This window comes from Cervus canadensis, chromosome 4 (genome assembly GCF_019320065.1).
Source record: "Cervus canadensis isolate Bull #8, Minnesota chromosome 4, ASM1932006v1, whole genome shotgun sequence".
NCBI lineage: Eukaryota > Metazoa > Chordata > Mammalia > Artiodactyla > Cervidae > Cervus > Cervus canadensis.
The window spans coordinates 66,769,664-66,841,752 of NC_057389.1; the positions used below are offsets into that span (position 1 = coordinate 66,769,664).

Genomic DNA, 72,089 nt, shown 5'->3' on the forward strand with positions numbered 1-72,089 from the left:
GATGTTCTGAGACCTAGTTCCCAAAGTGGTAGATAGGGGGATCCCCACACCAACAAACCCTGGACACCAGTAGAGTGTCTGAGAATTCAGCTCAATTCTGATATTACCCAGAGAAAGTATCAGATTTCACAGGTTAAATGTTCAGTCTTACAAGACTTCTCCCACTGCCTAACCATTTCAGAAGCCAGTTGCAAGCCCAAACTATTACCTGTGCTTCTGACCTACTGGCTATAGATTGAAGATTCCATCAATCCCCTCCTTGGACTTCAGATACCAGCCACAAGTCCAGGTTGTTACCTGTGCTTCTGAGCAAATGGCTCTAGATCAGAGGTTCCCGTGACACCCTCCTCAGGTTAGATGAATTTGTTAGAATGACTCATAGAACACAGAAAAACATTTTACTTACTAGATCATTAGTATATTTTGAAAAGGATATAACTCCGAAACAGCCAGGTGAAAGAGATGTAGAGGGCAAGGCATGATGGAAGGGCACTCTCCCTGCATCTCCACATGTTCACCGACCAGGAAGTTCTCCCAACCCTGTCCTTTTTGGCTTTCATGGAGGCTTCATGAAATATCATTGATTGATTACAACATTGGCCACTGAATATTGATTCAACCTCTAGCCCTTCTCCTCTCCCCAGAGGTCAAGAGGTGGGGCTGAAAATTCCAACCATAACTGTTCCCATCCTTAACGTGCTTTCCAAAGCCACCTCACTAACATAACAAAAGACATATTCATCATTCTCAACACTTAGGAAATTCCAAGGTTTAGGGAGCTGTAAGTCAGGAATGCATGTTTGGTCATCTGAATGACCAAACATATAAAACTTACAAATTATAATATCACAACTCCTAAATCCAGAAATCTACTCACCATTTTTACTCGTAGGCTACCAGGTATCATTAAAAGTTGTAAGTCAAAATGTGTAGATCTTATTATAGGAGGATTGTGGGTTGTCTTATTCACTCCTGTGTGCACACAGGTGCTCCAGCCAAGTGCAGTTCCAGATGTGGGAGGAAATAAAGGCACTTCTCTTGGGCTGGCCCATTCCTCAATAAGTGAAGTGGACCATGATATTTGTGCAGAGGAGTTTATGGCAATGACAGTAAGATGCAGTTCTCCTGAGAAAGACTAGAGAGGGACCAGTGGTCTGGGTTTCTCAACAGCCCCAACCTCTAGGGAAATTTCTGAACCCATAGGGGTCATTAGTACATACACTGAGGTGTGATAGGTATACATCACGTCAAACTCTATAATCTCCCATAGGGTCCAGGCAGAAAATAAGGACTATGAAAATTTGTTCCTTGATATGAAAAGGATTTATTACTTCACATAAGTAAAATTGGAGACTTGATTTTTGTTCCATAAATATAAATATTGATGGGATATTTACTTCCTTTCTCTGTTCCTGAGAATTATTATGTATCTAAAAATTAGCCAAGGTATAATCAGTCCCATCCTACTTGGAAAGAATAATTTTTTTTTCCCTTAGTCCTACTGATAATAGGGGCAAAACTATTTTTCTTTTTTTAACTAAGAATTTTTTTCATGAAAAAGAAAAGACTCATTGACCTAGACTGCTGAAAAATTGGATAGGTGCAAATGGCTAATTTAGAACTTTATTATTAATTTAAGGAACCAGTAAGGCAACTAATTTTATTTATTTATTTAGGATTTGAAAGGAAGATGTCAGCATAGTGGATTTATACTTTAGTTTCAAAAAGTAACTAGGGTAAAATTGAGCAAGTATCATGAACTGTTGATTTATTAAACTGTGTATATATGACTGTACTTTTAATGCTCTTATTTAAGTGATGTGACACCCTAAGGCTAAATTTTTTTCAAAATATAAATAATAAAAAGTCAATAAATGAACAGCAATTAAGTCCCTGAAAACAGTCAGACAGTATCAGAGAAAACCAGGCTAGTTTGAATCAATTGGTTAGGGGATTTAGCAAAATAATAATCTGGGATCTTTTGAGTAGACATAGCTACAGAGCCACAGAGTAAAGAGTAAAATATTCAATATAAGAAAATGTGTGGGACTTATAGGTCTGTAGAATATGTATTTTATATAGATACAGATCACTTCCATCCTTCCCTCTTATAATAAAAAAGGTAAATTTACAGAAGACCCCAGAAGCACACACAAAATATACATTGAGGAGTCAGTTCTTGGAGAGCAGACAGATTTAATAAATCCCAGTGTTCCCAATTTATCTGCCCTTTGGGACAATAAGCCTCAATATCACCACTGTAAATTAGCTCAGTTCCTTCTGCCTGAGGATGAAGCTTTTCCACTTCCTATTCCCAATCAGCCCCACACATCATAGTCCTCCTAGTTCTCTTCATTCAGGGCCTTCTCAACATGCTAGAATAGTTAGCCTAACTAGTTAATTCACAAGACAAATCAGTCACAGAATTGGGATATGGGGAAAATGATCAAATTAGTTATTTGAATGAATTATCTAGTCTTTTGATAAAGTATAAACATAGCTCTGGAGAGTTATAGCTTCAGAAAAGCTAGAACCTAATGTTTGAGATTGACTTTGTAACCATTCCTTATGATTTTAGTCATTTTTATAATGATTTGGGCTAAAAAAAAGTCTAGCAGATAACTGAGAGATAGATGGTTGAAGGGAAGTGACGGTGGGGAGAACATTGGAGGGAGAGGAGGTGGCTCTACAGTGCAGTTAAAACAAAAAAGAGTTCACAAAGCATGGAAAAGTTGGTTTCTACAAAATTTTTATTCCATATAACTTATATAATGCTCCCCACATTCTTAGTGAGTATGAGAATTTGCATATGGAATGCATACAAGGTAATGAATGAGTTAAAGTTGTCACTGTATTGTCATAGGAAATCAAAGCTACAGGTGGCTCAATGGAACCTGGGCATAGCAATCCATTATGTCACTGGAACCAGTATCTGCAAATTTATTCAAATTTCTTCTACACTTAAAAATTGGTTTACTCTTTTAACACTTGACATTAAGCTTTATTGATCAGTGCTTCTTTAGTTATAAATTAGTAGTAATCATAATACCACTGTTATATTTCACAATATATTTTCAGACCTATCACATAATTCTGCCTAACAAAAGTTAATCATTTACTTATTCAACAAATGTGCATTGAGTTATAACCACATACAGACCAGTGAGTTGTTTGAGATATGTCAGACATACCATTATCAATAGACAGTGATCCCTCTCCTCAGGATGCTTACATTCTATCCAGAAAAGGCAAAAGCAAATAAATAAATAAAAATTTAATAAATAGGACAATATAATATATTAGAAGTCAATAAGTAGTATATTGAAGAAAAGTGCCTCCATTGCACCCAACAAAGGGAAGTTGGAGGGTGAACTCTGGGTGAGCTCTGGGATAGGTCAGGTTGTACGGTTCTCACTAAAAAGCAGGATTTGAGCATGACCTTGTGATTCAGGCAGTAAAGAATATGCCTGCAGTGCAGAAGACATGGGTTCTATCCCTGGGTCAGGTTCTATCCCTTCTTTTTCCTGGAGAAAGGAGTGGCCACTTACTCCAGTATTCTTGCCTAGAGAATTCCATGGTAAGAAGAGTCTGGCAGGTGGGGTCCATGGAGTCACAAAGAGTTGGACATGACTGAGCAACTAACACTAACACAAACTAAGGAAAGAAAGCAAATGAATTAAACATCAGGGAAAGGGAAATTGCAGGTGGAAGGCACAGTTGGGAGAAAGGCCTGATGGTAGCAAGTGCCTGGTCTGGTGGAAACCCAGCCAGGATGCCAGGATAGATGGAGAAGAATAAAAAGGGAAGTAAGGGCAAGAAGTCAGAATCAGAGGAGAAACTTGTGCTCAGATCTTCTAGGGTCTGAGGGTTTGTTGTAAAGATTTTGGCTTTAACTCTAAGCTGAATAGAAGGTAATTGCAATGGTACTACAATCTTGGTGCTAAAAGGATCAGCCTGGCTGCTGCATTGAAAAGGGACATGGAAGGGGCCAAAGTACAGCCAAGATTGCTATTAGGAAACTAATAACTCAGAGGGAGAGAATGGAAGTTCAGACCATAGTTAAAACAGCAGAGTGGTTAGAGCTGGCTGAATTCTAGATACATGTGATGATAGAGCCAACAGAGTTTACTGATAGACTAGTATGGGAAAGTAAAATCAAGAAAGGAGTTAACCAGATTGTTGGCCTCAGTAACTGAAAAAAAGGAGTTGCCATCCACTGAAAAAGCCTCTGTGCATTTGTGATTTGAGTGTGTGCATGTGTATGGAATTGGGAAGGCAAAAAAAGGGGTTATAATAGTAGATGCACGAAGCTTTGTGAAACGTGGACTGCAAGGGATGTACAAAGATTTAAGTTGGCTTAGTAACTGACATAAATCATAAGAGGATGCACAATGAGATAATAGGGTTAAAAGGAGACGGTAGACACTAGTGTGTTAGCTTCCTGAGGCAGAGGCATTCTTGGGATTCCCTTTTCACCTCTTACAAGGCCTGAGGTCATGTGGCTTCCTTGTCCTGGTGAATGGATGGAGACCCCAGGGGTGACATGATCTTAGACCAGTGACCCTCTTCTTCTTGATCCCTTTGGGAAAGGGACTCTACTGTCCTGAGTGTTTGTTCTCTGTCACAAACTCCTGTCATAGATGCTGGCCCTATAGTGACATGAACACTCAGGAGTTACAGTAAGTTTCCAGGCCCCATTTAAGCCCTGATGATGGGAAAGCATGAACTGAGACCCAGCTTTCTACTTAGATTATGAATGGAAAAGGCCTAGAGCGTGCATCGGAGAAGGCAATGGCACCCTACTCCAATACTCTTGCCTGGGAAATCCCATGGATGGAGGAGCCTGGTAGGCTGCGGTCTATGGGGTCGCTAAGAGTTGGACACGACTGAGTGACTTCACTTTCACTTTTCACTTTCATGCACTGGAGAAGGAAATAAATGGCAACCCACTCCAGTATGCTTGCCTGGAGAATCCCAGGGACGGGGGAGCCTGGTGGGCTGCCGTCTATGGGGTGGCACAGAGTCGGACACGACTGAAGTGACAGCAGCAGCAGCAGGGCATGCATGGTATGTAAATTATCAACAAGAGGGATATAAGGTACATTATTATTACCTCTGTTTCTAAAAGAGACAGAGGAATAGTTTGCTCGTGATCAAACATAAATGTATCGAATACGAAATCTTTGTTTAATACAAGGCCCCATCATTAGAAAATGTCAAGCCATCTGGAAACACAGTTTGATGAAATTTCCCTATTGCTAAAATGATTATAATCCATAAATGCTCCTCCAAATATAAAAATATCTGAAAAAAAATGTTTAAAATATAGAAAGAAAGCTATATCATTAATGTTATTGTAAAGTATGTGAAAGATTTTAGTCAAAGAAACTTCTCTGGAAGAGAAAAGCTCCTTAAAAATCAAAAAGTCTTGTCAGGTAATGTCATCTAAAGTTTCTATTAATTAATAATTATTTAACATTTCAACATTTAGCATTTAAGCATTTGGTTAGCAGGTATTTATCAAACATATATGTAAAAGATGGAAGCATAGTTAACTTTCAATAATTTTTAAGAAATTTTGTTTGGAATGTACAGAATATACACTAAAAATAGGTCAAATATTATTATCATTTCATCATTATGGTCATTTTCATATTGTATTTAAGAGGCAAAGTTGAATTTAAAGCAATCCTATAAATCACAACCTCAATTATTTCCCAAAATATTGTAAGGTCAATATCATTGTCCCACATTACAGAAATCGTACTAAGTAAATGAGTCTAAAAGAGAAAGAAATAATTGTTTGAATTTTTACAACTAGAAAATGACTAGGTCAAAGAACTAGTTGAATCATAATTCTGAGAAATCTCTACTCAAAAATAAAAAAGCATCCATGCTGAGTACCTGAAACTAATACAGTATTGTAAACCAATTATATTTCAATCAAAAATATATCCGAAGAAAAAGGAAAATGTTCTTGTGAGAGGTATGGCATTGGACTCTGATATAATCAGAGGAAAGAATTGCATCACTCTCAAAAATTGATCCCTGAATAAAGAGGATTTAAAGAATAATTGAATAGCTACAGGAATCATGAATATATAAAAGGATGGTTCTGAATATAGTAATCTAGAAGAAAATGGAGATTAAATGACGAGATATAAAGCAAAAAAAAATAGAAAGAAGCAATAAAGAGAAAAGAGAGGGAGACAGAGACAGAAAGAGGCAGAGCCCAGAGGGAGAAAAAGAGGAGAGAGAGTAAGAACAGAGGAAACAATTAGGAATCTGACGTTAGAACAATATTGGACAGTTTTGAACCACTTTAAGAATTGCTATTTCTAATTCTTAATATGTGGAAGACTTGGAATGAAGAGATATGAAAAGGAATGAGACATTAAAATAAAGGTATAGATAAATATCTTTGTTTAATACAAGGTCCATTCGTTTGAAGAAAACCTCATCAAAAATGTTTGTGGAGCCATTTGGGAAAACAGTGATAAGATTGCTCCATTTCTAAAATTATTATACAATCCTCATCCAAACACACATAATATATACTTTCCCTTTTTTTCCTATGGGAAAATTTCCATAGTGACAAGGAGTAAACAGCTGACCTAAATGGGGACATCTGTTGAGCCTTCACATATGTATATACTATATGCTCCGTTCTATTGCAGAAGACTTTGCTAAGCTTGGGGTGTATCTCAGCAACAGAATCTTAGGAAGAATCATCTCTGATATTAGAGGCAGAGTCAAAATGAGCCCCGGATGCCCAATTTTCTAACTCCACATCTGTCATAGGTGGTAAGACAAGAGGTGTTGTGTCACAGATGAAAAAATAAGGTCGAAGAAAACCAGAGAACAGGTGGTTGAACGTGTAGATAAAAGACCCACTTGTGATGTTGTAAAAGGATATTTCCCCTGCTTCATAGTCCAAGAAAATCCCAATGCAGCGAGGCCGTTCCAGGTGGAGGAGAGGAACTGATGGGGAGGCAAGGACCATGTACTCACTTCCCTTCAGTAGCCACATGGCCCAGACCCCATTCTCAGGAGATGGTGTGATTTCCCCCTTTCTTGACACTGTGTCTTGACAGACGCCCAAGCCCCATTCTGCTCTTTCTCCCACCTTGACTTCCCAGTAATGCCTCCCTGATGAGAAGTTCTGCAAACCCAGGATACAGGGCCATGTGTCAAATCGCTCAGGGTTGTTGGGGACATCCCTCCACAGTTCTCCATCCTGCACACTGCGCAGGTCAGCAGTCAAGAGGAGGCTAGGATGTGCGGTGGCAGGATCCAATTTTATGTCAACTGTGGAAATAATTTTGTGGAATATGTGAAAGAACAGAAAAGACTGGTGAAAACTTAAGAACCCATGATATTGATGACTGTCACACCATGCTTTACTCTCCCTCTAATAACTCATGGAGATAAAAATTAAGTATTTCATCTTGCAGATACTTTATTGAGTTTGAGTATATTCCTCTGTTATGTGTGCATAATCCAGGACTAATTACTGCCTCAATTAAACCATAACCATTGATGATAAGACAAACCAAGTTCATAACCATTTAGAACCCTTTTATCTCTATCCAGAGTACTTGGGTACTCTTTGGAAGATCTGCATTTAGAATAAAATTTATAACTCCCTTTGGATTTTTTTATTTTCTTTTCAAAGCCTATAGAAAAATTTCACTGGTCTAAAACACACCACTTTCAAAGCTATGTTACTATGGTAGGAAGAATTCTAAGACGAACTTCATGACCTTCAGACCCAGGAGGTTTTCTCATGATTCTGTTATATTATGTGACAAGTGGGAGATTATCTGAGTGGGTTCTAATCTAATCACCCTTTAAAATCAGAGCGAGTTCTTTGGTTATTGGTCTGGTGGCAGAAGGAAAAATCAGGGAGATTTGCATTTGATATGTCATTGCCGCCTTTGAAGATGGAGTGGGCCACAGTGGAGGAGAAGGGTGAGGAACCTCCAACTGATAATCAACAAGGAGATGGGGATGTCAGTCCTCCAACTGCAAGGAATTGCTTTATATCAACAGACTGAATAAGCTTGCAAGTGGACCTTTCTCTAGACCCCTTAGAGATGTCCAGTCTGGTCAACACCTTGATTTTGATCTTATAAAACCTTAAGCAGAGAAACCAGCTGATCCCACAAGATTATCAGATCTGAAGAATGGATGTAAATGGATGTGATTTTAAGTAGCTAAGTGTGTGGTAATTTGCTATGCAGCAAAGAAAACTACTGAAAAGTACTATTAATACCCATACTGTGGAGTCTCAGTATATTGATATGACATTTTATTTGTACATATAATTAAAAATACATCTACTAATGAAATGACCTCAGTGAAGCAAGGAGGATGTATAATATTCATGTCTTTTTTTTTTTTTGGTCAACACTCAAAACTGGTAAATTTGATTTCATTAATTTAAAAACAAAAACAAATTTCATAATTAATCATGTTTTAGTTTTAATATGATAACAAATATTAATATGATGACTCTCATTCTTATTTGTCTCCAAAACACTTCTAGTTATCTTTTATTTCTACTCAAACCTGAGTGGGTACATCATCTATGCTATCACATGGAACCAGCCTCAAGATTGATATTATCTTTCTCACAGTATAGACAAGCAGGATGAGCCCAAGGGATTATATGATTTTCCCAAACTCTAGAGGTCATAAATAACAGGAACTGAAAAGTGGGTCTCCATGATGTTGTGGTAGACTTATTTAACAGATGTCATGTCTTCAAACATCATTCCCACTTCAAGAAAATAAATCTGTGAAAAGGTTGTGAATACATCTATTTCTAATTCTTCTCCCTACCTCTTCTTAAACTCTTAAAATTTCTTAAACTATCACCAAGATAGAATAATACCCTAACCAAACTGCACCTTCTTCCCAGTGTTCCATGCATGATCAGTCCTTAAAGTTCACCTTAAATGACTTTTCTATAGCACTCAACACTGTTGAGGATCCTTTTGTCCCAGAAAACATTTCTCTCTCCCAAAGACACCAGTTATCACCCTTTTACTCCCTTTCTGCTGATCACCCCTTCTTGGTCTCCTCTGCTGTTTTCTCTTCTCCTCCTCCATCATTGCTATTGGAGAAACTAATGGTCTCATGATTGGGACCTCTTGCCTCTCTCTCAGATCATTTCTGATTTGTTCTTGGGCTGGCAGGCATATTGCTTTCATTAAATTCCATTCATATGCTTTACTAATTCCAAATACTTTTAGCCTAGACTTTTCTCCTGGAACTCCATATTTGTAAATTCATCTGCCTACCCAATATCAGCATTAATATCCATCACAACATTGATGTGTCTAAAACCCAAGTCTTTTTTCCTACCTTGCCTGCAGCTTTACCTGTCAATGTAAACAATAATTTCATTATGCCAATTCAGGAGATTTTAACTTTGGAATTATTCACAACTTTTCTCCCTTTCTGACCCCTCATATCTAATCCAACAGCAGATCTTGCCAGTTCTGCTTTCAAAGTATCAATATAGCAAGATCTTGTCTATTTCTCTGTACCTCCAGTACGACTTCCCTAGTCCAATAGAAAATAGTCTCTAATTGAGTTATCACAAAGGCTCCTAACTGGCTTTTCCACATCAAGCCTTGCCCCTCTGTAATTTATTCTCAATAAACCACACAGAGTGATCTTCATGAAACATTAGTACAATCATGCTATTCCTCCATTTATAACTGATGCCCCATTTCACTTCTACTCATAGTGGCCTTCCTGTTGGGTCCTACACTACCTGGACTTTGCTTGACAGTTCTGTCACTCACTCCACAATAGCCACACAGATCTCCTCATAGCTCCTGGAATGCATCTTCCATATTTTAAGCTCAGGTCTTAGAACTTATTTCTGTTGCCTGAAATGCTTTCTTCTAGATCAGATATTTGCTGTGTTTTCTCCTATGAATGAAGTCTTCCTTGATCATCAAAAACTCCAGATTAGATGTGCTAACTCAAGAACTTCTGGCCACACTTATTTATTTATTTTTTCAATATTCTGTTTCATCTTCTAACATTTTGTGTATTTTCCATAATTTAAGCAAAAATTTACAATATGAAGCTCCAGATCTGTAACATATTTGATGTTATTGTTCAGTTTTATATTCTAATGCTTAGAAGAGTGACTGGCATAAAATACACAATATTTGTGGAATTGACCAGTTAATTAATCAAGTAAAAGTAAATGGGAATATAAAGACACTGATTATGAGAGTGTAATAACTTGAAACATTTCATACAGTTAAGTGAAAGTTGTTTAGTCATGTCTAACTCTTCGGGATTCTCTAGGCCAGAATACTGGAGTGGGTAGCCTTTCCCTTCTCCAGGGGATCTTCCTGACCCAGGGATTGAACCCAGGTCTCCTGCATTGCAGGAAGATTCTTTACCAACTGAACCACAAGGGTAGCCCAAGAATACTGGAAAGGGTAGCCTATCCCTTCTCCAGTGAATCTTCCTGACCCAGGAATTGAACCAGGGTCTCCTGCATTGCAGGCAGATTCTTTACCAACTGAGCTATCAAGGAATATCAATCTGCCTATAAGATCAAGGATTAATCATTGAACAGGATTGATAAGATGGGTTTTCTTATCATGGGACAAAGCAGTTTCCTTTTAAGTAATAAACCTACTATTAAGTCACAGTCTATTTTCATTATTTGGCATAAACTGAATTAAAAAAAATTAAAAACATTGAATCTATATTGTTTTAAAAAACAACATACTAAGACCCAACAAACTAATTATTACACTACAGCTATTCCCTCTTAAATATAATATAAATATAATATAAATAAATATATATATATTTATATATAAAATATATATTTTATATATTTTATAATAAAATAAATATAATATAAATATATATATTTATATATATATTTATAAATATAAATTTTTATAAATATTTATAAATATATATATAAAATAAAAATAAATATAATATAACTGAATGTGTTTGGCTTTATTGACTATCTAATTTAAGAAATGGCTGGATGGCATCACCGACTTGATGTACATGAGTTTGAGTAAACTCCAGAGGTTGGTGATGGTCAGGGAGGCCTGGCGTGCTGTGATTCATGGGGTCACAAAAAGTCGGACACAACTGAGTGACTGAACTGAACTGAACTGAATTTAAGAAATTCATCAAACTGCCAGATAACAAAATAATCCAAACTTTATGTTATCTGATACACTGCAATGTTTTCATATATTGAAGATTTGTTTTTCTCTGTTTTCAAATATGTTTCATTTTGTCCTCTAAAAAGACAATTTTTTAGCATTTTATAAAAAAGGAAATAGACATAGAGTGGAACTAATATTGCTTATGTCACAGATAATATCACTTTCAGACTCACTATTCTAACCAAATGTAGCTTATATGGGTGTCAGTTACTCTGATATTCTTCAGGACTATTCACAAATATCCCAATACTCTTAAAAAAAAAAATCTGAGCCCAGTGCTCTCTCCCTTCCCCCCTTGTAGTTTGACATGACCACGTGATGCACTTTCATCAATAATATCTTCAGGAAAGCTATGTGTGCCCCTTAGGGTGGTGCATGATTCACCATGACTTTGCTCAGTTCTGTGCCTATCAGCAACAGGAAGGAGGTGGGGCTCTGTCTGCATGGAGTGAGATTATGTGAAATTAAAGCCTCCACAATCCAGTAATCAACCAATAACATGATCTCAAAATAAAACTTTGCTGATTTTAGCCACTAAACTTTGGGTTCTGTTTGTTACTATAGCCTAACTGGTACAGTAACAAATTGCAATAACAGCCAAATTCCAGGAGTCATAGTTCCGCAAGGTCTAAAATGCAGCTTACCTTGGAACTTCCTCAGCATTTCTCTCATGCCAGGGATGCGACACATTGTCCTCAGCTCCATAGCGATGGACTCGGGTTCCAGGCGTGTGACATTTTTACTTCTGAGAAGAGCACAAAACCTGCAGTTTTCATTAGGGTTATCCACCAACCTCCCCAGCCTCTCCCAAACCATTCTCTGATTCAGGAAGTAAACATACCGGCTCAAGGCTCCTCCCACACCCTGAAAATGAAGAGAAACACAAGTAGGTGTGAGTTAGACCTCCGAACTGCTTTTGACAGACTGGGGACACACCAGGAACATCTCTTTAAGAATTATTGAAAATCATTAACTATTGATGTAAAACTATAAGAGATATGATTCCCTCTTTAAAAAATCTAAAACAGACTGTTATTGAGTTTTCTCATCAATTTAAAATAATATAATCAGTTTGCTTCTATTAAAACAAAATCAGACCACACAAGCTTTAGGTTAATTCCTATAATATCTATTGGTTTAACTATTTTCTGAATTGATAATTCTGATAATTGGGTGTTTTCATGAAGAGTTATATTCTGTGAACAGAATTAAGGTAAAAATAGATTCTAAATATCTGCAGAATTTATTTGAGAAATAGTGAAAGGTGTAGACATAAAATGATGATCTCAGTGTCCTTGTAAGAAAACCCTAACTTCCTTATTCTCTGGACCAACGTACTTGGTCTAAGTTATCTAAGTAGAAAAAAACAGAAGTCATTAAAATTCAGCAACAGTCTATGTCAAAGTAGATTATTAAACAAACCACCTGCACTGTATTTCCCCTATCCTTCTAAAAAATGACCACCAGTCAGATTAATTTTAACAGGGCATAAAAACAGGGAAATGATCAGCTTTATATTTCATCAGAACGACAGGTCTTATTTTGGGCCATTAAAGGTGAAATGTTGTTTACTGGTACTGAGGAAGAAAGGGAGAAATGAGTATAAAAATGAAAGCAAATTATTTGAGGATATAGTCTCCCTAAGACTTGTGTTATAAGATATTTTAACATTTATTCAGTGCTAATAAATGATAAGTTCAAATATGCAATATTTTGAAATACAGTAAGATGTGACAATGAATATTATTGAAAATGCCAAAGTTCTTGTGTTTATTTATTGTTTGAAATTTTGAAAATTTATTCCTTTGGGACAGTTTGCTTAGTAGGAAGTAGGCATAGCAGTAATAAGAAAAGCAATAATAACAACAAGTTTTACTGATGCATAAATATATTGAAGAAAATGGGACAAATTTAATATAAAAGTTTTGCAAATACATTTACTTAATGACCCCCCCTACTCTGTGACCAGTGCTATTTAATCACAGAACTTGTATGAAGATAGAAATTACTTATTTCAGACATTCCTAAATGAGTCATTGAGGTTGAAACACAATGAAGCGTGCCCAGAAAATTTCTATTGCAGTGAGTTCTAGCATGAGAGCAAGCATCCACCAACAATGATGACTTTCTCAACTCACTTGGGATTTAATGCCTTTAAGGAGGATTATTAGTTATTTGTCTGTCTGCACTATAATCTCAAGTATATTGTGGGCAAGCTGTATGGAGCCAAATTAATCCCTCCCCGCCATGCTTGGAATGGGCATGCACTATGGGCTAGAACATTAGCATTTGCCTTGAAAATTAACATGCCAATTTCAATGTGGAAAATTTTAAACATTACTCATATGTTTGACTATTGACATTAAAATGTGTTAACAAGACTTTTTGGATTGGACATGACTGAAATACAGCAATATCATTGTTGACCCATTATGAGGTTTTTATAAAATGTTTTCCAGGCAACATAGTATAGATAGTCTGTTTTCTGTTTAACCATATGTAAATCATTAAATTAACTTTAATTTTGAAAATATTTAAGGTTTTGTCTTTAGTATGAACTATTATGTATGATTGTCTAGGGTCCCTTCGGATTCTGGTGTTAGGGATTGAGGATTTTTAATAAAGCAATTTTTAATTGCTTTCCAAGGAAATTCTAGGGTGATCCTGTCCTAAAGAGCAAAACTGCTTAAGGAGTTATCTCCGAAAGCTGCCGTCTGTCCCCTTGGTCTCCGGTGTGCCCGTCCTTCTCCCAGGCACCCAGCCTCACCTCCAGCAGACCCAGGGCTGGTCGCTGGCACCTTTCCTCCAGCTCCTCTGCCAGCTCCTTTAGGGCCTTGCTCTGCTGAACCAGCCGGTTCTTGCTTTCCCGAAGCTTCTGCAGCGTGGCTCGCTCCTCCTCCTCCAGTCTTCTAAGCTGCAGTTGCTCCTCCAGGGCCAGGAAGCCACGATACTTTTCAAACTCCGACCTGAAGCGTTGCCTCTGCATTTCCACTTTTTCCTGGAGTGACAGTACAATAAATCATCAGCAATTGGGGCAGAGTATTTGGAATATGGGCAGGGGGGTGGGGGGCCCTCCCCTGGAGGCTCAGATGATAAAGCATCTTCCTGCAGTGCAAGAGACCTAGGTTCAATCCCTGGGTCGGGAAGATGCCCTGAAGAGTGGCATGGCAACCCACTCCAGTATTCCTGCCTGAAGAATTCCTTGGACAGAGGAGCCTGGTGGGCTACAGTCCATAGGGCTGCAATGGGTCAGATATGACTGAAGCGACTTAACACACACACATGGGCTATGACATAGTGAAAGGGGGTTTAGTTGCAATTCATTGTTCTCTCACATCACCATTTAAATTACTATAATTACACCTATAGATATACAAGGGCTAAGGGTTTCCACAGAATTTAGAATTTATTTTATTAAACCCATGCTTGTTGCATGTTGGCCCACATGGATCCATTTTTAAAGGTAAAAATCATGAAAGTTGACTTGACTTAGAACAAGGTTCTTGGAAACATCTCTACTTTAAGAATAATCAGTGGAGGGTTCAAAACATGCATGAAACCAGATCTCAGATATAGAGTTCCTGATTTCATAAATTTGTGGTCAGGCCAGGATTAAAAAAAAATTGACTTGGATTACTAACTTTAAAAAATTATTAATAAATGCCACTATTAATTAACTTTACATACAATATACATAACTATGGGAAAAAGTAAGACATCATAGGAGAAAAATATAGTAAAAACCCTTATGAAAATATCTGCCAGAGGATAGAATACAAGTCAAGATTTTCAAGAAAAGAAAGAAAGAATTACAAAATTATAGAGAATAATCAGAGAAAAAGGGTTCCTTAGAAAAGACAGAGAACTATTCAGAAATAGAGTCTATGTATATATTGTAATGCATAATATAAAAATATAAACATCTATGTCATTTCTATATACAGTTTTTCAGTATTGATCCTATTGATATTTGACCAGGTGATTTTTTGTTGTGATTTTTTTTTGGGGGGGTGGGGACTGTCCTTTGTATTATAGGGTATTTAGCAGCATTTCTTGCCTTTACATATGAGATGCTAGTAAGGCATCCCAGTCCTGACTACCAAAAATATCTACTGATATTGCAAAATATCTCTTGGAAGGCAACATTGGTCTAGGTTCAGAATCACTTTGTGTATGTGTGTGTGTGTGTGTGTGTGTGTGTGTGTGTAATAGGTAAAGGAAAAAAGAGCTGATGATGGCAGAAATATATCAACATATTGACTGAAAAAAGAAAATTCAGATTATTTTTTATATGTAAGATGATGACTATGAGCCTGTATTTCATATATATATATATATAATATATATATATATATGCTGTGAAATAGTAAAAATTTCATTCATCCAACAAATACATATTTTTTAAACTAGTAGTGACAGTACAACTCTGTTCTAAGTGATGCAGTGAGTGAAGATCAGTAAGTAAGATCAAGCGAGTTAGTAAGACCAAGGTGAGTAAAGTCTTTTTTTATAATTTGGATTTGGGACAGTATTACAGACATTAGAAAGAACACGATTGTACGAAAATAATCTGAGGGGATGAGATGGTCCAGGATGATGCTGAGATCAGTTTTTCTTGAGTACCCAGGTAAATGGAACAAAAGTGCCAGAGTAGGGAAGATGGTGGAAGAATGACTTAATGATCCAAATAAGGATCCTTCAGATAGGTTAGCCACCCAAAGCCCCAATATTCTCTTACCTTCCAAATAACAGTTTTCCTCCCCACATTGGCCTCCTGAGTCGAAGCTTCCTCCAGCTCTTTCCTGACAAGCTCCTGTGCCACCTGGAGCTTTATCTGTTTGGGAAGATACGCTGCAGCCATTAAGGATACTCTCATATAGTACTTAAACTGAGCAAGCACAGGAAGAAATACAAAGATCAGCTATAAAGGGCAGTAGAAAGCATACAAAAATGTTTGATCTCATTAATATTAATGACTGTTAAACATAGATATGTTTTAAATGTTAATGCCAGATATAATAAAAGATGTATCTAAAAAGTGTGTTCATTGTATTATAAATAGCAAAACAGTAAGTAACCAAAATAGGGCAGTTAAAAATAGGGCAGTGAGGAAAAAATTATTTCATTCACTGGATAGAATTAAAACAAGGTGCTGCAGAATTTTTAATGGCAAGAAATACAATTATAAAGAAAATTAAACTAAGCATATTTTATGTAACCTGACACCAATTTTTAAAAATAAAAGTTTTTATAATAAATATATAAAAATTAGGCAGAGACCAATGAAAATATATTCAAAAAACAAAATCTCATCTACTATGCTTGGCTGAAAAGGTGAAGCTATTCCTTTTATCTATATATTTCAACTTCTTAAAGTTATTCATTACTTTATAACCAGAAGTGTATTTCTTACTATTTTACAGAAGAAATCTTGTAAGTTAGTATTTGTTATATGAAAAAGAAATATAGAAAGTCATAAATCTTACAAGGGATAGAAACATAATTTAAGGAAAACTAAATCTCTTTTCAGCCCTAGGACTCCTGCTAGAGGTAAGCACATATATTTTATTTACAGAGAACACATACAAAGATAGACACATATACATTTTAAAAGTCTTCCTAAAGTCATTCAATTAGTCTCAGGAAAAAATAAAAACAAGCAAAAATTTAAATTCTTCCCACAGTCATTCAACAAGTCCCACACACCAGTCTTCTTTTTTTTTTCTTTTTTCTTCTTTCTTTTTTCTTAATGATAACATTCTAAGGTAGAACACATAAAATAGGAGTAGGAACCAACGAGGCATTTAATAAGATGAAGAAAATGGCAATTGTTTCTGGAATCTGGAAGGACTAGAACACTCCGACACTTACAGACAAAAAAATTGTAAGCAAAAGCAAAGAAGTAGAAAGTTGTGTCACGTTTGGGGACAACAGTGATTAGGCTAGTTTTGCTGAATCTAAAGATTAACGGTTAAGGCAAGAGTTACAGTAAGAGCACTTAGGGTCCTAAAAGTGATTGACAGGCTAAGGAGTTTAGAAGATATTTATTTGGTATTTAGTTGAAGGACTGCTGAAATAGAGAAAACTTCCTTAGAATACGACATTATCCATGCACTGTATGGTACCATCTGGATTAAAGAAAAAAGGAAGGAATATACTCTAGAAGTCTAGTTAAGAAATAGTTAGCACCTGAATTTTGCAGAAGACCAAAATCAAGAAGAAAACCTAAAAGAGATATTTCTAGGTAGGTCCAGAGGGTACTTGAGGGGAAAAAAATCACAACCTTGATTTAAAACAAAGTTAAAATAATAATTATATTATTAGTTATTCTAAGTTAAAATGTATGATATAAATATACAAAATTATTACAGGCTCTATATGATTAATAATTTATTAAATTAATTTATTATTATTTTATAAAGTTAATATCTTCACTTTATTTTCATTGTGGTAGTACTTCAGGTAAGGTCAATAGATAAAAGATGACTTTAACTCTCTTTGTGCGAGCAGCTGTTCCAGATATTGGGAATTTAAATGTGTTCTGAATATGTCCAGAAACTTCTGATGAGCACCAGTAGGAAGAATCTTATTCACAGAGTTTCATGGATGCCACTTTTGTGAGCCAGATACTCCAATATTAGTCACCTTTTCATTGAGGATGCTCACATCATAAGTCCAGAAATATGTGTTGAATAGAGAGGAATCTGTCTGCTTAACCACTGGATTCCTACTTCAGAGTAACATGTATTGGCAGCTTTAAAGGGGATCAGAGCCTTGTGCCCATCCAGACACCATTCATGGCAAACATTCAAACATGAAGGTGGCTTAATGCAGCCTTGTATTCACTGCAGCAGGATTTACAGTAGCCAAGACATGGACTTCCCTGGAGGCTCAGACAGTAAAGCGTCTGCCTACAATGAGGGAGACCCGGATTCAATCCTTGGGTCGGGAAGATCTCCTGGAGAAGGAAATGGCAACCCACTCGAGTATTCTTGCCTGGAAAACCCCATGGACGGAAGAGCCTGGAAGGCTACAGTCCGTAGGATCGCAGAGTCGGACACGACTGAGCGACTTCACTAAAGTGAAGGACACATTCATTAGGACACAGCCTAAATGTCCATTGACGGATGAATGGATAAAGAAGATGTGGCAAATATATATATATATAGAGAGAGAGGGGAATATTTTTGTTGTTGATGTTGTTTAGTCACTAAGTTGTGTCTGACTCTTTTGTGACCCCATGGGGTGTAGACTACCAGGCTCCTCTGTCTGGGAAATTTCCCAAGCAAGAATACTGGAGTGGTTGCCATTTCCTTCTCCAGGGTATCTTTCCAACCCAGGGATGAAGCCTGTTTCTCATGGATTGGCAGGTGGGTTCTTTGCCACTGAGCCAACCGGGGAGCCCACTGTGGAAAATTACTCTGGCTTAAAAAGAATGAAACAAAGTCATTTATAGTAACATGGATGGACCTAGAGATTATCACTAAGTAAAGTAAGTCATACTGAGAAAAATAAATGTCATATAACATCACTTATGTGGGCTTCCCTAGTGGTCAGCAGTAAAGAATTTGCCTGCCATGCAGGAGACGTAAGAGACACAAGTTTAATCCCTGGGTTGGGAAGATCCCCTGGAGGAGGGCATGGCAACCCACTCCAGTATTCTTGCCTAGAGAATCCAAGTAACAGAGGAACCTGGCCGACTACAGTCCATAGGGTCACAAAGAGTAAGACATGACTGATGTGACTTAGCACACACACACCCACACACATGGCTTACATGTGTAATTTAAAAAAAATGATACAAATGAAAGTATTTACAAAACAGAAATAGACTCACAGACTTCAAACACAAATTTAAGATTATCAAAATGCAAAGGTGAGGGGGAGGAATAAATTAGGAGTTTAGGATTAACGTATATACACTATATATATACATATAAAATAGATTATCAAATATATATAAAGTAGATTATCAACAAGGACCTACTGTATAGCACTGAAAACTCTACTCAATATTTTGAAATAACCTATATGGGAAAAGATTTTAAAAAAGAATGAATACATGCATATATATAACTGAATCACTTTGCTGTATACCTGAAATGAACACAACACTGTAAATCAACTATATTCCAATATAAAATACAAATGAAAAAAATTAAGATTGTTTTGATGACAATATTAATTAACATGGGCTCCCTAAGTGACTCAGTGGTACAGAATCCTCCTGCTAAGCACAAGACTTGGGTTTGATCCCTGGTTTCAGAAGATCCCCTGGAGAAGGAAATGGCAACCTACACCAGTATTTTTGCCTGGGAAGTCCCATGGACAGAGAAGCCTGTCAAGCTACAGTCCATGGGGTTGCAAAGAGCCGGACACAACCTAGTGACTAAACAACAGTAGCATTAATTAATATAAATACTATGCAAAAGCAAAATATTATACAAATTTAGTTATTAGGAAGTGTTTCCGATAACAGTTGTGCACTTGTAGTTACAAGAAGCAATTAGACAACATAACCTCCTACACCAGGGAGCTCTGGTATTGGAACTCAGATTACCTAAATCAGGAAAATTAAGACCAGCATGAAATGAAATGACCAGGGAGAGTTTCATGGCAGAGAAGATCAGTCTAAAATAACAATATGTTTGAGCTCCTGAATAGGAATCCCAAAAGACGGGGTTTCCATGGAGCAAAGGCATACAGATCCCAAGGTGAATGTGAGTCAGGAGGGTGGTTGGTGTGGAGGGCACTGCTCATTCAGATCAGAGGGTGTCTTCTGGCTCTGTCTCTGGCAAGGGATTTTTAACACTTCTGACTCGGTCAGTGTCTTCCATTACAGACCGGCATTTCCCGATCAGGAGTCACGGCCTTCCACGTTACCCCTCACCTGGTAGCACCTGGCGGCCTCCTGCAGCGATGTCGTGTGGTGGCTCCTGTGATCTGGAGTGGTGTCACAGACCCAGCACAGCACCTCCTGGTCCTCCTCGCAGAAACGGGTCAGCTCCTCGCCATGCCGCACACACAAGCGTGCCCCCGAAGGCTCGGCGCCCAGCCCCAGCTGCCGCACGCTGTCCACCAGGCTGGCCAGCTGCCTGTTGGGCCGGAAGCTTTCCAGCCTGAAGGGCCCCCGACACTGCGGACAGGCATAGAGGCCGCCCTGTGCGCTGTCGGACTTGTCGCAGAACTCGGAGATGCATCTGAGGCAGAAACTGTGGCCGCAGTCCACGCTGACGGGATTCTGCAGGAAATCCAGGCACACTGGGCATCGGGCCTCCTCGCAGAGCCGCTCCCCAGGGGACCCCGAGGCCATGGCCGGCTGGGCCTTGCCTGGCCCCGCCGATAGTAGCGCGGTCTTCCCCAGCTGCCTGCACTATCTCTGCTGGTGTTCTGGCACAGAAGGGAGGAACCGCACAGCCTCATGAGAGGCAGACACGAGATGGGCTTTATCCACTGGCTAGCGTCCAAATGAGCCACGCCCAGTGAAAACTTGCATCTCAGACACAGTCAACCACACGGATAAAATTAACATTCTAGCAATCCTAGCCTCCTAGGAAATTGATCATTTCTAACGGAATCCCTCGTAGTGTGGCTTATTGGAGCCTGTACTCTCGTGTTTTCACTGTCAGTAAATTTCAAGAATCGCTAAGGTCCTTCCTTCAATTATTTTCTAAATTGTCCCATGACCTTATCATCTTTTTTATGACATATTGATTTGCTAAAGTTTTTTGTCAAAATTTATTTTCTCTACTTCCTGTTAATTAGCTCTTGATAAAGAAATATGTTGGTAAGTTAATAAGGAGATCCCCCCCCAAAAAAAATGTGTGTATAATAATGATAGGTCTATAGCCCAACAACAATTCAAAGCATTTAAATAAAATCTGGCCAGCTTCAGTGATTCGCATAATGACTGCACATGTGTTATGATTGTTGTAAAGCACCTCTTAGAAGTGGCAAAGCTGTAGGCTAAGGCATTGGTTAGGAAGAATAATCTAACTACAGCCTATCAGTGCTGCAGCACTTGTGAGGTGGGGGAGGCTGAGAAAGACATAGAAGGAAGATGATTTGACAGAAAGGGTGTGATCCCTACTTGGGATGAATATGGTGAGGTCATTAGGACATCAGGAAAGTAGACAAATGTGGGAAACATCTGTCATCTATGCAAAATGTAATTTTTATTTTGTTGAGTTTGAAGGGTTGATGGACATGCCTATAGCAAATCATTCAGTTTGTTTCTCAGCACAAGCTGCCAGAATCTCAGACACAAGAGTAAGCAAAAAAACAAATAGCCCATCTCTCGAGGGTGTCTTAAGATCAGTCCATAGAACTCATACAATTATAAACTAAAAACTGGGAGAAAAGACAAGCTGGGGCAGGGGAAGGGGGTGGGGGTCAGATTGGGCCCTTGGGAGTTTCTGAGTTAATAACTGAAGGGTGAACAGAAGTTGAAAGGAAGGGAGCTCTGGCAAGGGGAACAGTCAGAGGCACAGAGTACATAAAATGAGCTATTGCTGGAGAGAGCAGGATGTACCTCATACCATGAGGCAGCCAGGCAGGCTGGTGTGTGTGCAAGATGAGGATGAGTGGCAGTAGATAAGTTCCCAGTGAGAGGCAGGGGCAGATGACTCAGGTCACCTCTTCCAGGATCTTTACCCTAACTTTACCCTAACTCCATTTCTGACTCAGGTTGCATAGTTCTAAATCTTTTAGTTAACATCCTCAATTCCTGCCATTATCCTTCTCCAATACTACACTTCACATGTATTCTGCCTTCTCTAACAATACAGGATCCTCCTCCTCTGACCATTTCTCCCTGTTTCTTTCCCGACTTCCTGACATAGTGGCTTTGGGCTCCTGAAACCATCTCTCCAGGGCATCCATGTTTTCTTTCCTAGCCTGAGTCCTTTTCAACAAGGCTCCCAGCTCTTTCTGACCATACACTTGCCTCAGCTTTGAGAATTTAATATCTCCTAGTCCCAAATTCAGCCCACTCTGTACTGAAAAAAAAAAAAAAAAAGGCCACCAGCACAACCTCAAAAGCAACTGAGCAGCACTTTCCTTCCTGCCTGTGGTTTTTAAAAAGGATCTCTGTTTTTTGTTTTTGCTTTTTTTTTTTTTTTTCAGTTTTTCCATCATTTAAAAAAAATTTTTGTCTTTTATTTAAATATAGTTGGTTTATGATGTTGTGCTAGTTTCTGGTATACAGCAAACTGATTCAGCTAGCTAGCTAGATACAGATATGGGTATAGATATAGATAAATACATATACATAACTATTATTTTTCATATTCTTTTTCATGATGGTTTATTATAGGATATTGAATATAGTTCCTTCTGCTACACAGTAGGACATTGTTGTTTATTTTATATATAATAGTTTATGTCTGCTAACTCCAGACTCCTAATTTATCCCCCTCTTTCCCCTTTGGTAACCATACATTTGTTTTCTATGTCTGTGACTCTGTTTCCGTCTTATAAATAAGTTCATTTGTATCTTATTTTAGATTCCACATATAAGTGATGTCATGTGTTATGTGTCTTTCTCTGTTTGACCTATTTCACTTAGTGTGATAATCTCTAGGTCCATCCATGATGTGGCAAATGGCATTATTTCATTCATGTAAATGGCTAAGCAGTATCCCATTGTTGATTTTCATTTCAGCAGTTGTATCCTGCATTTTTATTGTTCCTTTTCCCCAGAGTCTATATTGATCATTCACTGAGCTAAGGTTGTCTAATATCCTCTGTAGACACAACCTCAGCATTCATTGGGTTTGTAAGGGGTGCCAACATCCAGAGTACTTCTTTGTTCTTTGGAGGAAATTCAGAGAGAAAATGTGAAGCAGGGAAGTTTTCTTGTGACTGTGAGTGAGAACCTAGGGTTTCTAAGATACTGATCTATGCAGTGGAAGAAATGCTGGCCCTTGACCTGTTTTCTGTGCATATGAGCTCCAATCATCCCATGTACATGTTAACAAAAGGAGATTTACTCCCTAATGTTATACTTTAAAATGGATTTACATTAAGAATTTTTAAGGTCATTTGATAGATTCAAGGAAAAGAATATTATCTCATTCATATTTTTATTCCAGAGTCTTTTACTCTGGGCTTCATAGAGTAAGGGCCCCCTATAGCTTCTGGAATAAATTAAATAATATATGCAATGTCCTGTGTGAGATTTATGATGTAAATTATCTGTAAAATTTTCTGCAAAAAGGGGCAAGATTCAGGCTTAAAAATTTATCTGCCAATATGCCAAGATATTGGGGCTTCCTAGATGGTACTACAGGTGAAGAACCCACCTCCCAATACAGGAGACATAAGAGACACAGGTTTGATCCTGGAGTCAGGAATATTCCCTGGAGGAGGGCATGGCAACCCACTCCAGCGTTCTTGCCTGAAGAATCCAATGGACAGAGGGGCCTGGCGGGCAACAGTCCGTAGGGTTTCGGAATCAGACACAGCTGAAGCGACATAGCACGCATGCGTGCATGCCAAGCTAGAGACTATACAGTGGTGGTGGTTGTGGTTTAGTCGCTAAGTCGTGTCCGACTCTTGCGACCTCAGGCTACAGTCCACGGGATTCTCTAGGCAAGAATACTGGAGTAGGTTGCCATTTCCTTCTCTAGGGGATCTTCCTAACCCAGGAATCGAACCTAGGTCTCCTGCATGGCAGGCAGGTTCTTTACCGACTGAGCCGGGAGGGAAGACCAGGCTATACAGTAGTAATTCAATTATACTACTCCACTTGTGGGACACAAAAAAGTATGGAAGGTAAAGTATGAGGTGGCTAATTCTGGGAGACAGTACTATAGGTATTTAAAAGGATACATTTTTAATCTGCATATTCTTTACTTCTCGAAGTCTTCACATATATATGTATATATGTGTGTGTATATATATATATATATATATAACATTAATCACATTATTTTGAAATCATTAGTTTAAATATTTTTTAATTATATTAAGTAAGTCAAATACCAATAAATAATTATGTAAGCCTACCTCTTCAGACTATAGTGTTTGTGTGATTCACTGGTGAATTCCAATGCCTGGATGAGCTCCAAGCACATAGTAGGTGCCAAATGCATATTTGCTGAATAAATTAATGATAAACCCACCCAAAGTAAATGCAATTGTAATTTGTTTTTCTTTTTTCATTTGCTCAATCTTTTAATATTTTATTTCAAATTAAAATATATAAACAACTAAAAATGTTAATAAATTGCATGTGATATCAATGAATATTAATAAATTGCTTCAGTCATGTCCCACTCTTTGTGACGCTATGTACTATAGACTGCCAGGCTTCTTTATCCATGGTATTCCCCAGGCAAGAATACTGGAGTGGGTTGCCATGCTCTCTTCCAGGGGATTGTAATAAATTAGATCTTTTTAATTAAATAGACTTTAATACACTTGATTTTTTAATCCTGCTATATTATGGATGGATTAAAAACTTTTTCTTTTCCAACTCATCTCCTAATTCTCAGATTCACATATTGTATTTTTTTTGTTGTTAGATTGACAGAGTAACACTCAAAATGAACTTGTGTATAGATTGCTTTAATTGAATGAATGAAAACAATCATTTCAGTCATGACTTTTTTTTAATTTAGCCACACCTGTAATTAAAGCTTGATGAAGAAATACCATGCAACAAAACCCAGCTCTCATACATTCAGTCCTCTCACTAATTACCTGCTTGCTAGATTTAAAAAACACACTTTTTAATTTGATTTAACTTTTAGTCAAACGTCACTAGGATTGATATTAAGTTAAATATTAAAAATATACTTTCAAAAGAGTTTAAGATTTGCATCTATCCTGAGTGTTACTGACATATAAACCTTAGTGGGCAAAGTTGAATCTCAGAAGGTTGGTTCCCTTTTTGGTTCCACTAGCTTGATTGGCAAATTACAGAGAAAAAAAATATCTGGGGAACAGAGTACTCAGAAGAGCGAGGTCCCAAGAAACACAGAGTTATTGAAAGGAAAAGTCTGCTTTCCACAGCATCAAACTCTAACAGAAGATGGCAAATTTCCACTCAAGAAAAAAGCACAGCCCACATTTGGGTTCCAGGAGGGCAAGGCAGATGCGGTATCCATGATTTAGGGCTCTTCATGCTGTGGTTATTGACAGGTAGGGGAGGTTCTTGTGGACAGGCTCGAAGTTTTTCCTAAAGAAATCTAAATGGTATGTTTGGTGTTGAGGACACAAATTTTATTTTGGTTGTTGTGGGTGAATATATTGCATTCTAAAGACTATTCCTCATTACCAAGGTAATTTCGCCTTTGCTGATACTCTAACTACTTTGAGACAAATTGTCTTGCCTAAATTGTTTAGCATATAAAACTGTAATAGCTGAAAAGTAATCAAAAATGTCTTGAGATGCCAAAGGCCATTTAGATGACTCTGTTCGACATTGCATATAAAAACAATAACATTCTTGATTATATTTATTTTTGTATAATTCATACATATAATTTGCATAATAAAGCTACAGCATTAGATCTGAGGTTACACTGTTTATTCTAGTGCTAAGTAAACTCAGCACAGCATTTTAGAAAACATTTTTTATTTTTTTTTTAGCTCAGTGCAGTTAAGGTGACTCTAACTTTTGGAAATAATCAGTAAATGATCATTATTTCGTTAGGTGTTGAGCTCCTCGTTTCTGAGAGTATTTAAGCAAAGAATGGTGATTAGTAAAGTTCAGCTTCCTTGTTCCCTTGGATGCACATAATGGGAGAAATTTTATATGACTAGGAAATTGAGCCAAATGCCTTATAAACTTAGTCAATCATAATACAATGTTCTTTTGCTTTCCCTGTGGGCTCCCTGTGGGGCCTTATTGTTCTCCATGTTTATTTTTTTAATCTACTCATTGTTTATATTTAATTGAGTCCCATGGTAATATACTTACAAGAAATGAAAAGACAAAAAAGAGAAATCCATTAGCGTGTCCCTGGTAACAAATGCACGAAAAATGAAAATGTTAGTCCCTCAGTCATGTTCAACTCTTTGCAGTCCCATGGACTGTAGCCCACCAGGCTCCTCTGTCCATGGAATTCTCCAGGCAAGAATACTGATGTGGATAGCCATTCCCTTTTCCAGAGGTCTTCTCAACCCAGGGACTGAATCCAAATCTCCTGCATTGTAGGCAGATTCTTTAATGTCTGAGCCATCAGGAAAGCCCAACATGGATTTTGTTAAACACCATTTTTACTCTATATGAATTTTTCATTGTCAAATGAAGATAATATTCCTAGTGACTTTAGCCAAGTATAAGAGGTGAAAGCAAAACATAGCAAAAATCGAGAACTATGAAACATATGAATAAGCTGATTGGCAACATTGTTTTGTTTACTTATCAGGAACATTTCAATGATATTTATGTTTCCTGTAGAATCTGGGTGTTGCTCTGGGCTTTAAGCAGAGGAATGGCATACTCTGTTCTTAAAGTTTCACTCTGGCTGCTTTACTGAGGATTTACTGAAGAAGGAAGGGCGGGTAGCTGTGGAGGGACTGCAAGGAGTCTATTGAACAATCCAGGTAAGAGTAAGTGGAACTTTTTTTTTTTTTTTCCAAGGAGGATGCAATGTAGTTGCCAAATGGTGAACAGTTTCTAGATATATTTTCAGGTGGAGCCAGGCAGTTTTGGTGAGAAATCTGATGCTGGGTCTGTGACAAACAAGAATCAAATTTAATTCTGGCTTGAGCAAGTGAGAGGATGGAGGGACCTAATGAGATGAGAGAGACTCACTTAGAGGAGACTGGGGGGTGAGGCAGGAATGCAGGGTAGTTTTTTTTGTTTCAGATGCTGATTGAACGTGTCAGTATGCACTTCAAATAGGGCAGTTGTTTCAGTTCAGTTCAGTTCAGTCTCTCAGTCGTGTCTGACTCTTTGCGACCCCATGAATCACAGCACACCAGACCTCCCTGTCCATCACCAGCTCCCGGAGTTTACTCAAACTCTTGCCCATCAAGTCGGTGATGCCATCCAGCCATCTCATCCTCTGTCGTCCCCTTCTCCTCCTGCCCCCAATCCCTCCCAGCATCAGGGTCTTTTCCAATGAGTCAACTCTTTGCATGAGGAGGCCAAAGTACTGGAGTTTCATCTTCAGCATCAGTCCTTCCAATGAACACCCAGGACTTATCTCCTTCAGGATGGACTGGTTGGATCTCCTTGCAGTCCAAGGGACTCTCAAGAGTCTTCTCCAACACCACAGTTCAAAACCATCAATTTTTCAGCGCTCAGCTTTCTTCACAGTCCAACTCTCATATCCATACATGACCACTGAGGGCAGTTGCTTACATGAGTCTTATATTCTGGCTTGATTCACACTTTAGGGAGTTAAAGTCCAAGTGATAGCATTTAAAACCAAGAGACATCTTGAAATCATGAGGAAAATGAGGTAGATTGAGAGGTGTTCAGTCTCAAAGTCATATATTTTACAGGTTAGAGGATGTGGAGATGCTAGAAAAAGGAAATGGATAAAATGTGGAAAGAAAAGTCTATAGCTGAACTCAGAGAGTGCATGGTCATGCATAGTAGCCCCAGAAAGAGGGAAAGATCAAATGTGCCATACCATCAACACATCAGAACGATTAGGAATGATGATGAATGATTGAAGGGCAATAGTGCAGCAGAATGATTTTGCTGTCCTGAAGAGGGCAAAGCATAATTCAGTGGATTCAAGAGGGAATACAGGCAGTGGATAGAGACAATACTTTTCAGAAGGGAAGGGATTAAAATGAACAGACAAATGCAGGTAGTATTTGGAGAAAAGAATAGCATCAAGATGTTTTATTGCTCTGATTGCCTTTATAAAAGAGAGAGAAAACCAGCATGCTAACAAGCTGAGGAAATGATCCAACTGAGAGGGGGCCACTGTTTATTCAGGGAGTAAGGGGGAGTAACACCAGCAATACCTTCAACTACATGGGAGGATGCAACACCTGTATCACCTGTAGAGGGATTTATTTGCCTTAACCTGGGCTTACACTGTTTATTCAGAGGAAGAAATAGGGAGCAGATGCACACGAACTCAGGGTAGGTAGTCGGGGAATTTAGTGGCCTGAGAGTTTGGATGTTCCCATTGGAGGATTTCAGTTTTGTTTTTCTGGTTATTTTGTCGTTGTTGTTTAATAGTACAGTAGGTATTGATATTTTGCTGAGGGTATAGATACTCCCAACGAGAAAGTGTTGGGAGTTTGAAAAGAGAAGAACATTATGAAGCAATCACTAAGGAAAATGGAATGTGAATAGATAAAGGACATGTAGAATGAATGCTCCAAGCAATAAGGATGCATTGGAATTCATTGGCTGTAAATTTTAAATGGCTACCTTATTGTCTCTCACCTCCCTTACAGAAAGAAAACTCATGTATGGCAGGTGAATGCTGACTAACAAAACTGGTTATGACAATGAACTGAATGGAAGCAAAGGAAAAATTGGGGCTTCCCTTGTGGCTCAGCTGGTAGAGAATATGCCCGCAATGCAAGAGACCTGGGTTCGATCCCTGGGTTAGGAAGATCCCCTGGAGAAGGGAAAAGCTACCCACTCCAGTATTTTGGCCTGGAGAATTCCATGGACTGCATAGTCCATGGGGTCACAAAGAGTTGGACACAACTGAGTGAATTTCACTTTCACTTCACTTTCAAAGGAAAATACTGTTGAATATATACACCAACACGATGGACATGAGTTTGAGTAGGCTCCAGGAGTTGGTAATGGACAGGGAAGACTGGCATGCTACAGCCTATGGGGTCTCAAAGAGTCGGACATGACTGACTGAACTAAAGTGTACACAGAAAAGAGTGATTACAGTGGCTGAGCATGGTATCCAGCTGGACAAGGACAGCAATGAAGGTACAAGTTAGCTCAGTACAAGCCTTCACAAAAGCATACACACACACATGAACACGGAGAGCAGGTTATCCTTAAATATTGTTTGAAAGGAGAAACTTTCCCAAGGTATCTTAAGAGTTAACGCTGTGTCTAACTTCTTTTTCAGACAAAGCCCACATATGAGAAAAGGAAGGTATTTGCTTCCTTATGTGCTTGACTTTTTTTTTAACTTTGCTATTATCATTGGTTTCTAAGTTTGATTTTAGTCAGAGTCCTTTTTGGCCTATGTCTTTGAACCTGAGACCACTTGTAGAATTCAAAGAATCCAACAAATGAAGTTTGCTGAGGTTCTTTCCAAGATTTCATATCCATATTCAGCTTCTGATCTCAAAATGCATTCTTTAAAAGATGAAATCATGCATTTGCTCTTCTATAATGCAGTACCTAAAGATCTGAACTAATTTAAAAATTCGTCTCTGAAGTTCCAGATGTCAGTATTTATAAATGTTTTTATGCCTTGCAAACAATGCTTTTCCAAAATGTTTTCCTCTTCTACAGGCAATGAAGTCCCAAAATTTGTCCACTGTTACTGAGTTTCAGCTGCTGGGATTCCAGAACCTTCTTGAGTGGCAGACCTTGCTTTTTATCATTTTCTTGTTCATCTACTTCCTCACAGTGACAGGGAATATTGTCATTATTGTTGTGGTGAGCCAGGACCAGCATCTGCACTCACCTATGTACACATTCCTCAAACATCTCTCCTTTCTGGAGATCTGGTATACATCCACCATTGTGCCCCTTCTCCTAGCCACTCTGGTCTCCCAGGGCCAAGCCATCTCCTTCCATGCCTGTATAGCACAGCTCTACTTCTTTGTGTTCTTCGGGGCTACTGAGTGCTTTCTTCTGGCTGTGATGGCCTATGACCGATATCTGGCAATCTGTAGTCCACTGCACTACTCTTTCCTGATGAGTCCTGAGATCTGCACCAAGTTGGTGGCTATCTCCTGGTTGACAGGAGTTGGCACAGGATTTCTGCCCTCTCTAATGATTTCCAAGTTGGACTTTTGTGGGCCCAACCAGATCAATCATTTCTTCTGTGACCTCCCGCCCCTCATGCAGCTCTCATGTTCCAGTGTTTATGTCACTGAGATGGTCATCTTTATCCTGTCAGTTGCTGTGCTGTGCATTTGCTTTATTCTTACGCTGGTGTCCTATGTTTTTATTGTGTCATCAATATTGAGAATTCCTTCAGCCTCTAGCCGAATGAAAACCTTTTCCACATGTGGTTCCCATTTAGCTGTTGTCACTATCTACTATGGGACCATGATCTCCATGTATGTTCACCCCAGTGCCCACCTGTCACCAGATATCAACAAGATTGTTTCTGTCTTCTATACTGTGGTCACCCCACTGTTGAACCCTGTCATCTACAGCTTGAGGAACAAAGACTTCAAAGATGCTCTTAGAAAAGTCATGAGAAGAAATTGTGGCATCTATGGGGTAAGAATGAAGGAAAATCTCTTTATCAGATAAAGAAAATCAATATAGAATACACAGTGAATTAACTTCAGGAAACATGAGTGGCAGGTTCAGAGCCTTGAAACATGAATGCCATCATTTTCATTACATTAAATTTCACAAGTTAGTTGGAGGGCATTACCAACTCGATGGACATGAGTTTGAGCAGGCTCCAGGAGTTGGTGATGGACAGGGAAGCCTGGTGTGCTGCAGTCCATGGGGTCACGAAGAGTCAGACATGACTGAGTGACTAAACTGAACTGAAATTCCACAAGTCATAATAAAAGAGTGTCTGCATGATCCTTTGCCAACAGCTGCTCAAAAGATAAATTGCCTCTTTCAAACTACTTTGGGTACAATTTTGTCCTGGATGCTTTCTTTCATTTTTTATGGGAATCTGATTGTGTAATTCCAAGGCATGAAGATTACATATATAATATTTTCAGATTCTACAAAAGGGTTACTCTTAAGTTCATAAGCCTGTGTACAGAAGATTATACATCTTTTAAATACTATTAGGAAATTGGTCTTGTAGACTCAGCTCCTGATGTTATTGGTCCTTGTTAAATATCTGTGAAATGAACAAATGAAAAAAGAAAAGATAAATGAAGTATGTGTTGACCTGAATTATCTTCTAGTGACAGGAAAAAGCAAAGGAGGATTTTTGAAGTGCCAAAGATTGAATATAGTGATTTAGAGTTTTTCTGTTGTTTAATGAAATTATAGGAAAGAAAAGAAGGAAGGGCGGGAGAGGGAGGGAGAGGAGATAGAAGAAGAATAACTGGTGGAAGGGAAGTTCAGTTCAGTTCAGTCGCTCAGTCATGTCCGACTCTGCAACCCAATGGACTGCAGCACACCAGGCCTCCCCGTCCATCACCAGCTCCCAGAGACTACTCAAACTCATGTCCATTGAGTCAGTGATTCCATCCAACCACCTCATCCTCTGTCGACCCCTTCTCCCACCTTTATTCTTTCCCAACATCAGGGTCTTTTCCAATGAGTCAGTTCTTCGAATCAGGTGACTAGAGTATGGGAGTTTAAGTTTCAGCATCAGTCCTTTCAATGAATATTCAGGACAGATTTCCTTTAGGATGGACTGGTTGGATCTCCTTGCAATCTAAGGGACTATCAAGAGTCTTCTCCAACACCACAGTTCAAAAGCATCAGTTCTTCTGCACTCAGCTTTCTTTATAGTCCATCTTTCATATCCATACCTGACTACTGGAAAAACCATAGTTTTAACTAGATGGACCTTTGTTGGCAAAGTAATGTCTCTGTTTTTTGACATGCTGTCTAGGTTGATCATAAGTTTTCTTCCAAGGAGCAAGTATTTTTTAATTTCATGCCTGCAGTCACCATCTGCAGTGATTTTGGAGCCCAAAAAAATAAAGTCTGTCACTGTTTCCATTGTTTCCCCGTCTATTTGCCATGAAGTGATGAGACCAGATGCAATTATCTTAGTTTTCTGAATGTTGAGCTTTAAGCCAACTTTTGCACTCTCCTCTTTCACTTTCATCAAAAGGCTCTTTAGTTCTTCTTCATTTTCTACCATAAGGGTGGTGTCATCTGCATATCTGAGGTTATTGATATTTGTCCCGGCAATCTTGATTCCAGCTTGTGCCTCATCCAGCCCAGCGTTTCTCATGATGTACTCTGCATAGAAGTTAAACAAGCAGGGTGACAATATACAGCCTTAACATACTCTTTTTCCTATTTGGAACCAGTCTGTTGTTCCATGTCCAGTTCTAACTGTTGCTTCTTGACCTGCATACAGGTTTCTCAAGAGGCAGGTCAGGTGGTCTGGAGTTCCCATCTCCTTCAGAATTTTCCACAGTTTATTGTGATCCACACAGTCAAAGGCTTTGGCATAGTCAATAAAGCAGAAATATATGTTTTCTGGAATTCTCTTGTTTTTTTGATGATCCAGTGGATATTGGAAATTTGATCTCTGGTTCCTCTGCCTGTTCTAAATCCAGCTTGAACATCTGGAAGTTCACAATTCACATATTGCTGAAGCCTGGCTTGGAGAATTTTGAGCATTACTTTACTAGCGTGTGAGATGAGTGCAATTGTGTGGTAGTTTGAGCATTCTTTGGCATTGCCTTTCTCTGGGACTGGAATGAAAACTGAACTTTTCCAGTCCTGTGGCCACTGCTGAGTTTTCCAAATTTGGGGACATATTGAGTGCAGCACTTTCACAGCATCATCTTTCAGGATTTGAAATAGCTCAGCTGGAATTTCATCACCTCCACTTGCTTTGTTTGTAGTGATGCTTCCTAAGGCCTACTTGACTTCACATTCCAGGATGTCTGGCTCTAGGTAAGTTATCACACAGTCGTATTTAACTGGGTCATGAAGATCTTTTTTGTACAGTTCTTCTGTGTATTCTTGCCACCTCTTCTTAATATCTTCTGCTTCTGTTAGGTCCATACCATTTCTGTCCTTTATTGAGCCCATCTTTGCATGAAATGTTCCCTTGGTATCTCTAATTTTCTTGAAGAGATCTCTAGTCTTTCCCATTCTATTGTTTTCCCCTTTTTCTTTTCATTGATCACTGAGAAAGGTTTTCTTATCTCTCCTCGCTATTCTTTGGAACTCTGCATTCAAATGGGTGTATCTTTCCTTTTCTCCTTTGCTTTTTGCTTCTCTTCTTTTGACAACTATTTGTAAGGCCTCCTCAGACAGCCATTTCTGGTATAAGCACCCTTTCCAATGTAAATTTCCTTTGTAATTGCAGATATTCCCCAAGAATGAGGGAATGTACATTTTCTTTCAGTCATTTAAAGGGGAGGCAAAGTGCTTTTTCTGAGTTGGCTGTGTCTTTATTGCTTTTAGCTTGAAGTATCCTCATGCCAAAATGTTATGTTTTGGAGTGACATATTATAAACCCCACCATTCTTAAAAATAGCAGAAAATCTCAGAAGACTATCACTTTAATTAAATAGAATTTGAATTCAAAGAGTCAAGGAGAGTGGTTTGCTGGGGGTTGGCTCCTATCTGTTTGAAAGCTAATGGATCAACTTCATGAATTTTGGTGGCTCTGTCTTTAAATTATTGGTAGTTTTATACAATGGTAGAAAGCTTTATACTATGGAATTCCACTTGGTATCAGGTGGCCTTGGCCTTCAGTGGCTTGAAGCAGGGTTTCAGTTTACAATCAGAGATTGAAGTCAGGTTGCAGTGTGAGATCACCCAATACTAACTGCTAGGCAGAGGTTAGTGACAAGACCCTGGCCATTTCACTTTGCAGAAAAATAATTCCTACAAAGATGGAGAGTAGCGAAACAAGTATTTATTAGGAGAATAAAGGAGTTCAGTACCTGTGGATAGACATGGGCAGATTCAGAGAGTCACTGAATTGCACCCTAATGGTAATTTAAATTACTTTTATAGGACATTTCTTCTGGAGGTTTGCTGTGTTTAATAATTTGGATATGCCTGGTTCAGAGTCCATATTTGGTATATCTCGAGATACTCCCATGTGTGCGCATGCATGTCTTAGCTAAGATAGATTCCACTGAAAAGATCTATGGGAAAGGCATCCTTTAGTATCACTCCCCTTTTGAACTCCAAAGAGACTTTCTGCACAAGTGTAGTAGAGGAGGTCTCCTGACTTTGAGAAAGAGAAATATATATTTTCCAGTCTTCTGTCTCGGCAAAGCCCAGCCTCCTCTCTCAATTGTCCTGCTATTAATATTCTGGAGTTTCAGTCCTTAGGGAATGAATTTCAAATCATTTTACCCTGGGGGTCCCATCTACCTCCTACCTCACACTGCTGCTTTTTTATGCTTGTTTGTATATTAAAAGTGAGTTTGTAAATATTCCAAGCAAATCATTACTCACTTCCTCACTGAAAGGAATAAGACACCAAAGAATTACATGACTATTCTGCAAAATTTCTTCAAACATCATTCTGCAGCCTGTCTCTACAGAGGTTATAAATACTGTAACACTTGAAGCTGGAGATTATCAGTCATCTGAATTTTTGCACACTGATACATTTCATGCAGAAATGGGTACAATAAAGGACAGAAATGGTATGGACCTGACAGAAGCTTGCTAACAGTTCTTCCCTGGTGGCTCAGATCACTGGGTCTGAAAGATCCTCTGGAGAAGGAAATGGCAACCCTCTCCCATATTCTTGCCTGGAGAATCCCATGGACAGAGGAGCTTGGTGGACTACAGTCCATGGGGTCCCAAAGAGTTGGACCCGAGTGAGCGAGTAGCACGATACTAACAGAAGCAGAGGATATTAAGAAGAGGTGTCAAGATTATACAGAAGAACTTTATGAAAAAGGTATTCATGACACGAATAACCGCGATGGTGTGATCACTCACCTAGTGCCAAACATCCTGGAGTGCTGAAGTCAAGTGGGCATTGGGAAGAATTACTATGAACAAAGCTAGTGGAAGTGACAGAATTCCAGTGAAGCTATTTCAAATCCTAAAAGATGACTCTCTTAATCTGCTGCACTCAGTATGTCAGCAAATTTGAAAAACTCAGTAGTGGCCACAGGACTAGAAAAGGTCAGTTTTTGTTCCAATCCCAAAGAAGAGTAATGCCAAAGAATATTCAAACTACTACACAATTGCATTCATTTCATATGCTAGCAAAGTGCTAGTCACTCAATAGTGTCTGACTCTTTGTGACTCCGTGGACTGTAGCCCACCAGGCTCCTCTGTCCATGGGATTCTCCAGGCAAGAAAAGCAGAGCGGGTTGCCATTTCCTTCTCCAGGGAACCATCCCTACACAGGAATCGAACCCCAGTCTCCTGCATTGCAGGAAAATTCTTTACCATCTCAGCCACCAGGGAAGCTCAGTGAGAATTTCTCAAAGGTCACTCCACCCTCAGCCTTCTCACATGCCAGCAAGGTAATGCCAAAATCCTCCAAGCTAAGCATCAACAGTACATGAACTGAAAACTTCCAGATGTACAAGCTGGATTTAGAAAAAGAAGAGGAACTAGAGAGCAAACTGCCAACATCCATTGGCTCATAGATGAAGCAAGGGAATTCCAGAAAAAAAAATCTGCTTCTGCTTCATTGACTATGCTAAAGCCTATGACTGTGTTGATCATAAAAAACTGGAAATTCTTAAAGAGATGGATCTATCAGACCACCTTACCTGCCACTTGAGAAACCTGCATGCAAGTCAAGAAGCAACAATTAGAACAAGCCATGGAACAATATACTGGTTCAAAATTGGGAAAGAAGAGTGACAAGGCTGTATATTGTCACCCGGCTTATTAACTTATATGAAGAGTACATCATGCACAATTCTGGGCTGGATGAGGCTCAAGATGGAATCAAGATTGCTAGGAGAAATAACAATAACCTCAGTTATGCAGATGACAGCACCCTAAGGGCAGAAAGTGAAGAGGAACTAGATAGCCTCTTCATGAAGGTGAAAGAGGAGAGTGAAAAATCTGGCTTAAAACTTAATATTTAAAAAACTAAGACCATGATGACTGGTCCCATTGTTTCATGGCAAATAAATGGGGAGAAATAGAAATAGTGGCAGACTTTATTTTCTTGGGCTCTAAAATCACTGCAGATGGTGACTACAGCCATGAAACTATAAGATGCTTGCTCCTTGAGAAAAACTATGACAGCCTAGACAGTGTATTAAAAAGCAGAGACATCACTTTGCCAACAAAGCTTCATTCAGTCAAAGCTATGGCCTCCCCAGTAGTCAGGTACAGATGTAAAGTTGGTCCAGAAGGCTGATTGCCTAAGAATTGATGCTTTCAAACTGTGGTGCTGGAGAAGACTCTTGAGAGGCCCTTAGACTGCAATGAGCTCATACCAGTCCATCCTAAAGGAAATCAATCCTGAACATTCTTTGGAAGGACTGATACTGAAGCTGAAGCTCCAATACTTTGGCCAACTGATGTGAAGAGTCGATTCATTGGAAAAGATCCTGATACTGGAAAAGATCAAGGGCAGGAGGAGAAGGGGGCAACAGAAAATGAGGTGGCTGGATATCATTATTAACTCAATGGATGTGAGTCTGAACAAACTCCAGGAGATAGGGAAACACAGGGAAGCCCGGTATGTGGCAGTTGATGGGGTCACAAAGTCAGAAACGACTGAGCAATTGAATAACAACATAATGTCCTTTCTTCTGAAGTTAAACACTATTAATTGTCAAACTTTTAGGAATATTTGATATATCAATCTCTTGTATTTTAAATGTAGAGAAAATATTTTTTTCCTACTTTCAACTTTTATGTTGATTTTCATTACAAGAATCTTTTTAATTTTTATGTATCCACTATATGAGATTTTGTCTTTTAATTTCTGGGGTGATTTTTCTTAATTAGAAAGCAAACTCAACACAAGATTTGGCTTTATTTCTTATGTTTATTATCTTATTATTCACATCATATTTTTAATAAATATATTTGAATTTTCAGTTTTTGAGATTTTGACTATTTTGATAGTCAGAGAATACATAATACCTCAGGGTTTCCAGAAGAGCACTGCTTAATTACAAGATTTAACATAAGACCTACAGTAATTAGGAAACTGTGGTATATGTATAAATGTGGCTGTTCTGTCACTAAGTCATGTCTGACACTTTTCAACACCATGGACTGCTGTGCACGAGGCTTCCCAGTCTTTCACTATCTCCCAGAGTTTGTTCACACTCATGCTCATTGAGTTGGTGATGCTACCCAACCATCTCATTCTCTGTCATGCTCTTCTCCTCCTGCCCTCAATCATTTCCAGCATCAGAGTCATTTCCAATGACTGGGCTTTTTGCATCAGGTGGCCAAAGTATTGGAGCTTCAGCTTTAGAATCAGTTCTTCCAATGAACATTCAGGGTTGATTTCCTTTAGAATTAACTAGTTTGATCCCTTTGCCATCCAAGGGATATTTAAAGTCTTCACCAGAACCACAGTTTGAAAGCAGCATTATTTCATTGCTCAGTCCTTTGTTGTCCAACTCTTATATCTGCACGTGATTACTGAAAAAGCCATAGCTTTTACTACAAGGATTTTTGGTGGCAAAGCAATGTCTCTGCTTTTTAATACACTGTCTAGATTTGTTGTAGCTTTTCTTCCAAGGAACAAGTGTCTTTTAATTTAAAAGCTGCATCAAAACATGTATATTATCAAGTGTGAAACAGATCGCCAGTCCAGGTTGGATGCATGAGACAAGTGCTCGGGGCTGGTACACTGGGATGACCCAGAGGGATGGGATGGGGAGGGAGGGGGGAGAGGGGATCAGGATGGGGAACACATGTAAATCCTTGGCTGATTCATGTCAATGTATGGCAAAAACCACTACAATATTGTAAAGTAATTAGCCTCCAACTAATAAAAATAAATGGGGAAAAAAAAAAAAAAGCTATAGTCACCATCTGCAGTGATTTTGGAGCTGCAGGAAATAGTCTGTCCCTACTTCCACTTTTTCCTTATTATTTGCCATGAAGTGATGGGACCAGATTCCATGATCTTAGTTTTTTGAATGTTGAGTTTCAAGCCAGCTTTTTCACTCTCCTCTTTCACCTCATCAAGAGGTTCTTTAGTTTTTTGCTTTCTGACATTAGAATAGTAGCATCAGTGTATCTGAGGCTGTTGATATTTCTCCCAGTATTCCTGATTCCAGCTTGTGATTCAACTAGCCCAGCATTTTGCATGATGGACTCTGCATAAAAGTTAAATAAGCAGGGTGACAATATGCAGCCTTGTTGCAGCACTTTTTTCTCAATTTGAATCAGTTCATTGTTCCATGTCTGGTTCTACCTATTGCTTTTTGACCCACATACAAGCTTCTCGGGAGAAAGGTAAGTTGGTCTGGTACTCCAATTCCTTTAAGAATTTTCCACAGTTTGTTGTGATCCACACAGTCAAAGGCTTTAAATTAGTCAATGAAGCAGATGATTTTTCTGGAATTCCCTTGCTTTCTCTGTGATCCAACAAATGTTGGCAATTTGATCTCTGGTTCCTCTGCCTCCTCAAAATCTGCAAGTTCTTGGTTCTTGTACTGCTAAGCCAAGCTTGAAGGATTTTGAGGATAACCTTGCTAGCACGTGAAATGAGTGCAATTGTATGGTAGTTTGAACATTCTTTGGCATTACACTTTTTTGGGATTGGAATTAAAACTGATCTTTCCTTCCCTAACACAATATTGTGAAACAAGTATCCCCCAATTAAAATTAAAAAATAAAAATAAAAAAAGAAAACTGACCTTTTCCAGTCTTGTGGCCACTGCTGAGTTTTCTAAAAATTCTGACATATTGAGTGTAGCACTTTAGCAGTATCATTTTTTAAAATTTTAAATAGCTCATCTGAAATTCTGTCACCTTCACTAGCTTTGTATAATATGGACACATAAATCAATGAGACAGACTAGTGAGTACAGAACTAGACATAAGCACTTATGGACAATTAAATCTTGAGAAATATGTTAAGATCATTCAGTGGAGAAAGGATAGTCTCTTCAACGAATGATGTTGGTACAACTGGATATCCATATTAAAAAAAAAAAAATACTTGAGCATTTTTCTCACACTATTTCAAAATGTATCATTGCTTAAATGTAATCTGAAAAGTCATAAAACCTCTATTAAAAAACATAGGAAGAATTCTTAATGAAGGAGGAAACAGAACAGGCTCTATCTTGAAAGCAGGACTCCCTCTTGGGCCGGACTGTGGACTTTGAGCTATAAGCCCAGTATCTATGGAAACGACATACCAACTGGAAAACCAGGCCTTGGGCTGGAGCCCTGGGGCTCTTCCTTCGCTAAAAGAATACCCTAATTATCTGCGTAACTGAATAAAATCATCCATTCTATTATGCTTATTGGGGTATGACCACAGGCCTATCGATAACTGTCCACTGTTAACTACCTAGGTTTAAGGCATATGAATCATGGGTTAACTTTGATTGTTGGGGAATTTGGGGAGGTGGGTTTGTGCACATGTACTTAGGGCATATAAGGTTTTCACAAAAACTGGTTAGGATCCGTGGCTAAGAGGAGACTCTGCTTTGGGCCCACTGGTGCAATAAACTGCACTCCACTATCTGTATTGTCCTGCCTGAGTTTGTTTCCCAGAACATGTGGCTGCAACATTAAGACCTTGCTTCTGGGAATACTTTTCGGATAGACGTATAAAGCAGTGCTTAGTTGCTCAGTCATGTTTGACTCTTTGAGATCTCATGGGCTATAAGCCGCCAGGCTTTTCTTTCCATGGGGTTTCTCCAGGCACGAATAACAGAGTGGGTTGCCATGCCCTCCTCATATAAAGCATGCTGCTGTTGCTGCTAAGTCGCTTCAGTCGTGTCCGACTCTGTGCGACCGACCCCTTAGACGGCAGCCCACCAGGCTCCCCAGACCCTGGGATTCTCCAGGCAAGAACACTGGAGTGGATTGCCATTTCTTTCTCCAATGCACGCAAGTGAAAAGTGAAAGTGAAGTCGCTCAGTCGTGTCCGCCTCTCAGTGACCCCATGAACTGCAACCCAGCAGGCTCCTCCGTCCACGGGATTTTCCAGGAGAGAGTACTGGAGTGAGTTGTCATTGCCTTCCCCGCATATAAAGCATAAATCACTTTAAAAAAATAAAATTTTCTTAGTGAAAAGGAAAATTTCTGACTTCTGAATTATTCTGCTAAGGACCTAAGAGACAATCTTCTACAGACTAGAGAAAATATTTTGAATCAAATATGAGACAAAGAACTTGTGTCCAGAAAGTATAAAGAATGCTTACAATTTAATAAAAAAAAAAACAAAAAAACTCAATTTTTAAAAATGACAAAAAGTTGATTTAAAAAGCACTCCATTAAGGAAGATATAAGATGGCAAATATGCCCATGAAAAAATACTATGCATTATTAATTATTAGGAAAACACAAATTAGAAGCACAAGGACATACCATTATATACCTAGAATAGATAAAGTTAAAATGAAATACTAATTCTAATTGTTAGGAAAAATGCACAGCAACTCAAACTCTTATACTTTGCTGGTGAGAATGCAAAATAATGAACATGGATTTACCAAAACAACTCAACAATTCCACTCCTAGAATTTCACTCACGAGAAATTAAGATATAAATCTACCTAAGGATCTGTATTAAATTATTGACAGCAACTTTATACATACTGACTGGGAAAAAATTCAAATGTTTATCAGTTGATAAAAGGATTAACACATTTCAGAATATCCATAAAACAGAATATTCCTCAGAAATTGAAAAAAAATAAACCATTAAAACATGCAACATAGGACTAATCTCAAAAAACATTATGCTTTGTGAAGAAAGGCAATCCCTGAAGATTACATACAGCAGAATTTTATTCATATAACAGACTGGAGAAAACAAAACCATTGAATCAAGTGTCCAAAATGTTGTTCCTAAACCAGCAAAGATGCTGGGATTCTTGGCCTCTGGAGGAGAAGAATTCAATCTGGAGCCAGAGATGAGGCTTGATTGCTCAGAGCTTTTGTGTAATAAAGTTTTATTAGAGTATAAACGAGATAGAGAAAGCTTCTGACATAAACATCAGAAGGCGGCAGAAAGAGTACCCCCTTGCTAGTCTTTAGCTGGATGTTATATAGCTACTAGCACTCTGTTAATTAAAGACAAGAAATGTCTCAAAACTCAGAGAATGGCACCAGGTGAGTCATCCCAGGCCATAAAATGATTGACATGAATCTTGAAGAAAGGCAGACTTCCATACAAATATATAGTTTCATTAACATAGACTAGGAGAACATAGTATGAGTATAACATACTGGTTTGTCAAGTAGGTTCTGAGCCTAAATCTGAGCCTTTAGGGGGAACGACTTGAAGGTAGAGTCTAGGGTAAATGCATAGTACATTAACATAGCTTAAGACAACATTTCCATATGAAAAATGCATTGGTTAGCTCAAGGTTTGAGAAAAGTTAAGTTTAGGTGGAACCAGGTGTCATTATGGCAATACAGATTGTTTTTAATATAAATTTATTTATTTTAATTGGAGGCTAATTACTTGACAATATTGTATTGGTTTTGCCATATATTGACATGAATCCACCACGGGTGTACATGTATTCTCCATCCTGAACCCCCCTCCCACCTCCCTCCCCACCCCATTCCTCTGGGTCATCCCAGTGCACCAGCCCTTAGCATCCTATATCATGCATCAAACCTGGACTGCCGATTTGTTTCACATATGATAATATACATGTTTCAATGCAATTCTCCCAAATCATCCCACCCTCACCCTCTCCCACATAGTCCAAAAGACTGTTTTATACCTGTGTCTCTTTTGCTGTCTCGCATATAGGGTTATCATTACCATCTTTCTAAATTCCATATATATGTGCTATTATACTGTATTGGTATTTTTCTTTCTGGCTTACTTCACTCTGTATAATAGGCTCCAGTTTCATCCACCTCATTAGAGTGATTCAAATGTATTCTTTTTAATGGCTGAGTAATATTCCATGGTGTATATGTACCACAGCTTTCTTGTCCATTCATCTGCTGATGGACATCTGTCAGGGAATGTTTGACGGGAGGATTCCTACGTGCTGTCTCTCATGAGTCCTTTGTCCCTCTTCAAGTGGAACAGCACGCTGCTCCCAGGGACTGAGGTCATTATGTGAGGCAAGCATGAGTCTCCTTTAGTAAACATTCTCCTTAGGACAAAACAGCTTAATCTCCTTCCCCTTACTTGAGATATGGATGTGTCCTGACCTTGTGACTAACGTTACCCCTTGGTCCCTTGGTAACGGTTGCTGTACATTTGGTTTTCTGATCTCTATCATTCCCGAAAGAAGTTTCTTGTACTGCAGCCTATATATACTCATAGAAAAATCATTAAAGCACCTTTGCTCCATCAGAGCTTAGGTCCCCGGGTCTTTTTTGTCTCTCTCTCTCTCTCTTTCTCTCTCTCTCTTTCTCTCTTTCATTTTCTTATCGTCGACTCCGCACCACAAGGTTCCGGTCCATTAAAGGACCCCAACAAATGGCGCCCGAACAGGGACACTGGTACACATGGCATATCGGGCGGAATGACTCAGGGACCTATTGAGGTCGGTAAGTACTAAGGCATAGGTTAAACGGCTGGCCAGCCCCATTATTTTTCTACTTTACTTCACCATTTGTTTAAATTTCAGGGACTTCTGGCTTCACGGCAATGAATAGAGGCTTGCCTTCAAACAGTAGTTGAACATAATCCTTAGTTTCCTGATAAATGCAGTTTTGATATAGAAATTTGGCTCCAGGTCAAAGAAAATGTTAAATGAGCAGCCAAACAAGGAAAAAATATTCCAATTGATCTCTAGCCCCTATGGGCTCTTATTAAAGCTATAATTTTGCCATTTCAAGGTACATTCTAGCCCTTCCAATATTTAGCAACAGACAGAACACTTATTACATAAATATAAATTAAATGATTAAACTTTACAAAAGGCCCAATTAAAACAATACAAAATATCTCAAAATTTTCTTACTAGCCCTGCCCCGGCTGCTCCAAATGCTTCTCCTCTGCCAACAGTCACAACTCCGAAAGTCTCTCCTTTGTTGGAACCTAATGAAAAGTTATGCTAATTTTTAAACTAGATTAGAAGCTGCTATTTCCCATACTGTAATCAGAGAAGAAACCAAAAAACAGCTAGAGAAATTACTTGCTTATGAGAATGCAAATCAAAAATGTCAAAGAGCTATAGCTGCAATTTGTGAGACTAAGATTATTATTGATTATTTGAAAGCTTATTGCAATCTAGGATCAGAAACTCAAAAGATACAAATGCTGATTGAGGCAATGGCTACTACCTTTAGAAAGGAAAATGAAAGATGCTTTAACTGTGGAGATAAAAATCATTTAAAAAGGGGCAAGTTCTATCTTTTCCCTCAAACCCTCAACATCCAGCAGTGCTGCCGTCGATATACCAGCGCTAAATGATTTTTTCCTTACCCTCAAGCAGTCCCTACTAGAGTGCCTACCAGACTTTTTGGACCCCTGCCCCCACAAACTTTTGGTCTTTTGCTTGGCCGATCTAGTCTGACTTCTAAAGGAATTACTGTTCACCCTGAAATAATTGATTCAGATTATAAAGGAGAGATTCAAATTCTGATGTCATCTCAGATTCTATGGCAATTCAAAAAGGGGGACAAAATTGCTCAATTACTTCTTTTACCTTACATTTCTATTAATTCCTCTAATAATGTATGGACAGATGGGTTTGAAAGTACAGATCAAAAACAATCTTTGTGGACATCATTAGTATCTGAGTATGCCCGACCAAATATAAATATCAAAATTAATGGTAAAAGATTTTCTGGTCTCCTTGACACTGGATCTGATATTACTATTATTTCCAAACATTTATGGCCCAAATCCTGGCCTGTACAAAAGGTCTCTCGCCAAATTGCAAGAATTTCTTAAACTAAAGTACAAGAAGTTTATCAAATTGTTCAAATATACTCATGTGAGGGACCCGAAGGCCAACCTGCAACATTAAAACCTTATGTGATAAATGTACCCTTTAATCTAATAGGAAGGGACTTACTTAAACAATGGCAAACTCAGATATGCATTCCACATTTTTCCTAGGGGCCACTGCTCATTTAACAAACAAAACAATTATTAATATAACTAAGAAAAATTATGAGCCTATTTGGACAAAGCAATGGCCCCTTATGAAAGAAAAATTACAAGCTACTAAAGAACTTATAAACACACAATTAAAATTGAAACATATTGAAGAATCTTGCTCTTTTTTGCAACCAGAGATCCCATCACCTATTACTGTTCCTCAAAATTGGCACATTATTATTACTGATTCACAAGATTGCTTTTTAAATATACCTTTACACCCTTTAGACCGGCAGAGATTCACTTTCTCTCTCCCTTATCCTAATCATATCGGGCCTCATAAAAGATTTCAATAGACTATGTTACCTCAAGGTATGCTTAAAAGTCCTGCTACTGCTACTGTTAAGTCACTTCGGTCGTATCCTACTCCATGCGACCCCATGGATGTCAGCCCGCCAGGCTCCCCCGTCCCTAGGATTCTCCAGACAAGAGTACTGAAATAGGATGCCATTGCCGTCTCCATAACAGTCCTAGTATTTGTCAAAATTTTGTAGCCAAGGCTTTACTTCCTATGTGACAACAATTCCCTCATGCATATATCATTAATAATATACTATAGCTACAAAAAAAAAAAAAAAATGATATTTTTGACACTGAATGGCTATGATATTCTTTAGACTCCGGAGGAAACTGATGAAAATAAAATATTTTTTGAAATTGCAAAACCGATTCTTCTTGCACGTGCAGTTAGGAAAAGGTTAACTTGTTAAATTTTTTTTTTTTGGAGCTCCAGTTCTGCCTGAGAAACAAAAATAGGCCTAAGAAAAAACCTTAAGTTAACTCTTATCATGTCCTTGGGATACACAGCCCACTCTATCTAGGACTCCAGCCATTAACAAATTGGTGGAGCTGAAAATAAATAAATAAAACAAAAGGATATTTTAAATTTCAAATGGAGAACTATGCCTATGTATCTAAAATTATCTATGTCTCAATGTATGTCTTTGTTTTTAGATAGTGTGGAATTAATGAGCTCTATTTAGATTCAGCTTTACATGAACTGAAGGGTATTCAATGTTGGGTATAATGTTTATTTAAATGTGAATGTGATTTAAATATAATTATTTGTTAATCTAGTTGGGACATGTCTTGAGTCATTAACATTATATAATACTTTTATTATGCTTTGGTTTAAGGTAAACTAAGTTTGTCAACAAAAGGGTAACTCTTTATATATGTATATATACACAAATATATAGATGAGATAAAAACTTTTAGATAAGCTCTATTAGAAATAATTGTATTTTTGATAGAATGATCTATTATCTATAATCTGGAGCCATCTCTTGGGATTGGAGTGACTTAGGTTTCTAGAGTTGTGCTGAACTAAGTAGTAGAAGTTTGTGAATGGCTGGGTCATGTCCAAATGAAGTAAGATTTTGAAACGTTAATTGCTGAACATTGGCTTACTCTTAAAAGGGGTTTTTCTTGCAGAAGAGCTGAAGAGATTTTGAGCTGTTAATGAATATAAATATATATTTATATATGAATGGATATATATATAATATAATATGATTTGAGAAATATGTTCAACGGTCTATAAAATGCTAACATACAAGACATTTCATGGTTGCTATAGAAAAGTAAAATATATGCTTTTAATAGAAAGATATAAGAAATGGCAAATAAAATGATGAATACAAAAATATTTTTTTTAATTGTTGAAACATTTATTATAGAATAAAGTGGTATTTACATGAACTTTACTAGACTAGTTTTTCATTGTCGTTCTAGCTACAGCAAATGTTCTTTCTCCAAATTAAACCAAATTGGAAACGAGAAAAATTCTAGGAAAACAATATTTAATAGAATTAACTTTGGTCAGCAGATACATTCAGGCTGCAAATATATTAGAAAATGCAGTTGAAATGCTTGGGTGGATCACAATGAAAACCACAAAGTATAGTATGTTTATTTAAAATAAACATTGGATTTGTTTATTATGCTATCATACTTTGTTTTGGCCTTTTAACTTTTAAAGATATTTAGTGCTAGAATTTTAAAAAGGCTTATGACAAATGAAAGAAAATTTTATGGCAAATTGATGTAACTCATTGTCCTGAACTTTCTTCCTCTTCCTTCTTACATGTCTCGATCAATACAAATTCTTCTTTTCTAGGGGCAACACCTCTCTAAGGTAAGACTACACAACATGTTATAACTCACCTATCAACTTACTTCACAATAATGAGAACACCTAATTCTATAAAAACAGACAATGACTCTGCCTATATTTCTAAGCAGTTCAAACAATTTTTACATTCATTCTCTATTAAACAGATTGCAGACATTCCTTATAGTCCACAAAGACATGATTGGACAAACACATTACACACTGTAGCTGCAAATAAAAAATTAAATAAGAGAAAATACACAGGAACACTTTTGTCTTCCTTGTCCAGAGCAAACTTTACTAGATTCTGATGTAGTGTAGTCTTTAAGCCTATAACTATTGTTGGTGTGACTTTATTTCTGTTCCCAATCTGTAAGATTCTTAAAGCAGGGCAAAAACGGCATAAAAAAAAAAAAAAAAAGACACCATTTCCCGAATGGATTATTTGTTCCTAAGAATATCAGAAATGTGGAATGTTTGCCTTCTTTTCAGGTCTGTCTTGGAAGTGTAATCATCCTCTTTAACACACTGAACAGTGAGATTCAACAGTTGCTAAGCTGCATTTCTTTTTCAAGGACAAGGTCAAATATATTTGGATATGAGCAACATTTCATTTGTCAAGTTGTTCTGCATCACGTTTTCAATAATTTCACTTAGGAAAAAATATTTGAATGGTTACTCCTAATCCTTTGCCCCAAATAACACAAACCACAGCCAAATACTAGTCCCAAACAGATTTCTGAATGATTTTTTTTCTTTTAGACTGAAATATTTCCTAAGAATGTTTTCATCGTTATTGCTTTCCTCTCTTTTTATAACTGTTGTTAACATAGCCTTATTTGTTTTATAGTTTTTAAACTTACCACAAAGAGATGTTTTGACAAAAGCAAAAAACAAACAAACAAAAAAAGAAGTTTTGAAACATTATAGGACACTTCCTTTCCTTTGCTCCATCAGAGCTTAGGTCCCCGGGTCTTTTTTGTCTCTCTCTCTCTCTCTTTCTCTCTCTCTCTTTCTCTCTTTCATTTTCTTATCGTCGACTCCGCACCACAAGGTTCCGGTCCATTAAAGGACCCCAACAGACATCTAGGTTACTTCCATGTCCTGGCTATTATAAATGGTGCTGCGGTAAACATTGGGGTACAAGTGTCTCTTTCAATTCTGGTTTCCCTGGTGTGTATGCCCAGCAGTGGGATTGCTGGGTCATATGGCAGTTCTATTTCCAGTTTTTTAAGGAATCTCCACACTGTTTTCCATAGTGGCTGTGCTAGTTTGCATTCCCACCAACAGTGTAAGAGAGTTCCCTTTTCTCCACTTCTTCTCCAGAATTTATTGCTTGTAGACTTTTGGATAGCAGCCATTCTGACTGGCGTGAAATGGTACCTCATTGTGGTTTTGATTTGCATTTCTCTGATAATGAGTGATGTTGAGCATATTTTCATGTGTTTGTTAGCCATCTGTATGTCTTCTTTGGAGGAATGTCTATTTAGTTCTTTGGCCCAGTTTTTGATTGGGTCGTTTATTTTTCTGGAATTGAGCTGCAGGTGTTGCTTGTATATTATTGAGATTAATTCTTTGTCAGTTGCTCCATTTGCTATTATTTTCTCCCATTCTGAAGGCTGTCTTTTCACCTTGCTTATAGTTTCCTTTGTTGTGCAGAAGTTTTTAATTTCAATTAGGTCCCATTTGTTTATTTTTTCTTTTATTTCCAATATTCTGGGAGATGTGTCATAGAGGATCCTGCTGTGATTTATGTCGGAGAGTGTTTTGCCTATGTTCTCCTCTAGGAGTTTAATAGTTTATGGTCTTACATTTAGATCTTTAATCCATTTTGAGTTTATTTTTGTGTATGGTGTTAGAAAGTGTTCTAGTTTCATTTTTTGACAAGTGGTTGACCAGTTTTCCCAGCACCACTTGTTAAAGAGATTATCTTTTCTCCATTGTGTATTCTTGCCTCCTTGTCAAAGATAAGGTGTCCATAGGTGCGTGGATTTATCTCTGGGCTTTCTGTTTTGTTCCATTGATCTGCAACACAGAATTTGAAGAGAAACTTCTTTTTAAATTTGTATAGAGAAGGGAAAAAATATAACACTAGTTTGTTTCCTCCTGCCACTTAAGAGAGAGGTAAAAAATGTCTGACACTTGCAGCCTATTTTCTCCTTTTGGAGACCCCTGGCCTTCCTGCATGTTACACCCTCATGTCAAGCCAGAGTCAGTATAAGAGGAAGAATGTGTGTAACGGAGGAATCCTTTGATGTGTTAGAAATGTTGATATTTCTTGTGGATATTGATTGTGGTTGCTAAAAGAAAATCAAATTGAAATTGGTATTGTTAAGAGAACTCTCTAAAATTGAGCCAAGAAGCTGTTTAGGAATTTATGCATTTCTTATCCTGAATGGAATCTGACTCTTTGACCTGATGAAGCCATAAGAACACCTGACAGAAACTCAAGAAACTTATCAGAACCTTACTTTAAAATAATTCATGACAGTCTATCTATTTATTGAACCCCAAACCTAAAATAACTTGTGATTCCTTAAATACATGTATTTTCTGACTTGAACCCGAGTCAGTCACAGTTCTCATCAGGCTACTTTTAACAACCTCCTGACTTTTTGCCTTTATGAGCTTCTGACTTATATGGGAAATATTGAAGACTAAGGTTTTTCTAGTAGTCATGTATGGATGTTAGAATTGGACTATAAAGAAAGTTGAGCACTGAAGAATTGATGCTTTTGAACTGTGATGCTGGAGAAGACTCTTGAGAGTCCCTTGGACTGCAAGGAGATCCAACCAGTCCACGCTAAAGGAAATCAGTCCTGAATATTCATTGGAGGACTGATGCTGAAACTGAAACTCCAATACTCTGGCCACCTAATGCAAAGAACTGAGTCATTTGAAAAGACCCTGATGCTGGGAAATATTGAAGGCAGGAGGATAAGGGGACGACAGAGGATAAGTGCCAGAGCCTGCCGGCAAACGAACTGGTCGAGAACGCTATTACCAGAGTACCTAGGAAAACAAGACTCAGAAAGATGGGGTTGAGAGGAACGGACTCCGCTTGCATCTGACTCCGCCAACTTTATTGAAGAATACCACGCCTATATATATGCTAACAGGAGTTACTAAGAATAGATCGAGGGTTTGCATACGTGCAGAGCTACAGATGTTTTAAATTCCCGCACTTAAGATCAGTAAAGCATTAATTACCCTAGCGCCCAACATGATTAAGATCAATAGAACTAGATAGAAAACAGGCTTCATCAATAGAACATTAACTAGATAGAAAACAGGTTCAGGCATGAGGAGTTTATCAGCACCAGGAAAACAGGCAAAAGGTCACTGGGGTGTTTTTTCCCTGAAGGAGACAAATGCCAGTCTATACTTTAACAAGAAGGGGTGGCAGGACAAAGAGAGACCCTTTGTTCTCTCTTGGGGCCGTAAGGGGCCTGTACGTTCAGGCCGGCTCCCTGCAGATAAGGTTGTTGGATGGCATCACAGACTCAATGGACATGAGTTTGAGCAAGCTCCAGGAGTTACTGATGGACAGGAAAGTCTGTCACGCTGCAGTCCATGGGGTCACAGAGCTGGACACGACTGAGTGGCTGAACTGAACTGAACTGAAAGCTTCTGACTCTTTCTCTTTCTTTGGGCTTAACTAAATCTTTATCTCCAAAATTGCAATTCTTAAGATCCTAAATAAACTCTATTCTAATTTACAGCTTTCTGCATTTATTTGTTTTGAGGGAAATATGATAATGATAACATAACTATAAACTTGTTAAGACTTGTAGAACTGTGCAGCTGAAAAGAGTGAATTTTACTGTATGTAAAGTATGCCTCTATAAAGTTGATTTTAAAAGTCTCTATAATCCTTGTTGATTTGCAATCCAATTTTTCTTTAAAGAGCAATAGTTTTTTTTTGTTCCCCTAGTGAGGTAGCCACTATTCTGAATCTTGTTATATAACCTTTATTTTTTAAATTAATTTATTTATTTTTGGCTGCAATGAGTTTTTGTTGTGGCGCTTGAGCTCTCCCTTGCTGTGCACAGACTTTCTCTAGTTGCAGTAAGCAGGGACTGTTCTCCAGTTGTGTGGTGCATGGATTTCTTATTGTGGTAGGATCTCGGCTCTAGGGTAAGCAGGCTCAGTTGTTGCAGCTTGTGAACTCCAGAGTGTGGGCTTCAGTAGTTGTGGCCCATAGGCTTAGTGGCCTTGCAGCATGTGGGATTATCCTGGACTGGGAATTGTACCCATGTCCCCTGTACTGGGAGGCAGATCTTAACCTCTGTTTCACCAGGTAAAACTCTATATAACTTTTTTTCTCTAATAACTTCATTGATTATATTGCTTATGCATTCCAAACTAATACAGTGTTCAATGTTGTGTATTTTTAAATTGTTTGTAAATAAACATTTTTCATTCTTTTACTTCTGTTTAATTAAAATGGAGTTTTTGATAGTTGTTCATGTAGGGAAGTATAACTCTAAAATTTTTTCACTGCAATGTACAATTCCATTGTAATAATATGACAAAAATATTTACCCATTCTAACTAATTTGCTTCATTATTTAATAAGCAAGCAAACTAATACGGACATGTGAAACATATTTAGTAGATGCCTGGGGATAGAATTAGTGCATTGAATGTTAAGCTCATCTTCAGTATTAGTAAATAACTGCCAAAATGTTTGGAGAATATGTTAAAATTATTTGCATATTCTGTCAATGTAAGGATGTATTTTGCATTCTGTATTCCTCTCAAATAGTGACAATTTTTTGGTAAGGGGAGTGTAAAATGGTTTTTCGGTGTCCTTTTCTGTTTTCCAAATTTATTTTATCTTATTTATTCATTTAGTAAAATACAGTTTACATATAGTACTGTATACATTACAAGTATCCAATTTATAGGTGATTCACACATTTTAAATGTTATATTCCATTTACAGTTACCATAAGGGGCTTCCCTGGTAGCTCAACTGATAAAGAATCCACCTGCAATGCAGGAGACCCTGTTTTGATTCCTGAGTTGTAAAGATCTGCTGGAGAAGGTATAGGCTACCCACCATAGTGTTCTTGGGCTTCCCTGGTAGCTCAGATGGTAAAGAATCCACCTGCTATGTGGGAAACCTGGGTTCGATCCCAGGGTTGGGAAGATCCCCTGGAGAAGGGAACATCCTTTGGAGAAGGGAACAGCTACCCACTCCAGTATTCTGGCCTGGAGAATTCCATGGACTGTATATAGTCCATGGGGTATAGTTGATGTATGGTATTGTATAAATTACAGGTATCCAATATAGTGATTCATAAATTTTAAAGGTTATATTCCATTTATAGTTACTATAAAAGTGTGCTTTTAATTTGTGCTATTTTTGTTGAAATGGGATTGACTATTTTTTAGTATAATTATGGACTCCTTTTCTTTATTTCTAGGAAATTTATTTTAATTTACTTCCATTTAATTTACTTCCATGTAATTACTTCCAAGTAATTTTAAATTACTTCCATGATAGGTTATTTACATTTTGCTTACTAAATTCTGTATATAAATATTATGTTCTGGATATTAATCCCCTGTTGGTTGTGTGTGATTTATCTTTTTTAGCTTTTAAACTTTTTAAATTTTTAAAAAATCTTTTTAAACCATTTAATTGGAGTATAAAATAAATTGATGGGGTATAAAATAAGCAATTTTTTTTCTTCTTTCTTTCTGCCTTTCTAGTTTCTGTGACTGATCAAACCAACAGGCTAACACTGGCCCTGAGATACCCTGGCCACAACCTCACCCACCAGCAGGCCCATACCAGCTCTAAGATACTTTGGACCTCTCAATCACTCACCCAGGGATCAAGGCCCACTCACTAGTAGGCAACTGAGCAGGTCAGGAAATCTAACATAACTATAAAATACATACAAATAAAAACAGCAAATTAGGCAAAAGAAGGTGACAGAGGCATATGTTCCAAACAAATGAGCAAGATAAAATGCCAGAAATAGAACTAAGTGAAGTAGAACAGACAATCTACCAGAAAAAGAGTTTAATTGTAAAGATGTTCAAAGAACATAGGAGAAAACTGAATGAACAGAGTAAGAACTTAGAAGTTCATAATAAAGAGTTAGAAAATGCAAAGAAGACCATACAGAGATAAATAAATACAATATCTGAATTTTAAAAATACATATTTATAGGCTATTAATAAAATGAATGAACAGTAGATTAGATGATATAAAGGAAAATAAGTTGGAAGACAGTATAGTGAAAATCACTGAAGTTTAACAGAAAAAAGAAAACAAAAGAAATACAGTTTAAGGGACCAATGGGACAGCATTGATTACATTAACAATTGCAATGTAAGGGGGGGTCCCAGAAGAAGAGAGAGAGTCAGGGGAAGAGAACATATTTGAAACCACACTAACTGAAAACTTCCCTAACCTGGAAAAGAAACAGATATCTAAGTCCAGGAAGCCACGACCTCATCCACCAACAGGTCAACACCAGCTGGATGCACAGAGGGTTAATTCGAAGAGTGTCACTCCAAAATACATTGTAATTAAAATGACAATAAATAAATAAATAAAAAGCAGCAAGATAAAATTATTAAACAAGTTATCTGATCTGTTAATTAGTAAACTGCGTTCCCAATCCCTATCACATTCCTTTAATAAGAAAATAAACTAGAACTCCAGCCAGATATGGGCTCTACAAACTGTACGAGCAGGAAACACTACATCTGGGGCTTAAACTGTTAGGTGCTGATGCTCGGACTGAGCTGACAACTCAATAGCAAGTATACTTTGCAGGGTACAACTTCCCCACCAGAGTCTCATTCTTTGAGAAAAAGAAATTTGCAAATTCACAAATTTCTTTTCAGAAGTAGACGGAAGGATGTAGAGTTGAAGACATCAAAAAGGGTAAAGTCAGTGGCAGCCTGGTTAACTAAGGAAATATTTTTCCTTAAGGAAAATGGTAACCCAACAGTTATGAGAATTTCTCTTCTGTCAATGATCTTATTTTTCTGTACCGGTGGGTATGCTGTGGAAGAAATAACACTTTATAAGGTTTTCATGTTTTCCATCAATTAGATATGAGATAAATATTTCCTTCTATTGAATCAATACATGTTCTGAAAATATTTACATTCATCATTTGAACAAAGAATGGCAGAATTGAGAAGAAAATGTGCAATCCTCAGTAACATAGGTCATCACCCAAGCATCCTCCTTTGTAGATGAATGCCTTATAGAATTGATTTGCATTCTTTCATTGATAAGCTGACCAGAAAATCAGATATGCACTGTAAAAGAATGACTTTGCCACTGTCTTTTCCCAGAGCAATTCCATATAATATTTTTTTTTTCTAATTTTGAAAAAGAATCCAACATTGGCAATAAATTAAAAGTTAATCTTATTACTGGTCAAAGGCTAGTTGAAATGTATGGCTGTTTACACATTAATACATTATTTAAATAAGCATAGGATTCAGTCATGTGTGAATAAGTATATAAAAGCCAACTAAGAGATAATCTTTAGTGTCCATCTATTTTCCTCACTGTGCATAAACTTTTCATCTTCCTGAAATTGTATTCCTTCCATAAGTACATAAATGCTTACTAATTAAGATATTGGCTGTATTTGATTGTTCTATCAAGGAATATCAAAGCTAGTGGAGGTTATGGAATTCCAGTTGAGCTATTTCAAATCCTAAAAGATGATACTGTGAAAGTGAGGCACTCAATATGCCAGCAAATTTGGAAAAGTCAGCAGTGGCCAAGGACTGGAAAAGGTCAGTTTTCATTCTAATCCCAAAGAAAGGCAAGGCCAAAGAATACTCTGCACCCATCTCACTCGCTAGCAAAGTGATGTTCAAAATTCTCCAAGCCAGGCTTCAACAGTACGTGAACTGTGAACTTCCAGATGTTCAAGCTGGATTTAGAAAAGGCAGAGGAACCAGAGATTAAATTGTCAACATCTTTTGGATCATCAAAAAAGCAAGAGAGTTCCAGAAAAACACCTATTTCTGCTTTATTGACATTGCCAAACCCTTTGAACATGTGGATCACAACAAACTGTGGAAAATTCTTAAAGAGATAGGAATAGCAGATCACCTAAGCTGTCTCCTGAGAAATCTGTATGCAGGTCAAGAAGCAAGAGTTGGAACTGGACATGGAAGAACAGACCGGTTTCAACTAGGAAAAGGAGTACGTCAAGGCTGTATATTGTCACCCTGCTTATTTAACTTAAATGCAGAGTACATCATGAGAAATGTTGGGCTGCATGAAGCAAAAGATGGAATCAAGATTGCTGGGAGAAACATCAGTAACCTCAGATATGCAGATGACACCACCCTTATGGCAGAAAGCAAAGAAGAACTAAAGAGCCTCTTAATGAAAGTGAAAGAGAAGAGTGAAAAAGCTGGCTTAAAACTCAACATTCAGAAAACCAAGATCATGTCATCTGGTCCCATCACTTCATGGCAAATAGATGGGGAAACAATGGAAACAGTGACAGACTTTATTTTGGGGGAGCTCCAAAATCTTTGCAGATGGTGACTGCAGCCATGAAATTAAAAGATGCTTGCTCCTTGGAAGAAAATTATTGCCAACCTAGACAGCATATTAAAAAGCAGAGACATTACTTTGCCCCCAAAGGTCCATCTAGTCATAGCTATGGTTTTCCTAGCAGTCACGTATGGATGTGAGAGTAGGACTATAAAGAAAGCTGAGCACCAAAGAATTGATGCTTTTGAACTGTGGTGTTGGAGATCTTGAGAGTTCCTTGGACTGCAAGGAGATCCAACCAGTCCATCTTAAGGAATCAGTCCTGAATATTCTTTGAAAGGACTGATGCTGAGGCTGAAACTCCCATACTTTGGTCACCTGATGCGAAGAACTGACTCATTTGAAAAGACCCTGATGCTGGTGAAGATTGAAGACAGGAGGAGAAGGGGATGACAGAGGATAAGATGGTTGGATGGCATCACCGACTCAATGGACATGAGTTTGAGTAAACTCCAGGAGTTGGTGATGGACAGGGAGGTCTGGCATGATGCTGTCCACGGGGTCACAAAGAGTCAGACATGACTGAGTGACAGAGCTGAACTGATCAAGAAATATGGCTAAAGGTAAAAAATAAAGTTGAATATCTGGGATATTTCAAACTTAAGCTCGTTCAACCTCTCTTTATTGTTCAATGCAACTGAATTCAGACAGTGAATTTGATTTTGTTGCTTGCCTACTAGTGAAGTAAGTCTATGAGGTTTACAAAGAAGACTTTGTGCAAAAAGAAAACAAAGACAAAACATGGTTAAACAAAATGATAAAAAACCTAAGTTGGTAATGTTAGTTAATGCAAGATTACAGTTGAAGTTTAAATATCTCAGAAGTTATTATTTTACTAATCATATATCTGTGTGTGTATGCTTTCTTCCTCAGAGATTTAAATGGTTTCATTTTCCTGATTTTGTATAAAGTAACATACACATAGAAGCCTTATTACATTATTATTAATTACCTTGATCATCTTTATTGACAATAACATCACCACATGATGGTTTAGTGCAACATGTAGTACTATAAGCATCATTATCTTCACTACCAAATTATGTTTCAATACTTATTCAGCCAACTTGAAAAGTAGATTGTACAAAAATTCAGTTTAGCTATACTTTTATGACTACAAATAATACACAAAAAGATAACAAATTCATAGCCCATTTTACAGTTATCAACTGATGAACTCATTTTCTGTAAATCCAAGAACACTCAGATTTGAGATCAAACTCAAATATCCTGTCGCTTGGGCCTGAGTCCCTTAACAGAGTTCTGGCATTTGACTAATGTGTCCTTCAGAGCTTCTTTCACAGTTTCATTTCATAGACTGAAAATGAATGGATTCAAGAGTGGTGTGAAGACACTGGAGAGGATAAAGAGAACATTGCTGAGGTGCAGGCTGCCCTTTTGTGAGGGGCAGACAGAGACAAATATAGAGACCCCATAGCCCATGGAGACCACAGTGAAATGGGAGGCAGAGATGGCAAAGGCTTTGGGATGACCTTGGCCTGATTGTATCTTCAATATGGTGGAGATGATGTAAACATAGGAGACCACTGTAAGGGAGAGGGAGCTGAAGAGCAGGACAGCAGAGCTGAAGAAGTCCAACAGCTCAATGATACAGATATCAGCACAGGCCAAGTGGAGGAGGGGTCACTGTCACAGAAAAGGTGATCAGTCACATCCAGGCCACAATATGGCAGTTGTGCCTTAAGGATGAGGGATGGGAGGATAAGGCGAAAGCCACCCACCCAGGAGAGGATGACAAGATGAACACAGAGTAAGCTGGTCATAATCACAGGGTACTGAAGGGGACTGCAAATGGCCACATAGCAGTCATAGGACATAACAGCAAAAAGGATAAACTCAGTGCATCCAGATAAGAAGTAGAAATACATCTGGGCAAAGCATCCAGCAATTGAGATGTTCTTTCTACCTAACAGGTAACTTGGCAGCATTGTGGAACAGCACAAGTTGTGGTTAATATTTCTCTGAAAGAGAGATTGCTGAGGAAGAAATACATGGGTGAGTGAAGCCTGCAATCCATCAGAATCAAGGTAATGATGAGAGTATTTCTAAGTAGACCAAAAGAAAGAGCAAGAACAGCAAATTCCCAAAGGCTCTGGTGGTTGAGATCCCTGTAAAGCTGATCTCTGTCATCAAGGTCCAGTTCTCCCTCTCCATTCTTAGTAAGGATTCTCTAAAATGAGTCAAGAAAAAGAAAGAAACAGTATTTGCTGCTAATTAAAACTCAATATTTTCAGATATATGAAGTTTAGGTCATTTTACTTATGCTTCATCTTCACAGGGATAAACTACATGATTAAAAAATATGAGTTCATTTTTTCTTATAATTTTCATATAAGAATATATAAAAACCAGTTTCTAGTAATTAGAATGTATATAAAAATCAACTTTCCTAATGTAGTTTTTATTAACCCTTGTATCTCTATTTCAGAACACAAATGATGAAAAGGCAGTAACTACAATGTATTGACATCCTGTCTATATATGTCCTTATGATTATTTGTAAACTAATGATTTTAATCAATGTAACTAATAAATAGACCTATTTTAGCAATTACTTTATCATTTGATTTTGTAACTGATTTTCACTTTCAGAAAACCTGGCTTGCACTATATATTTGAACTACCATCCAACTAGCACAAAGACTTAGCTTGAAATCTTCAGGGGACATATAAGCAGGTGCTGAATAATCTGCTTGGTTAACTCTTGAGAGTGGATTGTTCACTTCAACCAATACTGGCTGCTAGAATGTAGAAATCAAAATGAATTTATTTATTATTTTTTTAGATACTTAAAGTGTTCAACTCTGCAAAATTAAAACTTTTACTAATGCTTTCTTTAAATTTTACTGTGGTTAATGGCGTTAGCAAGAGAGTTCCAGAAGAACATCTATTTCTGCTTTATTGACTATGCCAAAGCCTTTGACTATGTGGATCACAATAAACTGTGGAAAATTCTGAAAGAGATGGGAATATAAGACCACCTGACCTGCCTCTTGAGAAATCTGTATGCAGGTCAGGAAGCAACAGTTAGAACTGGACATGGAACAACAGACTGGTTCCAAATAGGAAAAGGAGTATGTTAAGGCTGTATATTGTCACCATGCTTATTTAACTTATATGCAGAGTACATCATGAAGATCCCTGAGCTGGATGAAGCACAAGCTAGGATCAAGATTGGTGGGAGAAATATCAATAACCTCAGATATGCAGATGACACCACCCTTATGGCAGAAAGTGAAGAAGACCTAAAGAGCCTTTTGATGAAAGTGAAAGAGGAGAGTGAAAAAGTTGGCTTAAAACTCAACATTCAGAAAACCAAGGTCATGGCATCTGGTCCCATCACTTCATGGCAAATAGATGGGAAAACAGATGGCAAATAGATGGAAAGTTTTTGTTTCCCCCCACAGACAGAAACCTAAAGTGTTAAGTCCTATAGTGTATCCAGACTGCTGTTTATGATTGAGTATGCTGTGTACTGGGCTTCCCTGGTGACTCAGTGGTAAAGAATTAGCCTGCAATGCAGAAGTCTCAGGAGACACAGGTTTGATCCCTGGATTGGGAATATCCCCTGGAGTAGGGCATGGCAACCCACTCCAGTATTCTTGCCTGGAGAATCCCATGGACAGAGGAGCCTGGTGGGCTACAGTCCACAGGGTCACAAAGAGTCAGATGCTACTGAAGTGACTAAGCACACTTGCAAATGTTGCATACTGCACAAACACTTTGTCCATGGCTGTGCATAGGGTCTGAAGTACACCATTCATTGCATGGCCCAAGTAAGTCAGTGGCTTCCTCAGAATTAGGGCACAGGGGAGGGGTTTTTTTAAGCAATTTTTCAAAAAGACAATGAAGATATAAGGAATCAAGGTAAAGAAGAGAGAGTTCAGAAAGAGAACTGCAGAACAGATAAAATGAACCATTTCTACCAATTGGAGATCACCACATACCAGTTGCAGCATGGGGGCAGTGTCACAAAAAAAAAGTGTTCCATAATATTGGCACCACAGAATGATAATTTTATGGTTGCAATGGAAGGCAATAGATTATACAATAATCCTCTCACCCAAGAGGCTATGATCAACTTTAGGCAAACCTGGATCCTCATAACGGTTAGGTATCTCAAAGGGATACTGATGACAACATAGCAGTCAAATGCCATAGTTGCAAGATGAAGAACTCTACTGTCCCAAAGAGGAAATAGAAGAAAGATTGTGTGATACAGCCTTCAAAGGATATAGTGTTTATTTGTGAAATTGTAATGGCCAACATCTTAGGTATTCACAGAAGTGAGCATGATTTCTAAAAGTGAGAGGTTTGCAAAGAACAAATACATGGGTGAGTGAAGGCAGTTTTAACTCCACACCAGTAGGAAGATCATAGCATTACTTAAAACTGTCACATACACAGTCAGGAATGTAAAGAGCAAGATCTTCATGCCCCAAGTAGTGTGAAAACCAAGGAGGATGAATTCCATCACAGTTGTAGTTTCATTGTTAAAGGTCATTGCCCAGTGAAAACATTATCTGCAGAAAAGGAAAACAATATTGTCTCTAGACCATTTCCTTCCAGGTTTAGAAAGACTTTTAGCTTCAATAATTAGTGTTGACACAAGGTTAAAAAACATTAAAAAGCTATCTATTTGTATGCCTTTTATATACATCACATACATAATTCAAACTACCTTTTAAAATGGAAAATCATACGTTTTGTTCTCATGGTTTTGTTTATGCTTTCTGTGAATAATTTTATCTCCTCTCAAGGTTTCAAGTTTACCAAACTCTCCTATTTTAATCTTTGGAGTTCCAGACCTATGACCCAATCTCTTTTACAATAGGAGATTTACTACATTTAAATGAACAGAGTGCATTTTGGCAGGCTGCCCTATTTTTCTTTATTTATTTTTATTGCTAGTCTATTGCATACCCCATCATAACCCTAATTTGTTGATAGACATGTCTAATCATTTTCTTCTGGCTATATCTTAACTTCTACATTCAACCAATGATCACTTTTTAATAAAACTACTTCAAATATGTTTCTCTGAAACTGCCATATGACAGAGTAATCCCAATACTGGGCATATACCCTGAGAAAAACGTAATTGAAAAAGTACCCCAATGTTCACTGCAGCACTATTTACAGTAGCTAGTACATAGAGGCAGCCTAGATGAATGGATAAAGAAGTCGTGGTACATATACACAATGGAATATTACTCAGCCTTAAAAATGAACACATTTAGAGAGTTCTAGTGAGGTGGATGAACCTAGATCCTATTATAAAGAATTAAGTAAGTCAGAAAGAGAAAAACAAATATCTTATATTAACTCATATGTATATGTATACATGTATATATATATATGGAATCTAAAAAGATGGTGCGATGAATGAGAGGGTAACAGGCAGGAAGGCCAGGGGTCTCCGAATGGAGGAAATAGGCTGCAAGTGCCAGACATTTTTATCTCTCTTAAGCCACAGGAGGAAACAAACTGGCAATATATATATATATATATATATATATATATATATTTTTTTTTTTTTTTTCCCTTCTCTGTACAAATTTAAAAGGAGGTTTCTCTTAAAATGCTGTGTTGCCATGACACCTGGTTTCACTGGAAGCTAACTATTCTCAAACCTTGAGTTAACCAATACATTTTTTCTTATGGAAATGTGTGTCTTAAGCTATGTTAATGTACCCTAGACTCTGCCTTCAAGTTCTGCCAAATGGCTCAGAACCTACTTGACAAACCAGTATGTTATACTCAGATATTGTTCCCCTAATCTATGTAACCAAAACTATTTGTATGGTAATCTGCCCTTCTACAAGGTTCAAGTCAATCATTTTATGGCCTGGGATGAATTACCTGGTGCCATTCTGAGTTTAAGACATTTCTTTCTTTTCATTAACATACTGCTAGTGACTATATAACATCCAGCTGAAGACTAGCAGGGGCGTACTCTTTCTGCCCCCTTCTGATGCCTATGTCAGAAGCTTTCTCTATCTCCTTTATACTTTAATAAAACTTTATTACACAAAAGCTCTGAGCGATCCAGCCTCGTCTCTGGCCCCGGATTGAATTTGTCTCCTCCGGAGGCCAAGAATCCCGGTGTCTGATCGTTCAGCAACAACCTTTCATGAACCTACATGCTAGGCAGTTTTGGATACACAGGTACAGTGACCAGACTTGTAGACACAGTGGGGGAAGAAGAGGATGCAACAAACTGGGAGAATATCATTGAAACATATACATTACCATATGTAAAATAACCAGTGAGAATTTGCTTTATGATTCATATCTGGTGTTCTGTGACAATGTAGAGGAGTGGGATAGAGTGGGAGGTTCAAGAGGAAGGGGACATATGTATACCTATGGCTGATTCATGTTGATGTATGGAACAAACCAACACAATATTGTAAAGCAATTATTCTCCAATTGAAATAAATAAATTATATAAAAATGTTTCCCAACTCTCATCTATTCTGTCCATTTTTAGTAAACAGTTTTCCTTTAAAGTCTTAATTGTTTTGCAAAATTGTAATGGCTTATAATTTATCTTCAGAATTTATGTTGATAGTGAAGTGTAGCTGCCATTTTGTTTTCTCTAATGAACGTGAGTTGGAGAAGCTTCTTAGAAATGACTCTCTTGTGCCCTATTTGTGGGAGATGATTCTACTTTCCTCCATACTTACTGGTAAACCTCACTAATAGGAGATTGATTGATGCAGGAATAGGGATTTCTAACCCAATGAGGGATCAGATTCATTGAGTCACTGGATCTCTGGAACGAATCCAGACATAGGCATCCTAGTCATGAGTAACGACATTTGTCTCATACAGATAACATCCCCATAGTATCCTGGTTATGCTGACAATGCAAGTTTTCTTTTGACTACAAATAGCACATTATTCAGACAATAATTTCTATTACTATTTAATTGATTAAAATAGTTGTACCATTATACATTGCTCTTATCTACAAATGCTGGGCTAGATGAAGCACAAGCTGGAATCAAGATTGCTGGGAGAAATATCAATAACCTCAGAAATACAGATGACACCACCATTATGGTAGAAAGCAAAGAAGAACTAAAGATCCTCTTGATGAAAGTGAAAGAAGAGAGTGAAAAAGTTGGTTTAAACTTGGCTGAAACTCCGATACTTTGGCCACCTGATGGGAAGAGCTGACTCATTTGAAAAGACCTTGATGCTGGGAAAGATTGAAGGCAGGAGGAGATGGGGATGACAGAGGAAGAGATGGTTGGATGGCATCACTGATTCAATGGACAGGAGTTTGAGTAAACTCTGGGAGTTGGTAATGGACAGGGAGGTCTGGCGTGCTGCAGTCCATGGGGTTGCAAACAGTCGGAAACGACTGAGCGACTGAACTAAACTGAACTGATCTACAATGAGAAACTTACCTAATATGTAAATCTTCTGCTTTCTATTACACACTCCAGGCGATATCAGAAAGTTATTCTCAGCATCTGGTTCTAACATTCTTTACTTGGACATGAGCAACTGAGTCCAAAATTAGCTATGTGTCTCAAACAAATAACTATATTGTTTTAATAAAAAAATTCAGGACCCTTAAGAAATCACTCCTCATTATACACTTTGTCTACTTTTTAAATTTTCTTATCTATATCAAACAAGACTACACATCCCTTAAAATTTGAGACAATATTTCAGCACATCTGGGTACTTTTCTTACAACCCTGCTCAAAGTTATTAACTAATCTCCTTTGGCTTCCAATGGTTTTAATATATCTGTACTATCAGAATTAACATGCTACCTTTTTTAAATCTACAATGTCTTTAATTTGTTCTTCCTACATCCATTACAGGATACTTCCTGGAATAAGAACCCTTGATGTTAGTCATAGTCATATAGTTATGATATGAGTAAATTCAATATTCATATCATGTTGACATTTCTAAAAATATAAATTTTTTCTTAATAAATTTATTGAGTGAAAAGTATTACTGGTAGAGTTAAATGAACTGTAGAATCAGGCAGAAGGACAAAGCTTTACTCACCATGGTAAATACATAGATCAAATATAAAGATTAATTTATAGCATCACTAGTATAATTTTGACAGTAATATGTTGAGTAAATAAAAATTGCTTCAAATCATATATTTATGTAGCATAGATGCTGGGGTTGATACTTCCTTGTTTAATGGATTCATGAATCTTTGCAATATAATTAGCAATCAGAATAAAAATGGAGCCTGTACAGTCACTGATTTTACTTAAATCCTTAACTACTTCAAGCACTGCTACTGCAAATTCTTTTGCTCTCTCTAACTTTTCTTAACAATAGAGAGAAGTAATTGAATTTTAAAAGATATTTTAATAGCTAAATAATCAAAACCAATATACAACAAAGACAAAAGGTTTTATACAAACTAGGCATATATCTAAAACTGCTACCTTCCACTAAATAGAATATTTTGAATAAAATGTACAATATATATTTCAGAGCTTTAGAATCATTACTAAGATAAATATACACACACAAATACTTTTTTCATGTTTCCAACAATCTCAAACTTCTATAAAGCAATAATATTGATTTTCAAAAATCTGAGTTATAAAATTATGATATTGGTTTGTGGAATTAACCTAAAACATACATGCTTCATTCAGGAGGTACTTGGCTGTATTTTTCAGAGTTTAAAATATGATGTGTTCTTTCTGAATAAATGTGACATTTCTGCCACAAACTTTGAGAACATTGTATCTAACTCTGAAGCAGGTTGTATCAATTGATAAAAATTAATAATCCAAAGCATCATCAAGCCATGCAATAAACTAACAATTTAGTTAGATAAACTTTTTTGTCCAGGTAAGGTTATTCAGCTTCTTTGTACAGTTTTATGTTATTTTTTATTCACAGTAGGCTCATATTTAAACCTGTGTACACAATTTAAGCATAACCTTTATTTTCAAAACATCCACACCTCTGAGGGAAGAACAGATGCACAACAGTAGACTGAATTTACTGATGTCTTCCATTAGTAATACATATAATTGTAGGGTAGATAACTCCTTTGGAAATTATGTCCACTCAGTTTATTAAGATAGAAATCTGTTGATATTTCTTAAGTGTTTCATTTGGCCTAATGAGAAACTTTTAAAAAAATAATATATTAAAACTATCACTTTTTTTCATAACAGTTGAATTAAAGTCTATTTTCTCCTGTAGGAGCAAGAAGTTTCATAACACTTTTCATTGTCTACTTCCTATCTACAGAAAAGTGTATCTGCTTCTCAATGATAGAAATAGAAGTTAGAACAACTTGGCCAGGATCAAAATTTTAAAAGAGTAAAATAAAAATGAAAAACACTGGGTACTGGTACAGACTGGAGACATTAGGTATCTTTTATAAGGAAATTACAAAACCAAAATACATACAGTATAACATGAAAGGGACTAAGTGGAGACTACAAAAAAATTCTTATCTCAGAGGAAAAATCCATAACAATACACATTTCTAAATTGTTCAATTTTTTATGAATTTACATTTAACTTTTCAGAAATGTTTATTAAATGTTCAGAAAAGTTTATTAAACAAGATCCATCTTATAAGTACGTTCTCTAAAGATAGGTGATGTAATGTGTGTGTGTGCTTTTTAAGAAGAGAACTAGCATTTAATTTAGTGTGAACCATAATCCTCTTGGTGATTCTTTTCTAATTCTTAAATATAAATTGAACTTTCCAAATATGTTGATAGTGTGGTAATTCTTTTAGAGATATTTGATTTCTGGCAAACTTTATAGATCCAGTTTATAAAGTAAAATCTTACCCTCTTGTGACCTAAGATGAAGAGAATTTGAAAGTAGAAGTCATCCTGTTTATTGTTTGAGATGATAGAGCTGCCAGGAGAAATAAGTATTCTGAGTTTATTTGAAAAGCTCTTGGGGGAGAATTCCTGGAAGAAGGAGAGATTCCCCCAGGGAAGTACTTTCATGTAGGGTTATTAATACCAAGAACATCAGCTAGATCTATGCTAACTAAATAAAACCAAACTAATTAGCTGAAGAAAACAAGTTTGACTAAATTTGGGGTGACTGTTTTATCACAGTAATATGACAAATAGTTTTGTTGTTTAGTCTATTTATGCCATAGTTGTTTCTATATTTCCGTAAAGTTTGAAGCTATGAAAATAATTTTAACAACTGAACTTTTACTTATAATATTTTCATTAAAGGATTTATATAAACTTGTCTTATGAGAAAGTAATTAACTGTTCACCTTGCTAGAAAACAGAAATAAAAAAACATTCTTACCATTATAAAGCTATCAAATTTAAGCATTTTGAAAATATGTATGTATCTGTTTTCAGTATTCAAGTTGAATACATTAGGTTTGAGGCTGGCAAACATTTGCCTCTCCTTGGGTTTATAACAATTTATTAAATAGAGAATTAGTTTCACTTCAGTTCAGTTGCTCAGTCACATCCAACTCTTTGCAACCCCATGGACTGCAGCACAACAGGCTTCCCTGTCCATCACCAACTCCTGGAGCTTACTCAAACTCATGTCGATCATGTCGGTGATGCCATCCAACCATCTAATACTCTGTTCTCCCCTTCTTCTCCTGCCTTCAATCTTTCCCAGAATCAGGGTCTTTTCAAATGAGTCAGTTCTTCCCATCAGGTGGCCAAAGTATTGGAGTTTCAGCTTCAGCATCAGTCCTTCCAATGAATATTCAGGGCTGATTTCTTTAGGATTGACTGCTTTGATCTCCTTGCAGTCCAAAGGACTCTCAAGAGTCTTCTCCAACACCACAGTTCAAAAGCTTCAATTCTTTGGTGCTAGGCTTTCTTTATAGTCCAACTCTCACATCCATACATGACTATTGGAAAAATCATAGCATTGACTAGATGGACCTATGTTGGCAAAGTAATGTCTCTGCTTTTTAATATGCTGTCATAACTTTTCTTCCAAGGAGCAAACATCTTTTAATTTCATGGCTACAGCCACCATGTGCAGTGATTTTGGAACCCTCCAAAATAGTCTGTCTCTATTTCCATTGTTTCCCTATCTATTTGCCATGAAGTGATGGGTTGCCATGATCTTAAGTTTTGAATGTTGAGTTTTAAGCCAACTTTTTCACTCTCCTCTTTCACTTTCAAGATGCTCTTTAGTTCTTCTTTGCTTTCTGCCATAAGGGTGGTGTTATATGCATATCTGAGGTTACTGATGTTTCTCCTGGCAATCTTGATTCCAGCTTGTGATTCATCCAGCCCAGCATTTTGCATGATGTACTCTGCATAGAAGTTAAATAACCAGGGTGTCAACATACAGCCTTGACGTACTACTTTCCCAATTTGGAACCAGTCTGTTCTTCCATATCCAGTTTCAGCTGTTGCTTCTTGACCTGCATACAGATTTTCCAGGAGGCAGGTAATGTAGTCTGGAAAGAAATTCCCATCTCTTTAAGAATTTTCCAGTTTGTTGTGATCCACACAGTCAAAGTCTTTGGCATAGTCAGTAAAGAAGTAGATGCTTTTCTGGAACTCTCTTGCTTTTTCAATGATCCAACGGATGTTGGCAATTTGACCTCTGGTTCCTCTGCCTTTTCTAAATCCAGCTTGAACATCAGGAAGTTCTCAGTTCACATACTTGATAAAGCCTGGCTTGGAGAATTTTGAGCATTACTTTGCTATCCTGTGATATGAGTGCAATTGTGCAGTAGTGTGAACTTTCTTTGGCACTGCCTTTCTTTGGGATTGGAATGAAAACTGACTTTTTCTGGTCCTGTGGCCACTGCTGAATTTTTCAAATTTGCTGGCATATTGAGTGCAGCATGTTCACAGAATCATCTTTTAGGATCTAAAACAACTCAACTGGAATTCCATCACCTCCACTAGCTTTGTTCATAATGATGCTTCCTAGGGCCCACTTGACTTTACACTCCAGGATGTCTGGCTCTAGTTCAATGATCACACCATCGTGATTATACACATTAGTACATGACATTTGTTTCACTTCTTCTTAACCAATCCAGTTTCCTTTTATTTCTTTTTTTCCTCTAATCACCATAGCTAGGGCTTCCAAAAGTATGTTGAATAATAGATTGGGCATGATCATAGAGGAAATGCTTTCAGTTTTTTTATCATTGAGAATAATGCTTGCTGTGAGTTTATTGTGTATGGCCTTCATTATGTTGAGGTAGGGTTTTCTATGTCCACTTTTTGGAGAGTTCTTTTCATAACCTGTTGCTGAATTTTGTTAAAATGTTTTCCTGCATCTATTGAGATCACCACATGGTTTTAACCTTTCAATCTTTTATTATGGTGTATTGCATTCATTGATTTGCATGTATTGAAGAACCCTTTATCACTGGGATAAAACCAACTTGATCATGGTGTATAATCTTTTTAATGTGCTGCTGAATTTTGTTTGCTAAAATTTTGCTGAGGTTTTTGCATCTATGTCCATCAGTGATGTTGTCCTACATTTTCTATTTTTGTGATGTTTTTATCTTGTTTAGGTATAGGGGTGATGTTGGCCCCATAGAATAAGTTTGGAAGTGTTTCTTCCTCTGCATTTTTTTTTTTTTTTTAGAATAATTTCAGAAGGATAGGCATTACCTCTTCTCTAAATGTTTGATAGAAGTCACCTGTGAAGCCATCTGGCCCTGGGCTTTTGTATTTTGGGAGATTTTTTTCACAGCTTCAATTCCAGGGCTTGTGATTGGCTTGTTCATAATTTCTATTTCTTTCTGGTTCAGTCTTGGAAGGTTGAACTTTTCTAAGAATCTGTTCATTTCTTCCAGGTTGTCCATTTTATTGCCATATAGTTGCTCATAATTGTCTCTATGATTCTTTGTATTTCTCTCTTGTCTGTTGTAACCTCTCCTTTTTCATTTCTAATTTTGCTACTTTGATTCTTTTCTCTTTTTTCTTGATGAGTCTGGTTAATGGTTTGTCAATTTTGTTTATCTTCTCAAAGAACCAGATTTTAGTTTTATGTTTCTTTATTATTGTTTCCTTCATTTCTTTTTCTTTTTTTTTCTGCTCTGATCTCTGTAATTTCTTTCCTGCTACAAAGTTTAAGTTTTTAATTCTTTAAAAAGTAACTGTAAAAAAATAAAAATAAAAAGTAGCTGTAACATAAAAAATGACTATATATGTTCTTACTTACATTATGATTTTATTTTTAATACATCAAGTTACACCTAGATATGTCACTAAGATAGGAAACTGGATTTGGATAAAGCAACATGACAAAGTTGGACTGCAAGAAGATCCAACCAGTCCATCCTAAAGGAGATCAGTCTTGGGTGTTCATTGGTAGGACTGATGTTGAAGCTGGAACTCCAATACTTTGGCCACATGATGCGAAGAGCTGACTCATTTGGAAAGACCCTGATGCTAGGAAAGATTGAGGGCAGGAGGAGAAGGGGACAACAGAAGATGAGATGGTTGGATGGCATCACCGACTCAATGGACATGGGTTTGGGTGGACTCTGGGAGTTGGTGATGGACAGGGAGGCCTGGTGTGCTGCGGTTCATGGGGTCGCAGAGTCAGACATGACTGAGCGACTGAACTGAACTGAACTGACATAACAAAGTTATGGAATAACTTTGGAATGCCACAGCTATGGAATACCACAGTAATATTGATATTGCCTTAATTAATTTATGTGCATGTGTGCTCAGCTGCTGTCATGTCTGACTCTTTGCAGCACCATGGACTGTATCCTGCCAGGCTCCTCTGTCCATGGGATTATCCAGACAAGAATATTGAAGTGGGTTGCCATTTCCTCCTCCAGGTGATCTTCTCAACTCAGGAATCGAACCCACATCTCCTGCAAGTCTCTTCCATTACAGAATGATTCTTTACCACTTAGCCACTGGGGGTTTCCCTTAAATAAGGGGGGATGTATTTTTTATTACTCACTGGTTTCATGGCTGGATATGAACATTCATGGTGACTTTAGAAAAAAGACTTGGGAAATGTTTGGGCACTCTTAATTTGCATCATACAGAATTCTTTATTCCAAATCCCCTTCCACATGACAACTAGCTTCTTTTAAGTTTTATTGAAGTATAATTGACAAAAGTTTTATACATATTGTATTTAACATGTGCAATTTAATAATTTGACATACACATACATTGTAGAATGTAGTATGTTTTTAACTGTTTTCTGAATCAAATAGTATAATTTTCTCATCCAATAGGTAATTGATGCATTAATTGGCTGGTTTTTTAAGACATAAACAGCAAAACATTTTTATAATAAAAACCTAGTAAAATATGACATGTCATCCTTTTAAGTTTGAAAGGACTGCTAATATTATGAGAAACATATGTTGGATTCATTAAGAATTTTTTTTATTTTTGTGATGTTCTTATAAGTTATTATTATTTTAATGTGGATTTCTGAGATTATAAAATCAGTTGGAAGGGGTTCCTCTTCTATTTTATGAAAATAGCATTTGAAACACTATTTCTTCCTATATATCTATAATTTATTTATAAAGACATGAGAATATGAATTTTTTCTTGAGATTTTTAAAATATATGAAACAAATTAATTTTGTTTGCTTATATTTGAGTTTCTCACATAATCATTGACTGTAAGAAACCAGCAAATGCTCTGTTTTCATTATTTAAAGTTGCTTTGTAGTAGATGGTTGAAATATAGCCTTATTCTCTTTTGCCTTATCCTCTTTAGAGATGATGATACATTTTATTTTATCCTTTTGTGTTAAAGTAATAAATTACATCCCTTATTAATAAACATCAAACATTAAACCAAATTGTATTTATTCTATTTAGCCATCTAGATTTTCTGTATGCTTTTCTACATGCTTCAAGTTTTAACTTTATAAACTTTATTATAATACTTGCCTCCATGTTAATGAGCACCATTATCCTTTAGCATCCTTTTCTTGAAGTATACTTATTTGATTTAGATTACAAGTGTACACTGGGCTTTCTAGGTGGCTCAGATGGTAAAGAATCTATGTGCAATGCAGAAGACCTGGATTCAATCCCTGGGTGTGGAAGATCCCCTAGAGAAGGGAATGGTTACCTACTCGAGTAATCTTGCCTGGAGAATTACATGGATAGAAGAGCCCACTTAGCTACAACCCATTGGGTCACAAAGAGTAGGATATGACAGAGTGACTAACACTTTCACTTTTCACAAGTGTATACTAGCTTAATATGAGATAAAAATGTTTTGCCCTTTGATTTTCTCTGAAAAATTAGATCTAAAATGATAATCGTTTTTTCTTTGGATGATTGGAAGAATACAAATGAGAAATGGGTGATTCATTCCCTGGAAATTTATAAATCTTCTCAACACATATCATAGTTGTAGATGGAGAAGGCAATGGCAACCCACTCCAGTACTCTTGCCTGGAAAATCCCATGGATGGAGGAGCCTGGTAGGCAGCAGTCCATAGGGTCGCTGAGTCGGACACGACTGAGCGATTTCCCTTTCACTCTCATGCATTGGAGAAGGAAATGGCAACCCACTCCAGTGTTCTTGCCTGGAGAATCCCAGGGATGGAGGAGCCTGGTGAGCTGCTGTCTATGGGGTCGCACAGAGTCGGACAGACTGAAGCGACTTAGCAGCAGCAGCAGCAGCATAGTTGTAGAAAATAGATGAAACCATTGAAGAACTACAGTACTTCATTTTATATAAGCTAAGTGCAAATGTGCTAAGTCTCCTCATTCATGTCCGACTCTTCACAACATTATGGACTGTAGCCTGTCAGGCTCCTCTGTCCATGGGATTCTCCAGTCAAGACTACTGGCATGGGTTGCCATGCCCTTCTCCAGAGGATCTTCCTGACCCAAGGATTGAACCCATGTCTTCTGTGTCTCCTGAATTGCAGGTGGAGTCTTTACACTGAACCACCAGAGAAGTCCCTTATACAAGCTAACTTTCACTCAAATACCAGTATTTCTTGCCTGAAAGCTGTTAAGGGCCTCTTGTACCCATCTGTGTATCAGAATAATGGCACCAAAGATCTAACATAGTCTGTACTCAGTTCTTCATCAGTGACTGACAGAAATTGGTATATTACCTTGTCCCACTGATGAGATAGCCCTATCATCTAGTGGCTGTAAGAGTTCTCTTTGGGTTCAGCTCCATTTTTCTCAAAATAACATTTTGAAATTGGATTACTTACCAGCAAGATGACAAGACACGAGCAAGATAGAGTGGTTGCAACCACTGACATTCTGAAGTGTGAACATCACTAATAATTTCAGTACAGTGAATTGGTACAGGATGGAGGTAGAATGAAATAGGCTTTTAATACTCCTTTAGCATTTGAGATATTTTAGACAATGATATTTTTTAATAAAATTTATTGAAAAATGTTAGGTACCAGGTACTATGCTAGGTGCTGAGGAACAACAGCGCACTTTGAGTTATCGTTTTAATATAAATGAAAATATTGTTATCAATCATTATTTTTACTAAAAGAGGGACAGTCAAGATTTTCAAGTCAGAGAAATGGAGGGTAGAAAATTAATATCTAGGATTTAGGAAAAATTGATTATAAAGAAGCTGAGACTAATTGACAAATAAATACAGATCATTGTAACTCTTTATATCTGGGTTTTTTAAATCACAGACTAAAGACATGTTTGGATCATTTACAGAGTATTTAATGGTCAAAAACTGAGGCTGTATATGAGAAGAGTATCTTTATGATTTGTGCATTTAAACCACCGTCTATGCCAACAGAATGCTTTCAAAATTACTTGTTTTGGGCCCCCACATCTGTGCCACGCCTACCTATCAGCCTCAAGCACCACTGAAGGAGGTTTTTCTGCATAAGTGGAGAAGACAGTTGTTGCAAGTAGGAGAAGCACAACATATTTTAAAGATGTCTGAAGATGAAGAAAAAGTGAAATTATGCCTTCTTGAACCAGCTATCCAGAAATTTACTAAAATGGTAATCCCAACAGACCTGGAGATGTTAAGAAAATGCCAGGTAAATACTGAGAAATATTAGAGGTGCTGAACATGGGACAAGTTACATGAAGAGCATGTCAATTCAGCAACTCTGCTGCAATATTGGAGGAATGGAGAAGCTTTGTTTGAAAGTCCAAAAGGATGACCTAGGACTTCTAAAGAAAATGATAGATTCTGTTGAAGATGCATCAGCTGCAACAGCAGGATTTTTCCAGCTCCATCTAGAATCTGTAGAACT

General features: G+C 37.5%; 2 protein-coding genes and 1 pseudogene across 2 annotated transcripts; 2 read left to right on the plus strand and 1 right to left on the minus strand.

Moving 5' to 3' along the window:
• Positions 1 to 6,718: 6,718 nt before the first annotated feature.
• TRIM58 (tripartite motif containing 58) lies at positions 6,719 to 20,541 on the minus strand. The gene is made up of 6 exons (XM_043467556.1): positions 20,119 to 20,541; positions 15,967 to 16,062; positions 13,996 to 14,226; positions 12,070 to 12,092; positions 11,873 to 11,973; positions 6,719 to 7,308 (listed from the first exon to the last, which is right to left on the minus strand). The coding sequence occupies exons 1-6, from the start codon at positions 20,539 to 20,541 to the stop codon at positions 6,719 to 6,721; spliced, it is 1,464 nt and encodes a 487-aa protein (XP_043323491.1).
• A 9,102-nt stretch (positions 20,542 to 29,643) lies between these two features.
• LOC122439432 (olfactory receptor 11L1) lies at positions 29,644 to 30,615 on the plus strand. The gene has a single exon (XM_043464468.1). The coding sequence runs from the start codon at positions 29,644 to 29,646 to the stop codon at positions 30,613 to 30,615; it is 972 nt and encodes a 323-aa protein (XP_043320403.1).
• A 41,147-nt stretch (positions 30,616 to 71,762) lies between these two features.
• LOC122440874 overlaps positions 71,763 to 72,089 on the plus strand; it is a 969-nt pseudogene continuing 642 nt past the window's right edge.

Bases quoted from the DNA above. Each gene is read 5' to 3' on its own strand.
- LOC122439432 (XM_043464468.1), top strand. From the start codon at position 29,644: ATGAAGTCCCAAAATTTGTCCACTGTTACTGAGTTTCAGCTGCTGGGA.
- TRIM58 (XM_043467556.1), bottom strand. From the start codon at position 20,541: ATGGCCTCGGGGTCCCCTGGGGAGCGGCTCTGCGAGGAGGCCCGATGC. The intron at 12,093-13,995 runs GTGAGGCTGGGT...CTTCATTTTCAG, and splicing joins CAGCCCTGGGTCTGCTGGAG to GGTGTGGGAGGAGCCTTGAG. The intron at 11,974-12,069 runs GTATGTTTACTT...TGCTCTTCTCAG, and splicing joins GTGGGAGGAGCCTTGAGCCG to AAGTAAAAATGTCACACGCC.